General features: G+C 38.4%; 1 protein-coding gene across 1 annotated transcript; it reads left to right on the top strand.

Moving 5' to 3' along the window:
* Positions 1-24,673: 24,673 nt before the first annotated feature.
* On the top strand, positions 24,674-64,263 carry LOC140232557 (uncharacterized). Its single transcript, XM_072312653.1, has 8 exons — positions 24,674-24,797; positions 25,626-25,664; positions 27,232-27,356; positions 57,879-57,957; positions 60,766-60,899; positions 61,433-61,531; positions 62,531-63,078; positions 63,480-64,263. The coding sequence occupies exons 1-8, from the start codon at positions 24,767-24,769 to the stop codon at positions 64,261-64,263; spliced, it is 1,839 nt and encodes a 612-aa protein (XP_072168754.1). The 5' UTR covers positions 24,674-24,766.
* Positions 64,264-72,089: the final 7,826 nt, after the last annotated feature.

The raw sequence follows: 72,089 nt of genomic DNA, 5'->3' as shown, positions 1-72,089 counted from the left end.
CCGCGACGAAAAATATTGATAGTCTAGCCTGACTAGACGCCGTGTGAACAGGGTCTGATACGTTCAACGGGGGCGAGGACTGGACCAAACAAGACTAGAATACGAACTACGTTTCGGACAAACGTGACTGCCGTGGTTGCCTGGAATATGGTGTAAACGCAGCATACAGGAGGGAAAGGAACCATAAGTGGCATATATCCACATCTATCACTACCGCAACAGGCTGTGTGAGGGATTACAGGGATCTTAGTGTGTCATTTTCTTTATTTAATAGAAAGAGCCTTTTCATAGTTTTCTTCCCTTCATTTAATTGTGATATATACGTATATGTATGTGTATGTATATATACATAATTATATATATATATATATATATATATATATATATATATATATATATATATATATGTATGTATATATATATCAAGTGCAAACTTTGAGCAAAGAAAAATAATGGGTTTCTGTCGGGATTCGAACCCGAGACCTCCGGATTACTAGACCGGTGCTCTACCGACTGAGTTAAAGCTTATATATATATATATATATAGTGTATATAGTGTACATTTCAACTCTTGCACTTTTCCGAAACAATGCTACACACCGTTTTCTCCTTCCCTTCTCATATCTCATGTATGTAGGCCTATATATGATTATATATATATATATATATATATATATATATATATATATATATATATATGTCTTTCTATTGTCACTCATATTGTATGAAATTATTCTAACATAAACCGTTCCTATAGCTGCAGATAACTAAAAGAGCTTTCTGGAAAAGGATTAATGTATTGTTCGTCCTGTCTTCAATTATTCATGATGAAGTTGCATAAATGTCTTGCTGCAAACGTTACAATTCAATATTGAGTGTGCAATGACGTGTGAATGAACAAGAAGCATCCCCTCTCCCATCATTCCACCCCCATTGTCCATCCCCAATCAGCAAGTGCCCATTTGCAGCCTTCCAAGAGCCTAGGCACACTTCTTTTAATATCATTGCCCTTCGCCAGCTCCGGCCAGCGAGATGAAAGCAAGCCGCTGCGATCTGGAACACGGTTTGCACGAAATCTAAACAATTACTCCGATTAGTTCCGTGGCGGCTGCAGCGAGTAAAGCGAGTGGCCAAACCCTATTAACAATTTAACTCGCTCTAGATTTGCTGCGCTATACGTGACTGGCATCTGTATTCTAAGAGGTGCCAGTATAGGTCCTTTGATTTCTTTGAAATCTCCTCTTGACGATACACTCTTTCAAACTGCTTTTTTTTTTTCTCTCTCTCTCTCACGCGGCAGGGTAATATACTTTCCAAAGGATTTACTGGCTTACACTGAGACAGAAATTAATGAATAAAGGATAAAAGATATATAACAACTTCGGAAAAAAACCCCCGAAAACTAAGGGGCAGTCTCTACAGTGGCTTCATAATCGGCGCAGACATTACAAGAACACCTTTTCTAATCGAGTCGCTCCAATACAGCGCAGTGCTTAAAATGATGAGTTGGTGTAAATTCAGAGGAGATAGGAGGAAAGTGCTGGTTGTAATCAGAGTGGGACATATTGGTTATAGGGTTGTAAGAGCGGCTGAGTGTCAATGACAAAGAAGGAAGCGACTGCCAACAATTGCCCGCATAGTTGCCACATCCCTACTCAGCTATCTATACGACTCAAACCAAACGCGTTTGATCTTCGTCAATAATACATCTGAGCGTGGTCATTTTGCGAGAACCTAGCGCTCATTGGATATAATGCTTTTTTTTTCTACCGAAGCTTGTGAGAGTTTTTTTGTTTTTTTTTTTTGTGCAGGCGGCAACATCAAAGCTACCGACCACGCTCTATGATATCATAGGCTGGAGCTGGAGATGATGCAAATTAGCATAGATGGTGAACGATGGACAGAAACGGACTGGCAGGAAAACTAGAATTCAGCAAGGACAGTCACAGAAAAATCGACAAACCGACAGGAACGAGGGGGAAAAGAGTTCACACATACATACATACATACATAGACGCAAACTCTGCTCAGAAATACAAGACAGGCATCTGTAACTTAAAGAGCCGTAGAGTAACTTTAATACACTATATATATATATATATATATATATATATATATATATATATATATATATATATGATGTATACCTCTCAAAATAAGTTCTGCAATTAAAGGGACTGTGCAGTACTGGTTGAGGTGAGGATTCAGCTTGTAACGTTTAGCGAGATATTCAGAAACCACTCTATGAAATATTAAAGAGCATACAATTCTAAGGGGAATCAAAAGTTTAAAAGGTAAAACAAAGAGATCCTGATAAAAGTCGTGGCCTGTCAATTTTATTAGGATCGCTTTTTTGGATATCTCAGCCATTTCAAGGCCGTTTTCATCAAATAATGTTGAATCCTTCTTGAAATTATATGCTCTTTCATATTTCATAAGAGGTTTCTCATTATCTCACCAAAAAAAGTTACAAACCTGAATCCTCACCTCAACCAGTAGTGTGCAGTCCCTTTATAGTTTTATATATCACTTCTCTTTTATAACGACATTTTCTTCATTAGATATGACATCATAAGAAAGCTTGATTACTTATCTTTAAAATGACACCTCACTTGCTTTATGATTTTATGTTCTTGGAATGTGTAAAACAGCCGAGTGTGGAGACAGATCAAAAGTGAAATGTTGGAATAATTCTGCTATTGCTAATGTATTGCTTCGAAGAAAAAAAAAAAAGGCCACTGCGATAAGCAATGATGAAAATCATTGTGAGCACTTTCAAAAACTCTCATTTTCCTAAACATTGGATGATTGTTTGGTCAACCGTTGTTTAATTTAATCTGCAGGAACTACTGCCGTTTTATATTAATGTATGAAGCCTGGAATTTAATAATCTCACAATGCATTTTGTTTTCAAGCACATGACTTCTATGAAAGAAAACAAATGACAGACAATGCAAATGGGGATTATACTGTTTGATATAGCACACTTACTTCTTCTTTTTTTTTAAAAAAAACATTTCACATATTTTTTAATTCTCCTGTACATATATATATATATATATATATATATATATATATATAAAGTCATAAATATACAAATATGTAATATAATGTAGAGAGAGAGGGGGAGGGAGATAAACGTATGTGCGTGTTAATTATGATGATTATGTAGCCCTCGTTCATATTTTCATTAAATTCCGAGAAATCCTGAGAAATGCTGTATCGTCAAACCGATGACGATATTACACTTTGAATTTGATAATTTGATCAGTAAACAGTGGTTGATGAGAAAATCACGCAAAAAGTGAAGAATATCGATTTTTTTTTCTTCTTGTGTTTGCTGATTACATTTCTAATTAGCCTAGTGCAAGAATGCACATGACATAGATACACTACAAAAGGTCTTGACGGATACCGCAATTTGGCCATTCACATTTTCCTAATATTTATTTCTCTCACTTTTTGAATTGAAAAGCTTCCAAATATTCAACCCAAAGTATGTACAAGATCGACGTATTTAAGTTCTTAGATTGCAAGAGCTCCCCCGTGTGGGAGGGGAGATAAGACTGGCGTCTCACTGTCTCGAAATTGACCCAGGATGGCCATACGAGTAGGGAATTTCAATTTTCCGCGAAGTTAGTCCCGAACTTGGTTCAAAGCCGATCAATAGCCAAAGCAAGTACGATCTTTTCTAAGCAGCCTGATAAACTCCGCCTGCAGCAGTCATACGACGGCTTTTAGATGCCCTCGGAAATAACCAGATGTTGGTATGATCAGAGCCGAATCTGCATATTTCCTTTATCGTGTGTCATTCTTTGCTCAACTTCGGGACAATGTGACGCCCGCATTAAAAAAAAGAAAAAAAAAACAGGAAAAAAAAAAAGCTTCTCATACTTCAAAAGCCTAAGAGGGATTTCATGTGAATTGTTTTGTACATGTTTTTCGTAATATCAATGCATGTACAAATATTGCGAGACAAGAACATGATACTGTATACGAAATCATGGCCGCGCGCAGGATTCTTTCCCCCTCTTAGATAGGCTTTTGAAGTATGAGAAGCTGGAATAGGAGAGTGGTTGTAGTCATGGAAACGGGTGCACGTCACGAGACCGACACCCACGAGTCATACAGCCCACAAGTCATACAGCCCATGAGTCATACAGCTCACGAGTCCTACAGCCCATGAGTTCGACACTAAGCTAACAAGGCCCACGAGATCGACACATTAAGCCCCGTGTTGTATCTGTCGAACTCGTGGCCTGTCGGTCTCTTCTTCTTCTTCCTATACCGTGCAGAACCTCCTAAGAGTATACTGTACGTGGGCTGTAGGACTCGTGAGCTGTATGACTCATTTACCTGTTTTCAATGTCGAACTCATGGGCTGTATGACTCGTAGGTGTCGGTCTAGTGGGATGACCCCATGGAAACTAGTTACATGCCCGTTTCATTTGGTTCACCATGTCCATCCTACTAGTGCCTAAACTACATTGTGCTTGGCTTTAGGTCTTAGAAATGTATATAACACCTTCATCTGCTTTGCTTCCGGAAAGAGAGATGCAAACAAGCTATTTACTCATGAACGTTACCAAGCTGAAGCTATCATACCTCCACGTATCATTTTATAAATCGGCTGGCGTCAGACATGTCAAACATGTTGCCATGCCGGTATATACTTTATTGTTATTTGTGTCTCATTATGATGTGATTTGATTATTTTTCTTCTTCTTCTTCTTCGGGGCCTAAGTAGTACGAGCTATGCTTTTGATTAAGGCTCGTGCACTCACTTTGGTTGCTATATACGACTATATACTGTCCATTTGGGGCAAGTGATGTTATTATAGTATTACTATTTCGATATAGTAATATATGTATAGTAATAATTGTAATAATCATTGTAACTCATTTATGTTTGTTTCATACTTTTGTGAACACAAAGTGGAAATAAATTTAAACCAAATAAAATAAAATCTTTCCACACGGATTGATCCGTTTAGGACAATGCACATAAGGGTGCGTGTCGTATGTTGAGGAAGGGATCGTCATTAGACATGTTAGAGGGTCCTTTGAAGTCCATGTTCCGAGCCCTGTCTCTATACAGACAGCGGTACACCTGTGACAATGTGAGGATTTTGGAACATTATCTTGGGCAAGGCGACAGTACTGAGTAACTCGAAGTATCAGAACAGTTGTGCTTGGTTACATGACGAGTGTTCATGTTCTAAAGCGTGCATGCGTCACACTGTCCTGAAGTTGAGCAAAGATGGACACACGATAAAGGGAATTTCCACTTTCGGCTCTGATCATATTAACATATTATAGGTAACAATCAAATCAAATCGGGTGAAAATCAAATGAATCTGAAGTATAAATTGATAATGAAAAGTTTAGTGAAGCATTTTCATACGAGGAATCTTAACGAAAGCTTATAGGATTGATCAGAGAGAATCATTGTGGGGGGGGGGGGTTTCGGGAGGGATACTCTTAGTGATTATTTTTAATTTTAAAAAGCTCAGAAGAAAAAAAAGAGCTGCAATCATAAGTAGGTTAAATTATTGATACTACTGCAAGACCGTGAAACACCTCCAGTCGGTCATTATTTCAGCGACCCGTCTTTGCCTCAAAATATGCTCGAGTAAAATACACAATTTTTTACTCGGTTTTCCCGCTCTAAATTAACATTATCATCGAATCCCTTTCATCCGTTCTTCAGGGTGTAATATTTCACCGGCTTCTCCGCCACGTCACAGCCATATCGGGTTGCGGTGCCCATCAGAAAAGGCGCGATCATTTCCCGCGGTTTCCTTTTACCATATCGCACTCTTGGGGAGGGTTGCGATCAAAATTTCAACGCCAGAAAAAATAATATTTGGCAAATCTGGAGCGCTTCAAGCCCTCATGCAACACCTCGGCATGCTCGCCAATAACGGTGTGCTATCACATTCCAGCCCGTATACGCGTAGAATTGACCGGGCGAGATTGAAATTAAGGTTTATTACAGCGTCATAAACCGGACGATCGTTTTTTAGACTTGCCGCACACGAGGACTACAGCGTGCCCAAGATAACACAGGCGGGGAATTATGGAGTTATTGTGCGTCACAACAATAAAATATGCAGAGATGCCAAAGAGAGATTTGTATTATTTATAATACCATTCGGCTCTATGACCTGAAGAAATAGAACTGCCCTAAGTGATTTTCTTCCTTTTCTTTTTTGTTTTTGTTTTGCCATTATGAGATACATCTTTGCGGCGTTGCGCCGCCGCGTGGTATTTCTTTAATGTTTTTAGTTACAAAAATAAAGTGTTTACCAGGTAATGCAAGATCGAGTGTACTCAACTTGTTAGGTCGTAGTGCTTATGCCAGTATGTTTAAGTTAAGCTGTAGAGCTGGTTTAAATACATATCGAAAATCTGCCGCACGCGGTATTATTCCAAAAAAACTCTGTAGTTTGTTTTATGCGGCTGGTGTTGAGTTGCAAAAGGGTAGCCGACAGTCTCCTTCAACCAACGACCCTCGAATTTACTTTCAGGAACTTTATATTTCTGACGCGTCGTCTTATATACTCGATGGGGCTATAGATTACATTCCAATCTAACAGTTTATCCTGTTCTTTCCAGTTAAATTGTAGGCACGCCATTCTTCAAGCAATGTGACGGCACTATCCCGAGAATATTCTGTTCATCCGATAAGAAAGTCTAGAATCTAGACTATAAGCTCTCGAAGCAGCCCAACCGTGTTTGTTTTTGCATGTTTGTTTGTTTGTTCGTTTGTTCGTTTGTTTGTTTGTCTGTTTAATTCATAATTATATTTATGTAAGTTTACTTTTACTTTACTTTTTCTTTTAAAGGAGACCTGCAGTTGGTTCTGAGTGCTCGATGGTGCTAGATCTTCTGGTCTCACGTCACTGCTTCGTTAATATTGGTATTGTGTTAATTTTTTAGATGACATAACTTTTTCACTGTACTATTAAATTTGTTTTTTTTTTCTCCTTGATCGGTTCTTCTTATTTTGCTCTCTGTCAAAGTCACCTTGAACATGGTGTGAAATTAGCACTGTAACATATTTAAATGGTTTGATTTGTCTCTGACGCCACATTAGCGAAGTTTGTACTTGTATTTACAAATGCTCGTCAGAGATATAGAATTTGGTTTAGAATTTGGAAAATGTAGAGAATGGATTGAGAATTTATTTCGGTTAGCACTCGTTCTGGATCGAATGCTTACGATGATTCATTCCATAGCCTGTATGTGATAGGTCATGAAAAAGAATGAGATAATGTCTCAGAATCCGATCGAGGGTGTGGCATGCAAAATAGGAAACATTATTCTGTACTAGTGGGAGTGCACAAGCCCTACCCTATTTAGACACACTCATAACTCAGATATTATATGATTTCAGCAGTGCGCATTATTAATGGGTTATTTTTTGCCGGATCTCTCTTTATCTTTTATGAGGTTATTCTGCCATCATAATCTCTTTCCTTAACCCCACCCTCCCTCTCTATCTCTTATTTCTTTTCCTTCACACCCTTCGTATAAAATATACGAATTACAGGTGCAAGAGTAATTTGAATCTCAAAGACACGTGCCGCCAAGGCGAAACACCACTTTACTGGGCATCCCCCGCCAGCATGACAAACTAGCTTGAGGGCTAAATACGACCCGCCGCCGGAACTGCCGGGGATCGAGAGCTACGGTTACGCCGTCCCTGAGCATCATCAGTGGATGGAGAAATGTGGTCACGTGCATACATTTATTGGCGACAATATTGAGGGCGGTCTTGCTTCAGGATTAATGGTTGAGACTATGTAACGAGAGCATTCTTATGTCTACCCCCCCCCCCCAAAAAAAAAAAAATATGTATCTTGCACAAAGTGAGATGCGTCATACATGTACTTCGCTTGATTTTAAAGAAAACTGCATTGGTACTTTATTTTTGAATAGATTGTTATTGTAATCCTAATGGACCGAGCTGCGCAAATAAAAACAGAGGTTCACTACAATGTATTCCGTAATTCCATGTTAAAAATTGTTAAAAGATTCATGAAACATCATAATAACGAACTGTAACCGAAATAGGGAAAGGGGAAGGGATGTAACCCCGAGTCTAATGTAGTTGAATCAGTATGCTTAGAGGTCAGAGGACCTACGCTATGTACATTACATTTGCTTTTTGTTTTTTGTTTTTTGTTTTGTTTTGTTTTTTGTTTTGTTTTTTTACTTTACATCACTTCTCGGCCAAGTGAATATCTTAATGCGCACCATATCATTTCATAAAATGTTACCAGTATGTTACTAGAACTATAATCGACAAATGAAACATGCAAATTATGTTCAGAGTATAAAGGGACGTGCATTCCAATGTCTTTTGTTAATCATTATTAGTACTTTACCTGATGTGATTGACAGATGAAATCATCGACAGCATCTTGGTTTAGAAGGTTCTTTAGGGGTATATCCATGCAATCTTAACAAAAATAATAGAAAAATTACTGTAACATATATGGCACATATTCATATATTCATTTGGCCAAACATTGATGTTTACAATATTTGAAATAAAAACTAACCATCATGCATTCAGGTTGTAGGGGTCCTTTGAATCACAAAACACGTGGACCGGATGATACCAGCGTAAGTTTGCTCCACTCAGCTAAAATCTGCAAATTATGACCCCCTCGCACCATATAAATTCACGACCATTCCATGAAGGTATGCGGTCATGAAGCTTTGAAACACAATATGATTTATTTGGTAAAAGTAATTGGAGAAGCAGGGAGGAAGAGAACATAAGAAGGAAAAGTGCCTTGAAGGAATATTCTGATAAATCTTATGAGATATATTGTACGTATACCAGTATATATTAATGTTCATCTTGGAATTTTCCACGTGCTGGACTTCGAATGTTATAATTATAAGAAGAATGAGGCTCAAATACGCCATCTGTAGATTCAACATGAAGGTTTTTATTCATAAAATTTTCAAACCGCCTCGGGCCTTCGTCAGTGTAGTGTATACTAGTACAAGTATACACTATACTGACGAAGGCCCGAGGCGGTTTGAAAATATAGAATTATGAAGTTTTATCACGAGTTCGCTCCGTTCTAACTTGTCATAATATCATTATGTACTACAGCCATAATTCTTTTCTTGCGACAATGTTTTTTTTTTTCTCGGTCAGCTTTACGGTTTTGTGTGTGTGTGTGTGTGTGTGTGTACTTGAGGTACCATTTGCATATGTGTGAATATGTGTATGTTTTTGTTTTAGTATTTTGATAGACTATTATTGATACAAGTCGACTGTTAATGGAGGGGGGAGGAAAGAAAATAAATGACAAATGATCAATGGAAATTACTGCATTATTTTTTGTTCAGTTCGTTTGTGCTTTTCTTGTAGTAGTTGTATGTGCGTGTGGCCATTTTTCTCCTGTTAGTAAGATAAATTGATAAAATAATTGAATGAGATTAAATTTGTCTCAATACACATGCATATGTGATATATTGCATAAATAAATAAATAATCATAACATATATATATACATCTGCGTGATGTGTGTGTGTGTGTGCTAGTGTATGCATTCAAAATAATTTATTTTATTCAAAATAATTTATTTTATTCACATGCCTAATAACATTATTATTGATGGTATGCCCATTATTGGAAAAAAATCAACCAAGTTCTTAGGGGTAACCCTTGACTCCAACTTAAATTGGAATAACCACATTGACAATATAACCACATTAATATCCAAAGCCATTGGAATACTTCGGAGATTAAGATATTTTGTAACGGAAAAAGTACTCATTATGTTATACAATGCATTAATCTTACCGTACATTAATTATTGTAATGTTGTCTGGGGAAACTGTAATAAAACCAAAGTAAATGTTATTTTTCTTTTACAGAAAAAGGCAATAAGAATATGTACCAACTCACATTATCTAGAACATACTAATCCATTATTCCTTAGACTAAAAGTTCTTAAAGTTGACGATATACACAAATTTCAAACAGCAATATTTATGTTCAAATACACGCAAAATCTACTCCCACTCTTCCACAACGCATTTTCCCTTAACAGGGATGTCCATGCTTACCCCACGCGCCATCGTAATGATTTCCATTTGAATAACCCTAAACTCCTATTAGCTCAAAAATCAATTCGGCATAACGGGCCTGATATTTGGAATTCACTCCCTCTCCACATAAAACAGTGCACATCTCTCTATGCCTGTAAGGCAAATACAAAGAAATATTTCTTGGCACAATATCATACGGTACAGTAATCATTAAACATGTACCTCTTATACTCAACAACAAGGCAATATTTGGTCCACCCCCTTTTTCCTTTTCTTTTACTTTGCTGCTTGACCCTTCGCCCATATTATAACATATCCAATCATTTTCTTAGAAGTGCTGACCATCAACACTTTCGCGCTTCATCACCTGCACACGCACTCACAGGCACCACTCCTGTTTACCAAGTAATTGTATAAAACTGGATTTACACGCACTTTAACATGGCCCATCTGTATTAGTGTTCAAGTACTACAATAAAAAATGGTAATTTAACTCTGGCTGTCCGTCTGTTCAAGCACGGCTTATAACGGCGGCCCTCTGCATCATATGTATATATTATATATTGTACTGCATTAAGTCATTATTGGCCATATAAACATTTTGTATGTTATTTAACGTTTCATTTGTCTTTACATACAAAATATGACTTACTATGTAATATGTCAATAATTTTCAGAATTGTATTTGTGTAATTGAACCTGCCTTTGTTATTTTTGTTATTCTGAAAGAAAATATGAAATGCAGAAAATAAAATCTTTTCAAACAAAAAAAAAAAACCAAAAACATTCATCATTCATAAAGATCCACGCATATAAATACTGACTCTAATATGGCACTGCACAGCATTTTACTAAGAATATCCTCTTAAATTTTGCAGGACTGAAACGTTGTAAATCTTTCAGTAACTCCATGGCTTCATGCATTTTCCTGGGCCTTTTTTGATTTTTTTCTCTTCTCTCTTTCCAGAGCAAACTGATGTGCATCAAACATTCAAGAGAAAGTCTTTTCGCTTCGCACAGCTACAAATAAGGAGCTGGCAGACTGAGATGGCAAGTACACTGGACATGGTCTTCTCCTGGCAGGTTGAAAGGGATTTAGGCAGGTGCTCCTAGATTTGCTGGACCAGACTGATGCCACAGCAAAAAGTCGTTGCAGGCCAACCAGATCAACCAAATATGTTGCGTATGCTTTATGTTAATCGAAAACACGTTATAGGCATACTGCCATGAAATCAAATCATTTGAAATCTGATCGCATTACAGCATTGTATATATAGGCCCTTTTTATGTATATGTATATGGGATTATATATAATTGTGATAATGACTAGGATGTCGCATGAGGTTAATAGGCCTATATGTAAAAATACACTCATATATTATTACATAAAATTATTTGACTATAATAGGCCTATTATATATATATATATATATATATATATATATGATGTATAAGGAGCCTATGTGCAAATAAAGATGTTTTATGTGTTTAATAGTTATCAGCATAATTATCACAATCATCATGCACTCGGTTTTGTATTAAAAATTCAATTTTCAATGCAAACGTTCTGTTAAGTTCGATATCTATTCAGATCTATACGATGGCACACATGGAGGTTGTCAATGACAGAAATAATGCAGACATTTATATGCAAGGCTACTACTAGTATTACTTAATGAATGGCGACGCATTTTTTATTTTTATTTTTTTCTATTTTATTTATTTATTTATTTATTTTTGTGAGAGGAGCTGTTCTGCACCCACGGGCCATTGCCTCTTGGTGATTAAACTTTCAGCCTCCCCAACGGGCACACGCCTGGTCCCTCGCCGTCGATCATACAGCGCGGTTCAAGCATCAATCACTGATGCCTTCCGCCCCTTTCCCGGAGGCCAATGACCTGCCTGCTCTTCTAAGAGCACCCATCACACCCAACGTTGTGATATAAATGTAATTTGCTATACCAACTAGGGATCCTTAGGCTAATTGGCCATCAGCTTCCTGGTGATAGCGACTTACTGTTACAGGCCCCTATAATCGTAACGAAATATAGGCTGATAATGTCCTGAAACGGAAACTGAATGTTCACGATTCGTAAAGTGAACACACGATACCAAAACGGTGGGGTAGGGATAAGAGGTTGCCATGTTCATAAGTGAAGCGTTTCATGGTGTTGTATGTGAAGAAAATTGAATCTATTAAAGATAATCATGTTACAATAATGTCGATTCCATGAAGACGCTTGATGAACATCATGAACCTTTTCCTTATTTTTTTTTTTTGGGGGGGGGGAGGGGAAGGGATGACGTACTGTATTTCTTAATCAAGATATAGATTGTTTTTGCTTGTTCTTGGAAAATCAATTACTTTAGCTTATTTTGTTTGTTTCACTTTATATCAATTACTTAAATGAAGTATTCTGATAAAAAAATTTGTGCTATGGACCATTTAGCCCGTTTAAGTTCATTCATTTCCGACTGATGATTTCAGCTGTAGTCCTTATCTGTAATCTATAACATGACCCACATCTACCCAAGATTTCCCTGTGTTTATAATATTTCCCACTCTGCATGAATATTATTCTCACTGTTATAATATGTATCTGGGATCAATTAGTAAACTACCCTCCTAACACATCTTTCGAGTATGCCAATTTAATTTCTAGGAAAATGTTTGGAACCACATCAGGTTCAGTCAAATTATTAGCAAGTTCTGTTTTGTTATTCTCGGCTGAATGATACTGAAAATAAGAGGAATTTCAAGTTGTTTATATTTGTGTGTATATGTTTGTTCCTTCAGTTAGAAATAAGCAATAAGGGAGAAATCAGAGGACATTACATCGCAAAGGTGCCGTTATCCAAGTCAAGAAAATTGCTTATCGATAATGGTATCCTCCACATATATACTTTAAGATACAATGAAATCTATGAAGGCCTATATACGCATATTACTACTTTTTTATTCTATCATGATAAAATAATTTCGATTGTACAAGTGAAGAAATAAAACAAACAAACAAGGCTACTAGAGTTCTAAACTTGTTGAAAGCCCCGCAGTCTGGTATCAGCCAAGATAGGGTTTATTTGCATGGAAAACAAAAGTCTGTCTAACTTATGAACAGCTGTAGCTTCAGAGCCTATAAACATTAGCTTAGAAATTGTCGCACCCGTAATCATCATCCTCATCTAGGCCTACATCATCATAAACAACGTCATCGTCCCATCGTTACCGTCACTGTTATCAGTCTCACGTCATCATCACAGCAACATCAGTAACGCACTGCCATCATTATTCTCATCATCATCATCATCATCATCATCATCATCATCATCACAATGTAAACGTCCTCTTAACATCATTATCACAATATCTTCGTCATTGTTATCATCATCAGTGTCTCCATTGCAATCATGACAGATGAGCACGTCATCAGCATGATCAGAATCATCAGTACGATTAATGTCATAATTATTATCAACATCACTGTCACGTCATCATTACCACTTCAATGAGTGTCATCGTAATTTTTTCATTATAATGGACGATGAAATCGCCTATGCCAGCCAAAATGGTTTGCTGCTTGCAGTCGCAGCTGTGAAACATGTTTTGTGTGTCATTATTTTCTAACTGTATAGAGACATCCTGGTTTAACCGGTTGGCCCCCGTGTCTCCCTACTTCAGGCTCAGTAGGACCACGTGTGTCAATCGCTCATCGCCAGGGAAAGTTGGTTCGAGGGTTGTCCGCCACAATCAAAAGACACGGCCCAAAATGAAGTCAGAGAGAGAAAGAGGAAGAAAGGGAGAGAGAGAGAGAGGGGGGGGGAGCTGAAAGAGAAGTACAGTGCATTTATTACTGTTGTTTCTTTTCAATTCTAAGTCAGAGACAGATTTGTAACTAATTGCACGCATAGCATGCTTAGCGGTATTCAATATTCACTGCGTGGCGGTGCAAATCCATCAACCCAATTAATTCTGGATACAGCTTATAGAATGACCTATATTTCAATCTCAAGAGTGAATACTACTGAGATTGGAAATTGCGTGATGTGTACACTTAATAGGATTTCTCTCATCCTGTGTATCATTATTTGTCGTCAAGTCAAAGCAAACATGCAATGATTATGCAGAGGTGACTCCACATGACTGCACTGTACACGGACGCATACACTCGCATTATTTATCATGTTGTTATACGTGAGTATGCAAAGTAAATGCGGTCAATACATTTACAATCTATAATTCATTTTCAAAAGTGTATGAACATATTGAAACCACCTTCATATCAAGCATAACATCATATTTTATTTGATACGTTGAGTTATGTGCAAGATCTACATTTTAGACACATTTAATGTAATACACATCTAGCCCCATTCACTCAAACTGAATTTCTGTACAGAAACTAAACTGAAGGCTCGTTACAATCTTCACATTACAACACTAAAAAAAAAAAAAGAAGTAAACTCTATCAAATTTCCCGACCCATCCACTGTCTCCGATTGTAGATTATTATTATTGTTGCTGGACTAAATTTTTAGCGGTAGTTAATGGAAGGTGTTAAACATAATAAAAACAAACAAAGGCGCGCAAAGGTACTTTACCTTTATTGTATAAATTGCTGGATTTTAAACATTTCGTTGTTGTTGTTTTTTTCAAATCGCCACTAGCCTGAAGGGATTTGTATATGAAATTAAATATTCATAATATCGTTTGTATACAATATTATCCATTCATACTATAGCTGTTCACATGCGTTCTTATCACAAGTGATAAGCTTTTCTCATTGAATTGCATTCCGTCAAACATACACTGGCACACACAAACACGCACACCCACACCGCACACACACGCGTACACACGCGCGCAGTATATAAAAATGTATCATAACCACTCCCGCTGGCAATCTCTATTATATTTCCTCTCTTCTCTTTGTACTTGCTTTCATCATAATTTTGGGTATATTTTCCCTAATCTGCTTAAGGCCCATAAATTTTGGTTTCCCGAGGCCGCCCGAGCAGCTGCTTGTGATGGCGGTCTTTTGTGTATTTGAAATGTCATTTCCAATAGATGAATGACATGATTACATGAATATGGTATTCATTTTATTATTTATCGTGTATAACGATTACATTGCTATATACTTTCTTCAGATAATATTGCATGCCTTGTATCATTTGGCATCCAAATCATGTCATATTATTTAAGTAACGAACCTTATGCTTAACTTTGATTTGCAGGGTGCAGAAATAAATAATAAACTACATCATATCAAATTACATTCACCGAAGAGAGATTTTATTTATCTATTAATCGTAAAGTGCTGGCGGATATGCTACCTTTATCAGAGCTTACACTAAACTTGTGTGTCTGTTGACGGTATGAGAAAAAAAAAAAAGAAGAACGAAAACGTAAACGCGCCAGCTTGCCCGTGCGGGGCAATTATCGAGCCCTAAAGCGCGTCGTCACAATATTGTCAGTACCAGCATGTTTCACTGTACGTGCCAGCTCCCTCTGCCTTTATGTCGGCTAAGTATGTCGGTCAATGGAGTCTCCTTCTGGCGGCGGTCTCTCCTCAGATCTTCCCCTAGCCGACGGCGGAGACCAAAATGATCCCTTGAAGCACCCGAGAGAAGGGAGAAAACTCGTTGTTCATAACCTCTTTCCTCTTATCGCCACCATTCTGTTTGTTTTGTGTGTATTTTTTCCCCGCATGCACGTATCTCTTCCTCATCGTCCGCCACCGAGTGTCAGTCTATTCATGGACGAATCCTTGGTTGTATCGGAAGCGAAGTGCATGGCGCGAGGAGTGTTATCAGATGGTGATCTCAGTAACCGAGACGATGGTGTCGAAATCGGGTAATTTCCTGAAAGCCGTTTTAGCAAAGTCCGGTCCTGTCGCCTAGCAACTGTTTATTAACAACAACAACAATCTCGCCGCTTGTGTGTATAACCATGTATTTGTGTGAGATTCGGTATTTAAAAAAAAAAATAGGTGTCATGTATAATCTTTCCTACTGCATCGTCCGAGCTACCGAGGACTTCTTCTTAATCAGCAGATTCCCTGTGCAAAAGAGAATGTTTTAGATACATTTGAAGATGACTCGAGAGCAATTTTATTTAGCAGAGAACAGCAATGAATAAAAGAAAGAACAACAAAAGCAAACAAAAATGTTCAAAAGCAAAAAGGAGATTATAATGACGACATCACGACATAATACCAGCTGTACGAAACGATCTCCTAAAGCTGTATAGAGGGCACACAAAATATGATATGCTCCTGACATTACTATACGGCCATACGAATTATGTGCCGTAACTGAGAGACCCCGATGTCTTGGGACACAGTAATCGGCGGACGTCCACGTTTTCATGGGACACCAATCCCCTACTGCCCTTTTATATGAAGAACATTCTCCGCCCCGTTCATCAACGGCCGTGATATACCGTCCCTTCAGATTCCGGGCGAAATGTCGGCCAGATTGCCTCGCGTAGCTTGATAATCTCTTGTCCAAGTGTCATGGGCTGTATTAGCGCTTTATCAAGCAATCTAAAGGGCGGAATCACCAGATAATTGCCGCCAAAGGCCTTTTTGGCGCTTTCTCGACTCTGACACTTCCCGACCTATTTAGAATGGGGGAAATCAAGACAAAGTCAGGCATTGTGGAACTGAAGAAAAAAGGGTATTGCAATACTTACACTCAGCCTTAAAACTTTGTCTGGACACTAATTATTGTAGACATTATCAATCTAGACAGATAATGTAATACGTTCGGTTTGAAACTATGCATATATCATGCTCTGATTTAATAATAAGTGTCACTGATTTTAATATCTTAACCAATATATACCCATATACTATAAAGAGGTGTTCTTAGTACATCTATCTACGGTATAAGCAGAGGTGGAGATGGCGGGGGGGGGGGGCTTCCATCTTCTCCCATGTATTTTAAGGCCTTGTGAGGCGACCTCAGCTGCACCATTGATAGAAATATTGCCACCCCAGATAAAGTTTTCCTTGGAACGTAAAAATCAAACAGACACCATGCATAAAAAGTTACATCGACTTTTCTGACTCAAAGACCGTCGTATCTACAGAAGATGTGAAATCACCAAGACTATAGCTTTAGTTGAAACTTATTATCTCAGCGTGGGCGGTGCCATAACTGATATAAATGTCCTGGATTTCAGTAACTCTTAAAGACTTTGGCTCATTACTGATGTTCAATGCCAGCACAGACTGCTCTAGAATAAGTGTACATTGAGGTAATGTGGTATAGGGTGTCTATGAGTCTCTTAACACTAAACAAGGGATCTATAGGGCTCTAATCTTGCCAAGAACTGACATGCGTATAGCTTCAATCTGTAATATCCAACCACCCATGTCATGGCTATTGCCTTCACCCAGTGACCCCTCACTGCAACAATGTTTTGATCTCCATATCCGGTCAGCCCCATACTCTAATTGCCCACACTCACCATATTATTAATTTTGTAACGTGCCACCGAATGTAAACGCATCCTTGAATACAGATTCCAGACATAAACTCACTTATCCTCCTATAACCACCATGAAGCAGGGACCTCATTTTGTACTGTTGGTGTACTGATGATGTATTTGGTGTAACACATTCACAGTAGATGACGAAACATACACAACCCACTATGTCCCGTATAAACTCACGTGTATGAAACTTAATGGTGGGGTAATGCTGGTCAAAGCAGTGTCTATACTGACGAGGCTAACTTTGGTAAGATCAGATTTGTACTATAATGTGCAATAGTAGTAGTAGAAGTAGTAGTAGTAGTAGTAGTAGTAGTAGTAGTAGTATAGTAGTAGTAGTAGTAGTAGTAGTAGTAGTAGTAGCAGTAGCAGTAATAGTAGTAGTTGTAGTAGAAGTAGTAGTAAGCAGTAGTAGCAGCAGCAACAGCAGTGTATAGTAGTAGTAGTAGTAGTAGTAGTAGTAGTAGTATAGTAGTAGTAGTAGCAGTAGCAGTAATAGTAGTAGTAGTAGTAGTAGTAGTAGTAGTAGTAGTAGTAGTAGTAGTAGTAGCAGTGGCGTACCGTGGGTCAAGACATTGGGGGGGGGGGGCACCTCATGGCAGCAACATCAGAATTGCATAACGTAACAATTAAATGCGAGCGAGCGGAGCGAGCGAGCTTGAAAATTTTGACATTTTACAGTCCCCAAACTGCCGTTTGTAGCTATTTATAATAATATATGTATGTATATATATTAATATATATATTTGCTTTGGAAATTAAGGGGGTTGCACCGGGCGCAACTGCTGGCAGTTGCTGGCAGTAACATCACGAGAATGGCGTAACGATTAAATGCGAGCGAGCGAAGCGAGCGAGCTTGAAAATTTTGACATTTTACAGTCCCCAAACTGCCGTTTGTATAGATATATTTTTTTCGCTTCGGAAATTCAGGGGGGGGGGCGCACCGGGTGCAACTGCTGGCAATTACTGGCAGTAATATCAGGAGAATGGCATATAACGGTTAAATGCGAGCGAGCGAAGCGAGCGAGCTTGAAAATTTTGACATTTTATGTTCCCAAAACTGCCGTTTTTGGGAATATTTTTTCGCTTTGGAAATTAAGGGGATGGGGCGCATCGGGCGCAACTGCTGGCAATTACTGACAGCAACATCAGGTGAACTGCATAGCGATAATGCGAGCGAGCGGAGCGAGCGAGCTTGAAAATTTTGACATTTTACAGTCCCAAAACTGCCGTTTGTAGATATATTTTTTCGCTTTGGAAATTAAGGAGAGGGAGCGCACCGAGCGCAACAGCTGGCAATTACTGACAGCAACATCAGGAGAACTGCATAGCGATTAAATGCGAGCGAGCGAAGCGAGCGAGCTTGAAAATGTTGACATTTTACATTCCCCAAACTGCCGTTTGTAGCTATATTTTTTCGCTTTGGAAATTAAGGAGAGGGGGCGCACCGGGCGCAACTGCTGGCAATTACTGACAGCAACATCAGGAGAATTGCATAACGATTAAATGCGAGCGAGCGAAGCGAGCGAGCTTGAAAATTTTGACATTTTATAGTCCCAAAACTGCCGTTTTTAGCTATATTTTTTCGCTTTGGAAATTAAGGGGAGGGGGCGCACCGGGCGCAACAGCTGGCAATTACTGACAGCAACATCAGGGGCCCGTTGCATAAAACTCCAACCGGATTTTTTTCCGGTTGAAATCACAAAATTCCGGTTGGAAGCTCCCAACCAGAGTTTTTATGCAACGGATTTTACATTCTTAAATTAGCAACCTTAAAAAATTCAGGTTGGGCAAATCCCAACCAGAATTTTCTAAGGTTGCAAAAAAAGTTTTATGCAACGGGACCCTGGAGAATTGCATAGCGATTAAATGCGAGCGAGCGAAGCGAGCGAGCTTGAAAATTTTGACATTTTACAGTCCCAAAACTTCCGTTTTTAGCTATATTTTTTCGCTTTGGAAATTAAGGAGAGGGCCTGGGCGCACCGGGCACAACTGCTGGCAATTACTGACAGCAACATCAGGAGAATTGCATAACGATTAAATACGAGCGAGCGAAGCGAGCGAGCTTGAAAATTTTGACATTTTACAGTCCAAAAACTGTCGTTTGTAGCTACATATATATTTTTCGCTTTGGAGGGAGGGGGCGCCCGGTGCTTTTGCGCCCCCTGGATCCGCCACTGGTAGTCAAGGGTGTCGGTTTATGTTCATGATTGGGGGAGGTATGACCAGCGAGGGGGCGTCGAAGTGACCAAGCGGGAGAAGGATGTCCAAAATCTGCACTTTATATAGAGCATCCCCTAATTTGTTTGTGTTTGTGAGTGTGTGTGTTTCATATAGATGGAAAAGTTAGGAAATAGCCAAGGTCAAGTCTTATTATTGGCAATGCAAGGCATTTTAATATAGACTAGTATGTAAAGCAACACTGCAAAATCAATGATCAAGCTTTGATAGCAAATGTGTACAACCTATCAAACATCACATTGCGCAACATTGCAGCGACTCTTTTTGCCATTCCGATGTTCTGAGCACACTGCGCACATCCTGCTTGTATTCAAAATGCCAACCAGGAATCACACTGAATCACAATCTTTTGTCGTCTCCGGGCTTTTTGAACAATGTTTCACTATAATACCTCTTTAATTATATGGTTAAAAGAAATCTTAGAAAAATATCTTTTTTCTTGATCATCCTTTCATATCGATTTCAAAAGCAGTTTACTAACCCTTGAATTACCATTTTGGTAGGGTTTTTTTTTTCTCTTCTTTTTTTTTTCTTTTTTTTTTTACCAGCGGATTAGGGGGGGGGGGCACGTGCCCCCCCCCCATGCCCCCCCCCCCGTAGTTACGCCACTGAGCAGTAGTAGTATAGTAGTAGTGTATAGTAGTAGTAGTAGTAGTAGTAGTAGTAGTAGTAGTAGTAGTAGTAGTAACCTGTTGAGTAGTAGCAGTAGCAGTAATAGTAGTAGTAGTAGTAGTAGTAGTAGTAGTAGTAGTAGTAGTAGTAGTAGTAGTAGTAGTATAGTAGTAGTGTACGAGTTTTAATTTTGATCGTCATCATAATCATTGTTTTTGGTTTTATTATTGTCATCATTACAACATCGTTCTTGCTGTGTGTTTTATGTCTTTAATATAACAACTATACAGTTCATTTTAACTGCTGCAATTAATGTAATGACACTTAGGCCTATGGGTATACCAGTTATAGATTTTTACTTAGTTTTAAAGACTGAAATACATTTATTTGACGCAATAAACATTTTAATGTGCATTGATGATTGATGTAAAGCTTTTCAAAAAGATGTTGATATTTCAATAGAGCTGACATTCCTCTTTACGTGCATGTTTTAAGTGCAATTCAACCGTGTGCGAGTTGATTGATAAATAGATCATGTTAAATAGTATGTAATGTCATAAATCATATTCTTTCTGTCTTTCTCCACGAATAAACGAATTCTGAATACAGATACCAACAACATGCCAAGTCAGGACAGAATATATGGATCATATACTTAGACGACAATGATTGTCGTTATTGATTTAGATGTTATTAATCAATCAAAATATAAATGAGCTTTTTCGACGATTTTCAAATACTGCATTTTTGTTCTTCTGAGATACGATAAAATCAATATCATCAGTACAGCTGTTTTTAATAGAGTTTGAGTTTTGAATTGAAGTCATGATGTCACTGACACTGACTGATGAAGAAATAAAATACGTATGATTAAAAAGGTAATAGAACGCCTGTAGAGTTTTAAGTCCCCTCGTATACAAGGTAAAAGACTACTGTAAAAACCAGAAATTTTCGCGTGCATGAAACTTTCGCAAATTTCACGTGGAGCTGCGATTCGCGACAGTAAAATGCACGCGAAACATTTTGTCTGCACAATCTGATACATGTATTATATAGTATAAAGTTTCATGTCGAAAATGTTTGTAGTTTGATATTAGGCACTGAGGATTCGCCTTTGATAGGTCCTGTCGCTGCTGCCAACGGACTGGAACCGGGAACCTGAATAATGAGACTCCGAGGACGTACCCACTGAGCCATATAGTACAATGTAGCTTTAATTAGGCCATTGTAAAGTGGGCCACTATCATGTACCTCCACGTAAACTCATGAAACATAATCATAATTATCTAAATTGAACATGAGGAGAAGGAACACTTTCAAACATCGTGTCTGTTGTCAACGTTATCTGTAAACTATTTTCAAAGCCCCTTTGCGTTACCCTGAGTTTTCAGAAATTCTTTCCTGTCACGTAGGTATGAAATATTTTATGATTATTTTCCGTCCATGAAATTGATATTATGGCGAAAGCGAGCTCTTAAAAATGTATAATAAATATTAAGAGCTAAGTGATCTATACATTTGTTTTCTCCGACCTCGAATACCATATGACAGTGTTCTTTTCTGTGTTCAAAACAAAGTGAGAGAGGGGGTTGGTGACCGCAAGACGAGACATCAGGCCACCCCAAGTTATGCCAAACAGAGTAGTCTTTCGCTGTTGGACTCGATGTCTTTGACATCTGCATGTGTGTCGCGTCTGTATACTGCAAAAGACCCTAATTTTGCGATAGAATAATTTGTTGCACCTTACATAAGCTTTATACATTTACATAATACACCTACAGTTTTCATGTTTCCATTTCATTTATTTCTCATGTCGAAATGTTTAAATAAATACAAAGTAAGAAAAAACATTTGCACAAGTAGATTTAAAGGCATATCAAGTTAAGACAATGAAGTATTCAAGAAAAATAATGTACACCAAATAAACGTCAATAAATAACCAGAATAACATTAACCACATTCATATACATAATACACATCCTTCATACCTACATTCAATGTTTATATTCGTGGAATCGAGACGAATAAGTAGCACTGAATCATATTGAATAATGTATGGAAGGAGTAATCCATATCACGTCCTCTCAATAAAATAAGGGGAAATTCTTACTTCTCTTCAGTGATTTGTAGAGCACACACAAACATTATTAAGACACATCCATCACAAACCCTGTTATAGCAAATAAAGCCAACAACGCAGCATGAACAAAAAAGGGTGGCAAAAAAAAATCAATTTAAGACGTCATTCACATTGTTACAGAATTATCTATTAAAATCAAAACTACAAGATAGGAAAGCAGTTGATAAATGAACTTGAAAGAAGGTGATCGGTTGTGTTCGGTGTTTCAACAATTACCGAATAGGAATTTTCTTTTAATTTATGTGTGCCAGGGCTTAGAATATACAAGCGTGTGCGTGTGTGTGTTTGTGTGCACGTGTATGTAATGTACAATTTTTGTACATAAAACGAATTGCATGCAGTTACCACAAAGACAAATGAAAAGCGTTTAATTGATTGGTTAAAGCCTGTTAATGGAAATTACAAAGGATCTCTCGCTAACATTGATTACTAAAAAGAAACGACAAAACATGACAAGCATTTTTCGTGAAGGTAGAAAATGTTCTTTTTATATAATTTCATTGCTAGTTTACAACCCACTCGTTTGCAAGTCAATCCCTCCCCGTTCCTGATGGAATATTACTTTCTTTACCCTCTCTGTCTAGGCAGAAACATACAAACATAATTATCATTTTAATGACTACATAATAAAAAAAGCGATTAAAAGCATTGAAGAAAACGTTACCTTCCAACCACCACAATGACTAAGCCTTGTCGAGAAGTGTAGATCACATTTCTCTCAAAAAGTAAGCGGACAACAACAAACATACTTCCTGTCGTCGTCACGTTTGACATCATTATGCATTTATATACACTTTTAATTCGTTTACTAAATGTTGTCTGCCCACCTATAGTCATTCAGCCGACACTCGATATCAGTACCTGCATAATACGTACATTATAGCACGTTTTGAATCTTCCCATATAGAGCGGGGAAAGGATGCCAAAGCATGCACACGTTAAAGATGGCACACTGCTTCCCAACGCACCATACTCCAGTATTGCAAACAAAATCCAGATACACAAGCAAAGAAAGTGGAGGAAAATAAGACGATTTATAGAAAGAAAGGGAAGAGGAAATGATGGAAGCACCGAACAGGCGGTCAAATACGGTTTGCAGGATGAGCATAACGAATATAGAGGACTAACCCAAATCCCTTACCAAAGAAATTGAACTATAAAATACATGACCAATAGAAGAGTAAGGCCTATTAGTGTGTAGCTCGCTATGTGAGTACATGCGGGTTTTGTTTTTTGTTTTTTGTTTTTTGTTTTTTGTTTTTTTTTTGGGGGGGGGAAGAGGGGGCATGATAAACAGGTGAACATGTAATGGATGAAATGATTTTGAGTGTCTTTTTTTTTTTTATTGGTTAACAAAATAAAGGCAACTTCAAATTGATGAGGTATAGGAGCAGTAGTGGAACCGCAGTAGAATATTATTATACTTTATTCACTCATTCAATCTGAAGTGATAAAAAATGTATCATAATCATTAGACACTAATTAATGGACCGCATCCTCCGCGATAGATATAATAATGGTAAAAGACTGATATCCCATAGTAAACAGACTTACTTTAGATTTTTTTTCTGTGATATGCCCGATCTTAGGGCAATACATTATTTTGCTCATGTAATCTTACCATTTTTATCATTTATTTTTCTTTTTGGAATACTTATGTCATCTTGATGCATCAAGATACAACGATAATACTTAGCGATAACGAAATTACTACTTTTCCATCAAAATGTGTTCCCCCCCCCCCCCCGAAAAAAAAAAAAGAAAAAAAGTTCCACAACATTGCTCATCTCAGATAATAGTAGGGCGCCCGCTTATTACTAACTGGGGTGTGTAAGAACACCTCCCTGGTAAGAATAAGAGCGCACCGCAACCGGAGCAGAGTAACACAAAGTTGATCAGCGCCAACAATCGGCGTGAGCAGCGGCTGCGTTTGCACCACATCCCTTGCCGCACCATCAAATCACGATCGAGAACTACACATCTAGCACAGGTGCCTCTCAGCGGCAGAGTTTGCTCGCATGTACAGCTGGAGGAAACCGTAGAACTTGTGGCGTCGTTTTCCTACAACAGAAACACACAGTTGTGTGAGGCACTGGTCGCAAAGCATCGTTGCTGGGAGCCGAGGAGTTTCCGAGGAGAGACGTTTGGAATGATTTGTATGGACTAACACAAACCCTAGCCTATGTATTAAAGGATGGGCAAATCGCAAAGTAAACCAGGATCAAGTAAGTAAACTTTTCATGTTATAATGTTGACGAGGCGAGAGGTAGTATCTTCGGAAGTATATTTTGCTGTGAGATATACTAGTAAACGGTCACTGGTAGTCACTGGTAGTGGTAGTTTCTCGACTCGCGTGCGAGTAGGTGGACCTACCACTACCAGCTCGGCCTGTGTCCAGTCGCCAGAGCTCCAGCGTGTAATCTTTATCGTTGGCCCGCCCGCAAGTCGCCACTAGTGAGGCGAAAATAACGTAATGGGAAGCAATGTCGTTTCACAAGAATCGAGGGATATATGGTTAAATCCGTGTTCAACAAAGTCACCCTTTTATTTCCCTTTTTCGTTATTTATGTATCGCCCAAAATATGCCTCGCCCAGGATTGCCCTGCCAACAATTGTGTATCATTTGGTTCTTGATCGGCCGATGCACTCGTACTGTAGCACTGTATTAAAAAAAGTAAAGTAAATAAAGACTTAGCAGTTACATTATACCGTGGGGCAATACCTACTGTAATACATAATATACATTATAGAGTATATGAGAGGTTGCCTTGTATACTTTTTGGCAAACAGCAAGTTATAAAAGACAGGTTAAATGGATGCTGTGCTGTTGGTATTGCACAAATTGCCATTGTTTTATGCAGAGTAAAGCTTGCAGATCTGACCATAGAGTTTTGATGTGAGTGACAACATGTCATTGTGTAATTGACAGTACTATGTACAGCATGTGCTGCATTTTGTGGTATATGAAGAATATGAATATGTGATGAATATATGAGTGTTCATATTTAAGAGACTTTATATTTTCATTTGCATTCTTCCCCACATGCAAATAGGTTGGTCTTGGAGTTACAAACGCAGAGAAAATCCAGAAGGTAGGAAGGCATTTTATTTTACACTGTATCTTGGTTAAAAGTTTATTTTGTCACAATCAATTGCAAATTAATTACCTTTTTGATGAGACATTTGCCTTCTGGATCTGTAGGCTTTTCAGCAATTTACACTGTATTTTGTGGCAAACATTCCATTGCACCATCACTCAAAATTATAAGCCCCCTCCCCCTTCAAGTAAGATTTCATTCTAACCCCCATCACAAGACAGTCACCCATACACTAAAATCCATACACTATGATCCATACACCATGGCTCGACACTAACTTTTTTGTTTGGTGGCCCGATGGGGCCACCAAAATCCTAAATTTCAAATTTTTGGTGGCCCGAGAGAAAAATTTCGTGGCCCGAAAAAAACAATGAAAAACATTAAAAGTCCTTTTTTTAAATGAGTCAAATATTTAAGTTTTATGATAGTAAGAATTAGAAGCTTGACAGATCTACTCATGAATAAACTTCAACAAACTTGCAACACTCACTCTCAGGCACTCATTAAGTCCTTTTTAGCCATCCTTTAAACAAATTTAACTGCTAATTTCTGGCGCAAAAAGTTACAAATTTATTGACATACTTTTCAAAAAATTTTGGTGGCCCGATGCGGGCCACCAAATTTGCCCTTTTTAAAAATTTGGTGGCCCGACTTTCATTTTTGGTGGCCCCGGGCCACCGGGCCACCGTTAGTGTCGAGCCCTGCATACACTATAAACCACAAGGTCAGATTGGAAACTTTTTTCTTGCAATGTCCTCTGCCCTATATTATTTGCTGTACATTGTACAATGTAGGCTACATTAAATACTGTAATATCTGTATACATGCAAGGACATGCAAATTTTATGGAACCATGACAGAATGCCCCACCATGTCATATCATTCACACTCACAGATATCACACCGAATTGTAATGTGTAGAGTATGTAATATCCAATAGTGTAAGTGCTGTTTTCTTTATCTGATAATCATATAAGTGCAGAGACTCCAACCCAAAGCACCTTCTGATCTGGAGATTCTCCTGCCTGAAACCCCTAGCAAACGGGAGACTCTAAGTTGATGTGTGCGAAGCGCGAAATTCCCAGGGTTCTAGATGCTCTCTGGTGCTATCTAAGGCTTATTTTTTCAACATACGATAGAAATAAATGAGAAATCATTTCCAATGGGAGACAAAGAGCCAGGGCGGGAGAAATTAAATCTCAAGCGGGAGAACGGGAGATTTTACAAAAATGGTTTTTCGGCAGGAGATCTCCCGTCGAAAACAGGAGAGTTGGAGTCTCTGTAAGTGTGGATTTTGTTTTAAATATTTCATTATTTCATACTTTGTAAGGTGTGTATGACTGAAATTCAGCGCAAAAGCAGATGGAAGTTTCCTTTTGAAGCACAGTAGAGTGTATACAAGTGTATACCAGCTGTGCTGTAGAAATGCACTTCATTATTAATTATCATCATTATTGTGCCTATCCAGTATATTAATCCTCATCGCAGTGTATTCTTCAGAATTTGTTTCAGTCAATCTTATTGCTTGCTCCAACTCCATTTTCTCCATACCATACTGCAGGTGACTCCTACATCTTGCGTGGCTGCATCAACACGAGGTTCCGTGACTCGGAGGAGAATCTATGGATGGCAGAGGGATCAAGTGATCCAGCCCCCGCCTCCTGCAAAAATGGCCATGGCCCACAGGTGAGTTGCTGTGATGCTGACAGTCATAGTACTATACTTCATACTGTATGTTTCTAGAATTTTGGTCAGCCATCCACTGACTAACTCTATCACTTTCCCTTGTTGTACCATCCTTTCAACTTTTGTGGTTCCTCACAATGGGATTTTTGTTTGAATTTTAAGCTCTATTTGCGTTTTGCTATTGCTTGTGCAAAGTAATGTTGCAAAGTAATACATGTTGCAAAGTAATGCTGCATGTTTAATACTGTAAACCAATGCAGAGTTCTCTCTCTCCATGCAGCAGATTTCAAAGGGTGATCAGTCCAAAGTTTGAAGCCATTGTCATAGGTGTGAAGAGGATAATCAGCACTCGTGTTGCTGAAATTATCAAATCATCTCATGTTCATAGGTCTGTTGTCTTTGCTGGCTGGATTTGTTGTGCCCTGTGTGTAAATCTTTATCAAAGTATTTGTTGCAGGAAATTTAATGGATTACTATTTAACTACCTGTATGCAGCAGAAAGGGTAACAAGTCAGTTATCATTAATGATGTGAAGGAGACTGAACCTTGTCATTCCAAAGTGGTGTTCAACTGAATTATGAATGTAGCTGGAAAGCTCAGTATTCAAGAGAATAGACAAAGCTGTTACACTGTACTAGTCTTTGAAATATCTCCCTGAAAGAGATGTTAACTGACATGTAGCAGAAGTGTAGGTGACTAAGTGTTGAATCTAAGTGCTTGTGCTGTTCTGTATCAGCATTATTTGTTATTCAAATAAGGCTTACAGGACTAAACTTGAAGTCTTTACTCTTTATAGCTGAACCAATATACAAATCAGAATCACTAGAGAAGGAAGATTCTGTAGTGTCTAAAAAGTGTATGTAAAGAGATAATAAAAAGTAGCCTGCTGTAATTGGTGGCATATTTTCAAATAATCCAAGGTGTCTTTCCATGAAACTACAACTTAAAGAAGATGTGTTGCAATTGTGGGGTTACAGGAAAATGAGATTATTTGGCAGTGATACCCATTGTACATGGTGCATTTACACCTGATTTGTGTTGAAAGTAATAAGAAAAAAAATCACACAATACATGTACCGTTTTTTCAGTTTTTATGTAAAAGGGTGAAGATGGAGGAGTGATGGATAAAAAGTATTGTATAAACAGAGCAAATCAATAGACTTCAATTTCTTCATCATATTATACATGTAATGTGCAGTGGAAAGGAGTAAGTATTTTCTCAATTTTAAGTACTGTACCCCTAAGGAAATTAAAAGTCAAAGGGCATTTTTAGGAAGTGTGATATTACTGGCTGGGTTGCCATAAAAGAGGAATGTATTCTATTTTCGTTACCTGCCGACTATTAGCAAATGTCCAGATGGGATACATTTTTTGTACTAATAGAGGTTATTTTAATTCATTTGATGTGAAAATGAATAAGAGAGACAAATACTGTGGTGTGTTCATTTTTAATGTCTTCATTTTGATGGAAAAGGTGATTATAAAGTTGAAAGTTCAATTGATTTAATAGGATTATGAAGTTGAAAGTTTAATTGATTTACATGTAATAGTAAGGGTCTATCAGTTTATTATCATTTGTATTTTGTTAAATGATTCAGCATGTTAAATGAACATATTTTTTGATAGGCCTACCCACGAAATGTGTTATGATGGTCACCCATATCATCTTTATCTGATATGCAGTGACAGTTTCTCTATCTCTTTTATAGTCATTATCTCTCCATGTCATCGCTCCAGACATTTTAGGCAGAAATAATGAAAACAACACTGTAGTGTACAGTACATGCATGCGTGGTGACAGAAGCAGTGATCTGCAGGTCTGCCCAATGCAGAAAGCTACCACAAACAGTATGTGCTGAATCATACTTTCATGTGTGGTGTTGGTTTCTCTTGTGGAGTTAGAAGGGAGGAGGAATTCCTGGCTGAAAAAAAAAAAGGAAAGGAAAAGGGGAAAAAAGAATGAAGGTGTCACCTCTGCTCTTGTGCCAGCCCCCATACTGTGACACCTGATCTTGGATCAGCCATTGTTGGGGCAAGGTTTCCCCCCAGCTCTCCGGGGCGCCATGCTTCTGGTCATGATCTTGCTCCAAAGAGGGCGGCTGAGGAAAGCTGCATCTTGCTCTTGAGTCTTGCATCGACTTGGGCGGTGCATGAAGGCATTAGCACCGCTGTGGAGGGGAGAAAACACTTACAGGGGGAGCTCTATGCGGTAGGTCACAGATTGGTGGGATAGAGACATCATGGCAAGTACCCTGATTCAGGGATTAGAAGAACCAAGGCTCTACCGAGAGAAAAATTGGGAGCTTTGATTGAAACTTCTCTGTCTCTTCCCTACCCAAAATACACACACCAACAACAAATGAAATTTATTGGTGAAAGGATTCCTAATTTTGAGAAACCTGTGGGTATCTGCCCTTTTCTCTGCAGAAAGTTACATTTACCATTTTATTGATGTTTTGCTCAGGGTAAAGTGCATGCTGAAGGTTAAAGTTCTTTGAGATAAAATGTTGCATGGTAACCATTGGTAACAGACAATAGTCTTTAAGCAGACAATTCTGTTTTCATCTGTGGACATTTCTACCAAACAATATTTTCCTCAGGCTTTATAATCGTGTCTATTCAGAAGATTAAAGTTCAGCAGTAATAAATGCATTCACTCAAGCTTGCATAATTTCTTCCACGAGCTCACTTCAATTCTATTTCAATGCAGAGAAAACGAGAGCCTGCACTCTTTATACAGTTAAACAGAGAGACGGAGATCAAAAGGAAGGGAAAAGAGGATGAAAAGGGAGTGGTGTGATAGATCCTCTACATTCTCATCTTACTCCACCTCGCACGTTCCTCAATTGTTAATTCTGGATGGGTCAGGTACAATGCATCATGAAGTCTATTCAGTCCATTTGACTGTGAGTAGAAACTTAAAGGGGAAATGCAGCTTTCTAGGATGTAAGAGGACCCAACATCCACTAATTGGTTTAAAGATTCATAGGATAAGTATTGCTGCAGTTGTGAGTGTGCTGGTTGTGATTTTGATACTTAGATGGCAATGGCAAAAACATGTAATTTGAGAACATTTTTTGTGAGTGTAATTTAAGTTTACTACTAGGAACTTGACACACTATTGGAAAATGCCATATAAAAACTGTTTCTGTGTTATGTTTTATTCGTGTAAGTACATAGTTACAATTTTTGTATGTCTGCTGAAGATAAGTTATTGTTTTTCTTTGTGCAACACTGCGTGCCTGTTGTTATGAACCCCACAAGAAATTCATCTGATAATTTCATAGTATTTTTTCCCTTTTTCTTTCCAGTTGAATATCCATCTCTGGATGAAAATAAAATTACAAGTCTCAGGGCATTGAATGAGGAATGTTTTCTGTTTGTGCACCACAGCAGAAAATTTGTTCCTCCTGTGTGCCTTCAAATGCACAGTGTACCTTTAATTTCTGCTTGTAAAACGTGGCACACCTCTGAGATCACTCCATGCACTTAAAGGATGTGAGTAAGAGAAGAATTTGAATGGTCTTAAAGTCCTCTAGTGATGCCAGCAATGATGTGTGAAGTGAAGTAGAAGTTATCATTTGATGCCAGTGCTCACTTTTGCCATCTCAAGTACATGTAAAAACAGATTTTATAAAGATACTAAAAGCCTCACACTTATTCGGGGAAAGGGGAGTGTACTTCTGCTGTGTGTTTGGTCAAAATAGGAAAAGGAGGAATTGATGTTATTGCAATTATAGACACCTTCTGTGTATGTGTGTTTGTTTGTTTTTTTAAATCTGTAAGGAAAAATTGTCCACAATTTATATTAGTATTTCAATATTTCAGTGATGCTTTTCATTTTATCATTTAAGCAGCACTTTGCTGGGAGCAACCAAAACACAAAGAAAAAATCATTTGAACACTTTCTGTTAAATGCAGTGGAAACTTGCTGTAATATTCAGTCAGTCAAGTAACCAAAAAAAAAAAAAAAAAAAAAAAAAAAAAAACTGGTTGTGATTCATGTGTGGAAAAGACTTTCTGACAACCAATATTTTTTTATTCAAATTAGTGAAATTCTTCTATCGAGATGTTTTCCTTGCAACTGATTGACAAATTGCCCTACTATACATCAACGTAAATAAACACTGAATTGATCAGTGTTTTAGTGGTAGCCATGATAAAAAAATTATTTGCAAGGAAAACATCTCGACGGAAGAATTTCACTAATTTGAATAACATAAGCAGTACCCACTGCATGCTGTAAGGATTAGAACCAACACTTGTTGGGCGAAAGCTTGGTGGTCTAGTGGAGATGACGCCTGTCCGGTGATCAGGAGGTCGTAGGTTCGAATCCTGCTGGATTATGTACGCCCATGATTTTTTATCATGGCTACTACTAAAACACTGATCAATTCAGTGTTTATTTATGTTGATGTAGGGCAATTTGTCAATCAGTTGCAACAATTTTTTTTTCTAGTTGCTTGACTGAATATATGATGTACAATTGTATGATGTAAAGAACAAGTCCCCTGTGCTTGTAAATTAAATAAGTAGCAACTCGAAGATCGGAGTCAGAGAGGGAATCTATAGACCTATACGTTTGCAGGTGCTTGTTGAAGCAGAGTACATACTGTCCAGTGTACTGAAATGTAGAGTCAAATGGCGAATTGGTCCTATTCCCAGTTCACAAGTATGAGATCAGCTAAATTGACAGTCAACCAGACCCTCTTGTTCTCAATTTCAAGTCATCTCAATCCACTTTTGAAGGGGTGCTTGAAGAGGGGGAGAAAGTTTGGGAAGAGAATAATGGATCGGTCTCTGCCCTGTGTACTCTAGAGCACTCGCTCCATTTTCCGCACTGTGTGTGTCAACACTCTTCATGTGCAGGAATGCATTACGATGCATACTCTGTGTTAAAGCCCTTGGTGGACTGGGACCCAAGGCTGGTACTTTCTTCCTCCCTGTTGTCTTTCTCTCCCCCTCCCCCCTTCTTTCTCTTTCACTCTCTCCCCCTCTCTCCCCCTTGCCTTTTAGGAAGTCTTTTGTGAAGAGTCTCTCAACAATGACTTTGGGTTTGTGGTCTTACAGCTGAATGACAGGGAGAACAATGCAGTGGTCCGTGGATTGTATTGTGAGGGGAAACCAGACTTACCCTGTCCTACTCAGCCCCATCCATGATTTTTGCTGTAGGCCCTTTACTGTATGTACACCAACAGAACACATTCCCTGTACTTACAATAACTGTACCATCATACTTCTCTTGGCATAATCTACTTTTGCTAGCCCTGATCTGTTATGCCTTGATTGTCGGTTACGTATACATTCATTTCTTCATTCTGCAGTTTTGTACACACACGATGTATTTTTTAAGATGTGATGAAGATACAACACTCTATGTTTAAAACTTTTAAACTGAACTTAGGGTAACAATAAGACTACAAAGTGTATTGTTAATTTACTAAGATACAACCTCCCATTGGTCCACCTGGTTCCTTGTTTTTGAAAGCCAGAAATTATTTCAAGTGGTTGTATAATAATTCAAGTTATGTATACACTGTATACTGCTTCATGTTTTCAAGGATATCAGCCACTGGATAAAACATTATTTTTTAAATTGCAACTACATGTACTACCCTCATATTTCTGATGAGATGATATTTGTGGACTCATCCATACACGTACATGTTCATGTACATGTACATTTAATATTTCATGGCGATGAGTGTGCTTTGTTTCATTATTAAACTAACACCATTTGATGCTACAACATGTAGGTGAACATTTAGTCCCAGCTACAAACTACATGTACATGTATGAGTGTCTTAACTTGTTTGAGATGGCGCAGGAGCCCGGAGCCCAGTCCAGCCAGCATGAATAAGTAATGCTCTTGACATCTCATGCCAGCTGGCACCGAGATAGAATCGTCCAAATCATTGATGACACCTCCCAAGAATGCTTGGGGGTGTCTCTGTTGTCCAGGAAGCCTGTTTGGAATAGAGCACACTGGGAGTGATGTGAAAATGCCGGGCAGGTTAAGTTTTAATTCCACATCATGTTTGTGTTGGCTCTATGAAACAGAGCAAAATGAGACGAATGAGATGGTGCAGGTTTCATCAAATTTAGACATTTCAAACAATAGAAAGTAAATAAACATTTGAATTGAATTGAATCGAATTGAATTGAATTGAATTGAATTGAATTGAATTGAATTGAATTCTATTCAATTCAATTCATTTCAATTCAATTCTATTCAATTCAATTGAATATTTTAATGTCCACAGTATGCGAATGTGGAAATGTGCCTTCCACCAGCATTACTTGCAAGAGATACTATCCATTGTACACAAATACACTGTAGCAATTGCTCAAAAACAGCATTATGCATTAGCACACAACAGAGAACAGCTGACAAGCAAAAACCTTTCACTATGGTTGATGCAAAATATTCCACATGTTTTTACAGTATGAATATGCAGATTAGCAGAGGTGACAAAGTCCTCATCTCATGACTCTCCCACTACCTGTTTGTTCACTAAAATGATAAAGCCTTGCATGATTTTGCTTACTGATTCAGTAATTGCAACCTCACTCACCTTCTAGTGGCATTATTGGTACATGTAGACTATTAGTAGACTACTATGTATACAGATATATTCTTATTGACTGATACTAAAAAATATAGTTCTAGAGATATCTGTACAGTTAAGTGAGGAACTTGTGAGGTGGTGATGTCATAATTCTTGCCATATTATTTGAGGATGTATTGCGTGCACTTAATATCAATGATTTCTGAAAATATGGACAACTTTAAAATTCTGTGACGTTCTTCTTGGTCTGATTTTTATGAAACCTTTGCCACTCTCCTTGTGTGATTTCAAGCTTTTCACTAAAACCATCATGGGCATTGTGTAAACCAGGATGAACGGAAGTTTTAATGATTAATTATTTCTATTATTTTTAGGGGTTTTTTGTGACATCTTATAACAACATCATTTGTCCCCCTATCAGGCAACCAGTAACTGAGTATCTAATGAAAAAAAAATTCCACTAGTTTCACATTTCATTGGAAAATATAGTTTCCTCACACAGTTTCTTCATCATCATCAAGACACATAGCTTTGACACAGTACACATGAATCATATCTCCCCAATACCCTCCGAATGTATGGGCAAGACCTGCCGATTGCGGGGGAACTAAATATAGTTTACGAGGCTCTGCCACAGCTTCTTTCCTCTGCACGGCATTAGCGTCACTGCGAAGTAATCTATCAAAAAATTACAGTGAGACATTGGATGGGCGGGAGGCGCAATCAAGCGCAATGCTTTGTCGGCGACATGAAAAGCGGCGCGACGAGCAAAAATGTATCTGAAGCAGACAACAGATGTTCTCCATTAGCGGCCATTACGTTTCGTCTCACTGATATACCTATTATGAAATGCCACTCACCCCCAATCTTCTTAATGCCCGCCTCTTCTCGTTCGAAGAGGAAAGTGAAGCCACTGTCTCCAGAAAGCCCTTCAGCCGTGATCAGCAATGAAGAAGGACGTACTAGAGGAATGCACAGAATTTTTCACTATTTTCTCTTCAAGTGTCTTAGTGGGATAATTTCACTTGTACCAGTATACATTTTACTCACAGAAACATAATTTTGGCATAGCAGAGAAGTTTTAGCTGAAAAGAGGAAAATGATCTTGCCCACACAATTCAATTTGTCATCGATGCATGTGCTGTATTACACTGTACATTGTAATGACACAGTCAGAAGAATAACAAATCCTTCAAAAGCAGATGAGGTATTAAATATAAAATCTGTATTTTGCCTTCTCAAATAGCACCAAGTTTTATGTGAGGCTTGTACTGTAAATGGTAACAGAACAGCATGAGTCAAATTTGAACAGCATTTTGTCCTGAAAGGTAGAACTACATTGTACTTCTTGATTTTGATTTTGATTTTTGTCACCCACTTATGACCCTTGTAAATAATGCATCTTGACACAATGTGAGTTACCAATGTAAGCAGCAATTACATTTCTGTGTCTAAATTAGGGATATACCATTTAGGCAACAAGTAAAATTTAAAATTCCATTATTAGAATAGTTTTGTCAATTAGGAGATTCCTTTGATTAATGGACAAGTTTTCACAAATTAATGCACTTGCTAATTATTTTATCACAAATGTTACATATATATGAAAAACTTGATATGTCAAAGCGTACAGTTGTAGGAAAACTCTCTGTAACTTGTAAGAAGGAAATGATTTAGGTGGGTGTGTGTGTGTGTGTGTGTGTGTGTGTGTGTGTTTTGTCATAAAAAAAGGATTTCTGATTTGGCAGGCCACAAGCTCCGTAGATAATGGCAGCTTGGATTTTATTGCACCAGTGATGGTCTTCATTTGCACATGGCTGTGTTTGACAGCTCCTTTCACTAAGAATACTTAGCAGATGCCAGACTTGAAGTTCGGGCTGATGGGAGGTAAAGAGCGAGGGGATAATAATTTGCCTATTACTGGCCGTTGCCTGCATACAAATGGCTTTTTACAAATGGATTTCTTCCTGATGGATTGAAGAGTGAAATTGCCAGTGGAGATGTGGCAAATGCCGAAAATGAAAGAGTGATAATGCTTACACGTTTTTCAAAATATTTTTTTTTCTTTTTTGTTTGTTTGGGAGTTGGGGGTATCAGTGGTTGTGGTTGTTTAGTATGAGCTTGAGGTTGCCACATCTGTAGATGCCTGAAAGTAATCCAAAATGTGTTTTATTCATGAAGAGAAGGAAATTGTGGTTGTCTTGAAAGAGATGCCTACTAATAATTGTGTGTGTGTGTGTGTGTGTGTGTGTACATTGTACATGTGTATCCCCCATACAAATCCCAGTTTTTATTAATTTCTCATGAAAAATTATGTATGTCTACATTACAAATAGGTTTCGATCACAAAAGTTACAAATGCTTGAACAAATCTATGTCATAAAGAGGGAGGAGAGGGAATTTATCCCTTTTCAGTAATAAAAAAAAAAGGTGGGATTTAGGTTAATTCATTGGAAACTCACTTATCCGTTGTGTTTACACACTTTCAGCCAAGACAAGCAGCTGTGCCTACATGTACAGTACATGTACATATATACATAGAACTGGCAAGTCAAATTTGTTTCATATTTTTGTATTGATGTCATTTTATTTCATCTTTTTTGTTTTTCATTGTTTAAGTGAAAAAGTGGCACTGCATAATAGGATTGACCACAAACAAGAGAAACAAAAATATGGTCACTTCTATGATAGATAGTTTAGGTTAAACAAGAGATGTGTTCCATAGTTTAGGTTAAACAAGAGATGTGTTCCATATGGCTCGTGCGAAGAAACTAGCCTGGACAAATTGACAATAATTTGCTGCCAAAACAATACGCCGCCCTCATTTGTGTGGTGGCTTCAAAGGCATCATTGTCTTGTCGGCCGATGGGCTTTCACAGGGCTATCTGATACCAGGGCGGACACTTTTGATGCCCGACTCGGCCCCTCTGGAGACTCTCCGTAGTGGTCTCCATCCTTGGAAGTGGACATGAATCACTTTCTTCTCATGATTTATCCTCTCCTCGTGAGTGGTTGCCAGAGAAATATTCAAAATTGGCCCAGTATTTCCTCTCCTTCTTCTGTTCCGCCTCTTTGCACACCTAGATAGTCTTACGCAGGCAGACTTTGACCGGTTGATAGTGCCGAATAGTTTTGAGTGAAAATTGGGAGATCAGTAATGGTACAGGCCTTGATCATCCTAACTGTATAGTTTTCTTTGTTTTGAATTCATCTCAAACTAGAATAGGGTAATATTTTTCTGTAGAGACGAGCGAACTTTTTTGATTGTGATTGTGATTCACCATTCATTATGTTGCAACAAAGCAGTTGGTAGGACCTGTAGAATACAAATGTAGTTTCCTTCAATTTTGAGTTTTGAATGCTGTGCTTTGACGAGTGATTAGCATTCCATTAGTCATTTGTAGAGGCCAAAAGTTTAGTAACCTGGGCCCTGTTGCATGAAAAGATGAAATCAGACATAAGTCATGTATCAGCCAATTAGAATTGAGACTTCAGAGACTTGTGTGAGATTTCCTGACTTATGTTTGATCTCAACTTTTACGCAACAGGACCCTGATGAAATGTAGCATGGAGCACTGCCCATTGCCACCACAAGTGAGGCTTTAGTATCATACTTTATCATGCTATATGTTCTGATCTATCTGCTGGTCATGCACAAATTCCTACTCTGTGCCTATATTCACACTAGAATGTTCTTGAATCATCCCCATGTCTTCAGTGTGATCCCAGCAATTTGCAATTGCATGATCTCTAAAATCCTTCAAGTTGGAATATCTAGTCACTGGTTATGCATTGTATGCCCTGACTTCACTCAAAGCATTTTGTCAAAACATGTCAAATTTTTAAGATCAAATGCCCATTTTTGCCACAGATGAGGAAATGCTCGTTAAAAATATGTTTGCTACAGATGAAACATCACACAAAAACCCTCTTCATTGGACATTTGTCACTGCATTTGAAAAGCAGCAAGCCCATATGGTTAATAGGGCCTAAAGCTGCAGTGCCATTAAAGTGTGATAGCAAAGACCTTTCAAAGGTTGTGGTAGTGTGGCACCAAAGTGTCTTCATTGAGACTATCATGAGGTATGGCAACCTTGCCCTGTGATCAATTTCAGGGTTGCGGAGGTCAGCTGAGGTCACCTTTCATCTCAGGGAACCCCAAGAGTCCAGCGGGAGGATGACTTTAGACTGGGCTGGGGAAGAGAGGAATATCACTAAGGGATGACGGCTTCTGGCCCTAGGCAGTGGTCTAGAGTGGCACCCAAGCATTTTTAAAGGGGGAGAAAACCTGCCCAAATCATGATCCTGGCACAGTTTGCACTAGCTGCAACCAAACTGGAAATAAACTGGGTTTGTAGATCTACAGTTGTACCAGGTACACTAACAAGAGGCCTGCCCCCCTCCCCCCCCCCCCCAAAAAAAAGGGAAAAAAATGTGTGTGTAGGCTTATAGATATATGCATTTGTATAATGCAAATTAAAAACAACAGATACAATGTTGTACAACAGCCTTTAAGAAAATCCTGTGAGATTACTAGATTTTTTTTTTTTTTTTTTTTTTTTTTTTTTAGGGGGAAGGGGTATTTGTTATGTTGTTGTTGTGTTGTTTGTTTGTTTTTTGTGTATGTATGTGTTTTGTTTTTGTTTTTTGCTATAGTGCCCACGTGAGACATGTGGCTTCTCCATGTTGTCAGAATCCCCAAACATGTGGAGGATATGAATGAAAGTTACTATTGCCTCACGCCTGCATCCACATGACTAGAAAGCAATGTACATTTTTCTAGCAAGTGGTTGCATTGGCCTTACAAAAAGGGGCAATAAATCGACAGAGTTTCAAGAAAATTCAACCTCTGGGAAAGTTTTTTTTCATTTGCATTTTTTTTTTAATAAAATGTACAGGTAGGCCTACAATGTACAGTATGTGATGAATACTTTAGCACTGTATATATTTGTAATATTATGATATAATATTGAGGTGTTCATTCACAAAGGATTGTGGTATTTCTGTGGCAAGGAACAGCTGTGTGTATGTTTTCCTCAAATCAATTCCAACTTTTGCGTGATATTTACAGGCTATCCCTGCCCCATGGAGTTGTATCTATCATTTTGTGATACAAATCATACACAGAAACACATGTTGTTTGTGACCTACATATGATATGTATGTCGGGTAATGTACACCGTCCACATTTTGTAGATCTGGCACGCCGTCCTACATATCGAGTTTCCCAAAGCCATTCCGTTTTATCTGTTTTGAGTCATGGTAACAACTGGCCATACTAGAATTGAGTGCAGCCCTGCTAGTGTGGTTACCCCCTATAACCCCTATAACCTGATTTAAAAAGAGTCAGTTTATTGTCATTTACCTAATTTAAGGAACAACCATGGTACGTTTCTTACATCATTCCTGAAACAGAAAAGCTGACTTTTTTGCCCTTTGCTTTGATTCTAATCCTAAGTCTAGCCCTAATCTTAAACCCTAATCCTTAATCATAGTGCAGTGCTCTTTTCATGATTTTAAACTGTATCTACCTTGTCTATGAGACTTGGAAACAAGAGATAGAATTGATGCCACAAAACCTGTTGGCAGTTTACCAATATTAAGCGATTGCTGCGATTCCTCCTCTTTTGCCCCCTTTTGGTAACTCAGATCCTCAAAGTGCATCAAAAGCTTGAAATGTAAAAGTTTTTGGTGAGGCTGCAAAATGGAAGAATTCATACTTCATCTCCCACTATTAAACTTTAACAGTGGTGTAGGTTGTTATTCATCTTTTACTCATTGTTGTTACCGAGTGTCCAATCTTGGCTCAAGATGGTAGACTGTTTGACATTTTCAGCCATGAGATGGGTAACAATACAGCCTTTAAAAAAAGGGGAAAAATGCACACAGCATTCTAAGCATACACTGCACTACAGAGTGCATGTTATTGATTCAATACATTCAACTTACAGTAAATTCCATGCAGTTTAATGCTAGAAGTAAAGGACATCATACAAACAAGTGTACACATGTATACATGTACTGTAGCTACACGATGTGTGTACACACTCATACACACACACATGCACACTCACACATTATTAATATTTAATAGCATTCAGTAGAATGTACTAGTATTAGACCGAGTCTGCAGAGTGATGAAGCCCTTCTGCCTCCCAACTCAATGTACATCATGAAGTTAATATATGACATGGGAAAATTAGAACAGATGCCTGCAAAGAATATAATCGTCGTCTATCTGTAGCCTCAGGGGCTCCTTTGAAAATTCTAGAATGATGTTTAAATGGGCCTTTTTCTTCTCTTTTCTGTAACCTAGATTGGCTGATGTGATGGAGACCCCCCCCCCCCCCATACTTACATATTGTAGGTGATGGGAACATCACAGAATATCAAATGGGTTAGTCAAATACCAGTTAGTGATTTGCTAAACACAGTCACGTGATAGAGGCACATTGGTTATGTTTGCCCATGGGCAGAACATTTTTGTAATGTTCTCCCATGGAAAAACATTTTCACGTAACAAATCACAAAAGATTGAATGATCATATTTTTCATGCAATCAATAGGATATGCCTATTCCATACAACATGAAACACTGGTGATTTGACTAACCCATATAATATAACAGATGATGACTTTTGTTGTTGGGAACATGTACCAAACGTTCCACCCTCAGGGTTTGAAATGCTATTTCAGGAGGATATAAGTCCCTCGACTTCGTCTCAGGACTTATAACCTCCCTCAACAGCATTTCGAACCCTTCGGGTGGAACATTCAGTATGTTCCCTCCCCCACCAGTCATCATCTACATAATATCTTTACCCCATTGCTTTCAAAACTACCCCTGAAAGAGGATTCACAGGCAGCCTCTCACTGTTAGCTCCTTGCTGTTACACATGGCCAGCCCTTCACAGTTTTAAAGGGTGTGTACAGTTCTGATCGAGGTGAGGATTTACAATGTAGCATTTAACGTTATGAGAGATATTCAGAAATCACTCTGTGAGATGTCAAAGAGCATGCAATTCTAAGTGGTATCAAAAGTTTATTTGATGAAAATCGGTTTTGGAATGGTTGAGATATCCAAAAACAAGGTGAAACAAAGAGATCCGAATAAAGGCGTGGCCTGTCGCCTTTTATTATTACCACTTTTTTGGATACCTCAGCCATTTCAAAACAAATTTTCATCAAATAAACGTTGAATCCTTCTTAAAATTACATGCTCTTTCATATTTCACAAGAGGTTTCTCATTATCTCACTTAGGAATGTTCAAAACATGAATCCCCACCTCAACCAGTACTGTACAGTCCTTTTAAGCCTCAACCTTCCACAATTAGGCCTTATGTGTATGATTTTATGCCATCAGGGAACAACTGTATCTGTTGTGAGATAGAAAGACCTTAAGGCCTATACATTTGTCTTACCTTTCCATATTTGTGACAGATACTGTACTGTACACATCACCTACAGATGTAAATAATGCATTTATCTGGTGATTAAATGCAGGTGACTATTTTTTTTCCCCACCACATTATTTCTTCAGTCCACTTCCATTTCATTTGTGAATGTACCTTTACTATCTTTTGTCTGCAGATTACTTTTTTTTTTAAAGTGTGTGTATTGTGACTTTGTACAAGATGCCCATCTCAACAAGGTTGTGTGCTTGTAGTGTCTCCTCATTCTACAGTTGTACCTTTCTTTGTTGCTGACATATTAAATGCAATTAAAATTAAGATTCCCAAGATAAAAGAGGAGAATTTAATTGCCCATGTACAAAAGCAAATTATGGATATTACATGTATATAAAAAATATATATATATTTGTACTCTTGGAGGTCTACCATAGTGCCAAGACTAAAAAAAAATGCATGTGGGGGGAACTCTAATTAGTAGGCAAATTTTGTGCTTATTGAGGGAAAAGAATGGTATTGATTATGATCCATTGTTCATTCATGTAGAAATTAACACATACTATACAGTAGAAGAGTTGTGTGACAAACAGCTATCCCTTCTCCCAGTCTATTCTCTCACATCGATTCAATTTAATTGACCCAGTAAACTGTGACAGGCGGCTCCTTTTTTGCCTGAATTTGGCCTCCAAATGTCTGGTTGTTCTTGTAGAGAGGCTGTTTTTCTACAAATAGAATGCCAGTGCAGTCCAAGGGCTGTATTAATTAGTGAAAATGTATTTCAGGATACTCTACCTATGTTGGTGAGTGAGTGATCATAGAATGACTGTTGTATATCATGTCTAATTAGCAATTATCAGCTTATTTGCCACAAGAAAACAGAACAGTAAACACTCGTACATGTACATGCCAAACACCCAGCATTCCTGAGAAATATATTTAAGTGTATGTGGGAGACTGTGTCGTGATTAGAAATATTTCCATGAGGCTCAATAGTTTGGGTGTGAAAATATGACAACTGTCATGTTTGTGGCATTCCTGTGTACTGCAACTGAAAAATTACAGAAAAACGCTGGCAAAATATGCGATGCAAAGTTAGGAAAACTGAAATTCCAATGTGTGATTTTTCGGTAATGGTTTAGGCAACATTGACAAATTGTAGTACTGTTACCTAGCAACTCAATATGATGTAATTTTCTAATAAGGCAATATGTTCTTATTGGTGTGACTGTCTCCACGTCTATAGAGCTAGGAAACAGCTGAATGCTGACTACATGTATAAGTATATGATGTGATATCTAAGCAATGTAAATGGGAGTTACTTATAGTTGCTGAATCCTTGACAAAAGAATACATTATGATCATATTTTGATGTATCATCCAAATGGATGATCACTGATTAAGTGTGGTTATGACATCACATATCAAACATCTTCAAACTTCAAATTCGGTATTAATATAATGATCATAATATGGAACTTATATGTATTGCACTAAATCTACTCTGTAGAGTGTTCAAGGCATAATATTTATGGCTTCAAGTAAGAGCATGGAGGTGCATGAAGGTGCATTTGCTTTGGTCCAAGGAAATCAAAACACTCTTTGAGTTATTGTTGGTCCAAATTTCATGATATAGGCCTATTGTTCACTGTATTCTCCAGAACCAACATAAGGGCACATAAATGTACCTCTACATGTATGTTACAGGCTATATGTATTGCAGTGCAATGTACATTGTAGTACACTTCTGACAACATGGTTTTGATTGTTTATGATTTTTTGTTTATAATGTCAGGATGAGAAGTATATGATTTCAAACTTGTACTGTAGTCCAAAGCCTTGTGCTCAAACCTTTGTTACGGGCAGTCCCCTGCACTTTCTGTGCCAGGGACTTAGGACAAACGCTTTGGGGTTAAATCTGTCTCATTTAGCACTCCAAGCACACAAAGGGTTAATGAAGAATAACCTTTGCTTGAAGATCTTCATGGCAGGGACTGTGTGCACATAGCACGTATACTACATCACATGCACATGTACAGTTGTATAATGTGCCATAACAGCAAGAAGAAGGAAAAGTAGAAGGAGGAGGGGGAGGAGGAGGGGGAGGAAATATAGGGAGAAGTAGTTACATGTATACACAGTACTACACATACTCTAAGAAGAAAAAGAATGTAGGCTTACAACCAGAACTGAAGCAAGCTGGAGTGAATTAAAGGTCTCCACTTGTGTATCACTGACGTCATGCGGAAATTGTGGGGACATTATCGGGCCAGAACATGTGCTTGCGTGACCCCCTTGATCCATCCCCCTTCAGCTGAGGACAAATTCCAAAGTCATGGGCCCTTCAGGCATTTATGCACTAATCTTCAGCAGCCTGAAGGGGCTCAGAATAGGAAGAAAGTAGAAAACCAGTCTGAAGAGGTAGAGATGTCTTTTCTTTGCTTGCACCAACTGTGTAAAGACTGAGGTCGAGGTTCAAGTGGACAAGGAACTTAAGTGTCATTTTCTCTGCATTAAGGTGCAGCTTCTGCCTCCTTTTCGATAGCAATTTGTCAACATCTGAAAAGCTCTGTACAAGGGGTTGACACTGCTCTGCTCTAGAGATTGCTGCTAATGACGTTTTCATGCCGTCTGTTTTAGTTGCGAGTGTACCTTGTACTGTGCGCGTCAGTTTGGGCTTGTTGACTTTATGACCTGCATGAGAGATGTTTCTCTAAAACGTATCCACAATGTACAAACTATGTGGAATATGTGAACATTTTGACTGCAAGGCAGAACTTGCAGTTTCGGTGATAGCAAATGACAGTTTGTATATTTTGTATGCCTGGAAAAAGTATTAAAGCATTCCACATTTTCCGAGTGTAAGTGTCAGAAACAGGAGACATATTTCTATTTATATTCAAGTGTATTGCTTGAAAAATAGTCCGGAAGAATTCACACTCAGTTCTGGCAAATTGAGAGGAATTTACATATTATATCAAAAATTACTTTAAGATTGCTGAGAATTAAGTCTATAGGTGCATTTTGTCCTTGATTGTCAGTTTTTGTGTATGCTGAAATTTTCTTTGGTGATGAGTGGATTCACTTGATGAATTTCTTTCATGTCTGATCTTTTTGATAATCTCATGCTAAACGAAAGTTGCCATATAGGCTATTGCTGATTGGGCATTCTGCATAAAAAAGAATTAAGCCAAACAGCCAATTAGTGGTGGTTTTCCATACATGCAGGCCAGTTTAGGGATAGGAAAGGGGGGGGGGGGGTAGCTTTTTGTTTGCATTCTCTGTCAGGGGCTGGGAAGGCAAAAAATATTCATGCAGGGATTAAGTGGGATGTGTTAAGGACAGAAGCGTGTGCCACTCGATAGCCACTTGTTCCGACCTGATGAGAGACTGATCAGTGACATCCCAAATCCCATAATCGCACTAGATGGATGCCTGTGGATAGACTGGGGAGGGGAGAGAAGGGGAGGAAAGAGGCGGTGAATGGTGGAGGAGGAGGGTTCTGGGTTGGGTTGGTAAGACTACTACCAGCCATTGGCATGCCAGGGAACCTGTATGTACCTCCATGGTCTCTCAATGATATCATGTCTTTGTGTGTGTGTGTGTGTGTGTGTGTGTGTGTGTGCGTGCAATGTGTGTTTAGCATAATGTTTCACTTCCCACAATGGTGATGCATCTGTACCTCAATATTGCCACACAGTAACTTAAAAATGAGGATGCTTTTTGTTTTGAAATAGTAATGATTGTTTAAACGATACATGTGAAAATCTGCGCTTCAGTGTATCATTGCTCAAAGGTGCCGTCACATACCCGCAATATGATGTGATTCTTTGCAAGAAAAAACAAACAAACAAAGGTACTGTATTCATCTCAGTTTGGCAATGTCACGTCTTGTTGTCATTCACAGATAGTCATAGCTATTTATTAGTAAGAAGACAAATCAAGTTATGAACCCAACAGTTTTTGAAAAAATGTTTGGTTATGAAAATGATAAATTTGTCACATTTCTGTTTCTTTTACTTAAATATTATATCTATGTTTGTAAATTTCAAAGTAAAAATCCATCTTTTGAAGGATACAAAACATATGTCGTTAGTATTAAAAATGTAGAATATGCTATTGCAAAAAAGAATAACAAATTACCTTTTCATTTTAAGAAATGGAGGTTTAAATTATAAATATTTCATTATGTAATATACATGTAGTTATTGTTTAATTTATGACTGAATTCAAAATGACTGCCAACAAGTAGCTGAAGTGGATATATTTTGTATTGCTGCTTAAAAATGTTAAAACAGTGTTTTTCTGGGGTGGGGGTGGGGGCTATGTTTTTTTTGTTGTTGTTGTTTTTTCTTGTTTGTTGTTATGTTTTGTTTGTTCAATCATTCCGAATTGTTTGTGAATGCTGTAATTCACTTAATTCAATAAAACACATAAATAAAAAAAAAATATAAATGTGAACACGCCGTCAAAGCAGCGAAACAAAAAAAAAAAATAGTCATAGCTATAATGTATAAGGAGGAGAGAGGGAGAGAACAAAATTGTCATAAAGAAAAGGAAACCACATAGTGCACTGTGTTGCGTCACAGTGAATAGCATTCTATGGGTATTATAATTGGTTAACCTTCTTTGTTTCTCCAGTATTACTGGAATACAAACTTGACCTCCATTGCTTCCTTTTCCACTGAATATGAATCTATGGGTGTGACCGCAAGCATCTCTGGCTGTTTCCAGTGGCCAAGTGTGGTTTTTGTGAGATGCCTGTTCTCCTCTACAGCTGTCTCTGGATTTCACTGTGAACCTCTCATTAGTCTCAGTTTCAGAACCTGTTGGTATTTTTTTTTTTTTGTGTGTGTGTGTGTGTCTAAATTTGATTTGCAACCTGCTCACAAATATGATTATTTTTGCATTTTTAGTTATCTTTGTTTATGTTATCAGTAATTCAGACATTTACCCATTTTTGTCACATGAAAGTGCACGGAGAAACAATTCATGAGATTATTTCCAAATCACACATTATTTCTCTTGCTGTATGTGATTCACAATTCCTTGGCCCGAATTCACAAAGGTGGTACAAATGAAATCGTGGTTTTAAACCATGGACAAAAACCATGGAGCACCAAGTGTCGCGCAGAATATTTTGTTCGAAATTGGTCATTTCGTCGACAAAATGACCGTTTCGTGAACAAAATTATCATTACGTGGACGAAATGTTCATTTAGTTACAAAATGTTGTCATTTCGTTACAAAATATTCATTTCATCGTCGAAATGACTGACTTCGTAACGAAATATTCCGTGTGACACTTGGTGCTCCATGGTTTTTGTCCATGGTTTAAACCATATGGTTTCATTTGTACCACCTTCGTGAATTCGGGCCTTTGTGTTTATCACAGCATGAATATTAACATTACCTTGATTCAAATGTGACTTTGGTAGTCTGGCAATTCAGTGTAAAGAACTCGAATTCTGCAGATTGATGTACATATTTTATGTATGAAGTAAATGAGGAGTAAGTATAATTCACAAATAATTCCTCAGTTAGGCAGGAAGATGGTTTGAAATTATCCTTTTCTGTCATTATCATCAGGATCACATTAATATTGTGTCTTTTGTTGAAGTTGATACACCATGCAAAGTGTAGCACAAGTGTATTTGTACACTTTTGATAAACTGCATTGTCTCAGTGAGTACATCATTAACATCTTTCTGCATACATTCATGCATTTATTCAGTTCTTTTTTTTTTCATTCACTCGCTCACTTGTTCTACAAGTCGTTCATGCATTCCTGACGTATCTAGGAAAAGTACATTCAAGTCCAAAGGGGACACACACGTTGACACATAATGCAGGAGATTGAATTTCACACAAAGATTGTGTATGTTGGCTCTTTCTATTTGAACAGGGAGGTGGCCACCTCCCTGGTTTGAACATACCTCTGTGGAATATACTGCAGTAGTGTGAGTCAAAGCCTGTGTGTGTGTGTTGTATCAGTCGCATGTAGAAAGAAAACCAGCTCAATGGCACCACAGAGTTTCCCTGTGCCCCCTCCTGGTATTGTGGAGGAAAAACTTGGAGCCATGCGTGGCAGGTCATTAGCCCGGCTATTCATCAAGGCTTGCTGTACAATATGTGACCCCACAGCCTCTGACAATACGCAGGCTTGATTTTATCCCCTTTCTTCTTCATCTTTTTTTTCCCCCCTCTGTCTCGCCCTCCCCTTCCCCTTTCTTTCTCTCTCCCTTTTCCCTCTCCATCATTTTGATCTGCTGTATCTCTCTACCTACAAATGTATCTATCCGTTGAGGTCTGTCTATCTATCTATCTATCTATCTATCTATCTCTCTATCTATAATCTATCTATCTATCTATCTATCTATCTATCTATCTATCTATCTATCTATCTATCTATCTATCTATCTATAATCTATCTATCTATCTATCTATCTATAATCTATCTATCTATCTATCTATCTATCTATCTATCTATCTATCTATAATCTATCTATCTATCTATCTATCTATAATTTATCTATCTATATATCTATCTATCTATCTATCTATCTATCTGTAATCTATCTATCTCTCTATCTATCTATAATCTATCTATCTATCTATCTATCTATCTATCTATCTATCTATCTATCTATAATCTATCTATCAATCTAGCATTGTCTCACTGTCTCTCTCATTTGATATATAGACTGTTTCTGTCTGTCCATCTATATTGTATATCTATGTATCAACAATGTACTATATCTCCATCTAGATATATCTCGGGTAAAAACATGCATGGATGCGTTTATCAACTTTCCCATACGTTCCCAACGCATTTCAGTACCCGTTATCAAAATGCGTTTGCGAGTGCCCTTTGGATCGCGTGTTCCTCGCGGTGTTGCATTTGACAACTCTGTCGTGAGTTGATTGGGAGGCCTTGTCACTGCGCAGCTCTGTTGCGCAGTTTGAACCGAGGAGTGATGTGTAGTTGGCAGTGGTTGACTTTGGCTACTCCTGGCGATGAACGTGATCTAAAATGACTTTGCATTTATCAACTCTACAGACACACGTTTCTGGCTCAAAAACTAAAATTAAACCCTCACAAAAATAACTACTTATATACAATGTATGTGAAACCAACTCCAGGTGTGCATTTGAGTCACTCTCCTAAAGCAAACTGAACTGTACCATACCCGCACCAGAGGAGTACTCAAATGCTCCTAAAGTGTACCATACTGTACCAAACCGAGCTAAAAGTGGACCATCGGACTTCCCCATGTGCTCCAAAAGGGTACCAAAAGCATACCAAAAGTTTGCATGTGAAAAATGCACATAACATGCGCATTCGTCATAATGCAAATAGTTCATTCCCTTTGTTCGGGACAGCTGTAAGCATGCCAGGTGAATGACCCCCTTGCTACAAAATACGTAACCCCCTCCCAAAATAGCTAATGAGGTATGCTTTCTCAACAGAGCGCTCGAACACTCCAAATCTGGCGCAGTACGGTACACTTTGGTTCAGTTCGCTTTGGTTCACTTTAGAGCACTTGAACACACCCCAGGACTGCAGTGCTATGTGAATGATGGCACAACATTTGCTCCTGCAGCAATTGCTCAGGTTTTCTTTTCTCCAAGGACGTAGGATTAGGGTTAGGGTGGTGATAGGGTTTGGAGTTTAGTTTGATGTGAGGATTCGCATTTGAGTTGGGGTTATGTTTGTGTGCAGATATTTTATGGGAGCAATTGTTGCAGGAGCAAATGTCATGGAACCATGTGAACAATAGTATGATTCTATTAGTCTTAGCATTCTGTAGCCTGAATTGGTTAATGCTGTCATCTATTACTGTCATAAACGCAATCATAAAATTATGATTGATACACTGAAAGTACCATCACGATGCACACATTCCTGTTTGCCTTACATGTACACTGGTGCAAAAGTGGGAGGCCGAAAATAATATTAGGCTCATTTTAGCCTTTTGAATGGTGTAGCAGATGTATTGATAATACAGCTGTATTACAGATAAAAAGGATTCATGACTTTGAAATTCAAAACCGGTATGCATTGAAACGGTCCTCTGAATTATTATGAAAAATTGAGTTGAATATTGTGACTGTGCAGATATACTAAACTATAGGCCTATCTGTTAGATACAAAATGGTAAAAACTGGCATTCTATTGCAGCTATACAGGAGTGTGCTCTTGCCATTTAGGAGTCTAATAATGGAGAATCAGAGAAAGATTTGTTTTATTATTTTTTCTTTTTAATTCTCCATGACATTTGCACCTGTAGTTAGGTGGATCATAAAACACTGTCACACAAAATGACTTCTCTTTTGTTCTTATTGTTGCATTTTGACAGTTGACTCACATTGTACTTTGTTTAGGTGGGGATTGTCATGCAGGGTACATTTGAGCTTTTGTTGTGTGTCTTTCAGCACACACAATGGCACCTTTCTGGAGGTGTGAATTTTCTCACCCTGCTCACTACTTTATTCTGCATTCCACAGTACAGTACAGTGGCCCCACCTCACTGAGAAGTGAACAGTGTAGCCTTTTTAAAGGTTCTCTTGCTGTTATGAGCACCACCATTCTTGAATGGAACAAGCTGCAGCTAAGCATGTCAGTGTGCAGCCATTTTGAGATCTACTGTAATTATTGTATATGAGCAGAAAACAGGCTTAACAAGCGCACCTCTTGTAATTGAGTATGTCACTCTGGCCAATGGAATTGCTAGAATAATCCACTGTGGTCAATGCATATCATGCATTTAAGCTTTTCAAATTTAGCTCTGCTGTTTTGTTGTGACATTACTTCCAGCATAGTTTGGTATTTCAAATTCAGCACCCCGGAAGTAATCTCATATTGGAATTTAATTGTGTTCACAAGAGTCTGGTAGCGATGCAGATATGATACATTTTTCAAATAATGGCAGTGTCAAAAAGTGTCGGTTACTCAGGTCCCCTTCGATTTTACCACCAATGACAAAGGCAGATGTTGAGCATCTTGAGTTTATGAAAGGGATATCACAGGATGCTTTAGCCAAGTGTATACATGTAGATTGGTGAACTGTTCATGTCAGCAAATTCCCCAAACAAACAGCATAGTGCTTAATTCAAAATTTTTGATAATCCTTGGTATAAGTGCTATGCGCCACTTTGTCAATGTTGTCATACATTGTGCACCAAATTGATGAAGCAGATGAGATGGATCAGTGAAATGATTGAAAAAAAAAAAGCATCCTCTTTGGACAATAATCAGAGCTAGTTTTTTTATTAGGTCATCGATGTTATTTGCATGGATTCTTCATGTTGTTTGCTTCATGGTAGAAATGTTTTGATATATATTTTCGAATGAAATTTGTATTTTTGACATCATTCTGGTACCCATAACAGTAATGCATACTGTGTTGGGTATCATTTTCTTCCAATATACATCTATAGATTAAAGAAGTAGATTCTAGCATTAACAGTACTCATGAAAATTTAACAAGGAATGAAATGAAAAAATATATGTGTGAAATGAGTGAACAAGAAAATATTATTAGAACACATCAATTACATATGAGGAAAATTAATAGACCATTTGTTCAAAAGTTATGATCGTATAGCAAGTTAAGATACTGCCATCGCTGGATAAGAAGACAACAATTTATGATGTCACAGTAAGATATATAAAGCAGTTTTTTCTTTAATTGCACATTCCTTCCACTTGTTACTGATATACGTTTCAAGTAATATTACACCTCTGCCTTTTGAAAGAGGTAAGCCAAGTGCTCTTAGACATTCATCTAGAAAAACAAAAATATGAACTTGTAGATAATAGTAATACATGTACATGTAATATTAATGCAGTCAGTCATTGTCCCTTGTTTCTTCCACATTTGCTCAGATGTTTATTATCAGCCTTCCTTTATCCTTATACCCTTTAAAGAATTTATTATTTAGCTTTACTATAATGGAAAGGGGGCACCTCTTTATTGGAGGTAACTTTCTCTGCAAATGTGCAGGGTGTTAATTCATGATGGGATCTCATGCCAAGCTGCCCTACAGTATAAAGAACAAAGACTGTACCAGTGGCATACAGTGTGCAAAGCTCACCGCTGTACTATACACACAATGCTATCACTGGTGTCTATTTGTATTCCGTTGCTTGTTGTATCTTCCCCCTCTGTTGGCCATTCTGGGAAATTCAAGTCAACAAACACGTCTTCCTGGTAAGATGGCTCTACCGAGATGTGCGAAGGGGGGGGGGGGGGGGGGGAAGTGTAGTTAGCTGTGTAGAAGGGTCTGATAGATTCTGAGTTTAATAGCATTCTTGGCAGGCCTTCACGTTTCCAGAAATGCACTCTCTATATGATGTACACAGAGTCCCACAACAGGGGAGATGTGCTCTGTCTACAAAGTTATGGAGTGGTATTATGGAATGGTATTCTAAGTATGTTATGCTGACATTCTTGTGTGATGCGATCATTATGTGACATTGGTGTTATGTAACAGCATTGGAAATTGAGATTGTGTGAACAATTTATTATCACTTTATCACATCGTGCATCTACATTTACACAACACTGCATGTTCAGAAATATTGGTAACTGCTTTAACTGAATTGCTGAATATGATGATAGTGATCAAAGGTGATGATACAAAATAATGATAACAGTCATAATGATGATAATAATGATGATAATAATAATAATAATAGTAATAATAGTAATAATGATAATGATAGTGATGGAAACCTGCCCATGTTTTCATTTTCGTGATGATAATAATCACCATCGTTGTCATCATCATTACACTTATGCCTCATCATCATCATCGTCACACTGTTATTGTGTTCAAGCCCCCATTCCTATACCCTTCCTTCTCCATTCATGCCCTATCACACTGTACTCACCCAAATGTGCATTCCCATGGTGTTGACTGAAGGAAACAGAATAATCTGCTACAATGCAATGTTTGGTTGTTGTTTTTTCACTGACAAAATATTCACAGAATATTATGTAATATTTTTAGAATTTGCTATAGATGGCCATAGAATGATTACGACTGTTATTTGCTGCCTTATTCACCAAACAATTTGGGGCCAGTCCAAAGAGAAATGCATGAATGAATGATAAATAAAGAGGAATCATAGTGTAATGCTTACAATAAGTAGAGACATGGATGAGTGAATGAATTAGTAGATAAACAAATATAATTACAGGTGGCACGTGAAGCGAAGTAGTTGTCGGGCAGTAAAATATCTTCATACTTCACTCATGGTGGAATGAAGCAAGAGTGTATGATAATGATGGGGCCTCAAGCATTCAAGTAAACTGTCTTTTAAAGGTAGTTGTAAAAGTAATAACAAATATCTGGGATTTTGTACTGTCTATCATGATCATGCAACCAAAATCTGATTTCAACCTCAGGGATTATTATCACAGCACTACAAAAAAAAAAAAAAATCTACACATCAAAAGAAACAAAAAACATTTAAAAAAATACTACAAATAATCAACTAGGACTTCAAAGAATACAGGGTACATATACTCATTAACTTGATAAAAAGTAACAAAGGAAATGTAGAAAAGATTTATGTGCAGGACAATGGGAGACTGGTAAGGTGACAACATTATCATCTTCAATTATCTGATTTGCCTGATATACAACATTTCTACTAGTCTCTTTAGTTTGATTTTACTCTTGTCACCTTCCACATGCAGTGTCTTTTCTCTGTAGAAGTTGGAACATTGGCATAAGATGAGCATTTCTGGGAAAATGAAAATCATACTTAATGAATATAAATGAGGCAGTGTTGTGGTGCATTGAATAATGTTACATATCTAAGAGATAAATTGATATTTTTCTCATCTTCTTTCTTTTCTTTTCTATTCTTTTTTCTTTCATTTTACTTTTCAACTACTAAAAGCTGGGTCATCACCCTCTTAGATTCTCTGCACATTAGGGCCAATGAGCACGTCAGTGGAAGGCATTCCCACGTGTAGGAACAATGTGTCAGTGCACTGTGCTGTATGTGGCCATGACTTGGGACTGTTTGTTTTCTTGTAAGGCAGGGGAAATAAAGATGTTTGCCTCGAGATAAAGGCAACACTGAGGACTCAGCATTTCCTGGGCTTTCAGACTGCACAAAGGAGTTTTATGGCCAAGAGCAGGCTTAAACCTCCAAATACTATACCAATACCCTTTACCCACATACAGCACTTCCTTAACTTCCTTTTCTTAAGTGGTGCATGTATGTGTTCTGGGCCCTAATGCATGAATAGATTCAATCAAACATAAGGCAGAAAATCAAACATAAATTAGGTGTCAACCATTCAGAATTGAGTATTCAGAGACTTTAGTTTGATTTTCTGACAATATGTTTGATCTCAACTTTTATGCAACAGGGCCATTACGGCAGTAGTAAAATTCTGCTTGGAGCTGCAGGATTCAAATACATGTATGTACTTCCATGTATCAAAAAAGCCTAGATAAACATTTTATAGGAGCCTTGTAAGCAATACCAGGGCAGGCCTATCTTCTTCACAAGTATTCACAAATACATTATCAACTTCAATTTGCCATCATCACAAAATATGAAAGTTTCAACAATTTGTGTTGTCACAGTAGTGATACAATAGATATAAAAATGCATTATGAAGAGAATTCCTTATATTTTCAATATTCAGGCACAATGAAAGAAAATTTGATCAAACTCCTTCCAAAGATAGGGAGATGATAATAAGTTGAGGGCATGTGTACCTCTCAAAAAAAAAATGATGACATTTTGTGGAATATTTTTTTTTTTTTCTGAGACATCTCTTTAAACAAGGGAGCAATAGATATTCTCTCTAGCAGGATATTAACTGGAACCATCTTCCTCATCTGCTCTATCATCAACTGCTCCTCATCATCCAAAAACTGCTTCAACCTTGATTTGCAGAGAAAGATCAGAGGGCTTCATGGCCATATTGTTTGTCACAATGGTTGGTGATAAATTTGCAACTGCTATAGCATGCAGCGTTTTGTTCATGTTATTGAAAGTGGAATCTGATCCAGTGTGAAATATTTTTAAATGTCAGAATATTGTCTAGTATAACAAAGTCATCCAGCATGTATTTGTATGATATTGTTGGAGAAAGAACAGAGTGGTATTGATGCCAAAGATGAAGTGTCTTGCCACATCCTTCCGCTTTTAGGCTGTTGCTATTCTAAAACTTCTTTGTACCCGGTAGTCATTCTTGTTAAATCTGAATACCCCATAGACACAGTGTCATCAACAGATCCAATCGAAAGAGCAGCTTTTTAGGGTGTGCTCAACAGCTACGGTATTTATCTCCACTGAACTTCTTTCATTTGTAAGTAAAATGTTAAAGGAAACCAAAAAAAAAAAATGTTTTGCAGAGCACAGGAAATATTTGTACTAGTCACGTACAGGTACATTGTATCTGTAAACAATTAAAGGTGCATTCACATCATGTCATGGACCTCCACTAAGCAGCTTTCCTGGGATTGTCATACATGAATTGAAAAGAGAGGCCCTTTCCTACCAGCCAGCAGTTCCGAGGCAAGCTAAGGGAGGGAACCACAGGAAATGGTCTTGCTCTCGGCTAAGTGTCAGCACCAGCATCCCAGCCGAGACTGACAGCGCCGCCGATGTATGCCATCATTTTAATTTGTGTTTTCCCACAGACAGAAAGAAAACTTGTCCGAGGGCCCTGCCAGCGGAAGCGGAGGGGGAGGTCCTTTTAGTTTGTCTCTCTCTCTTTGCGGCTGCCATGCTGCGGCAGTGCTGTGTAAATAGGCATGATTTCTAATTGTGTATCTAAATGCAAGCCCTCGAGCCTACAAATATGAACCCATTGAACGAGGCTCATTTTACAACTATTTTAGGGATGTGTATCTTCTCCTGTGTTAGATATTTATCAAAATGCGCTGTGTGAACAAAATTCTTGTTGAGAGCAAAATTCTTACAGAAAAGTGTCAGGTTGAAGGCATGAGGTCCATAAAAGCATTGAGAAAATACAAGACAAATACAGTAGAGAAAAACATCCCCACATGACTTGCCTGATTTAGCATTCATGCAAGGCCCCATACTGTTAGCAGACGAATACCCTTTCATTTTTAAAAACTTGTCTGACATTGAGCTTTGCATGTCCCAGGCAAGTAGCAGTATGGTAGGTATGTGGGTATTGCAAAGTATCCAGGGTAGGATTGAATAATAGTTGGTTGTCTGATGAAGTTTCACATTGTAGTTTGGTTTTCTGTCTTCGGTTCCTGGGACAAACAGTACACACTGTATAGGGCTTTCTATAGCTCAGTAGAGCACCGGTCTAGCAATCTGGAGGTCTTGGATTCGAATCCGGATGGAATCCCATTTTCTTCAATGCTCAATTTTTTCAGTCACAAATTTATTTTAATTCATTTTAAATCTGGACCATATACTATTCTTGTGTGGTCTACAAATTTAGAAAGGACAGGGACTGAAGGATTCCATATTTTTTTTTTTTTTTTTGGGGGGGGGGGAGTTTTACAGTCCTCATCTTCTGAAATGTAATGTCTGGATGATGGAGAGGCCTAGATCAGGGTTCTTTCTCCCTCTCTCTTGTGATATATTTTTTATTCCTTTATCATACAGGCAAACTTATTTTTGTGTGTATTGTGTGTTTTTTTTTTCTTTTATGGGGGGAGGGTGTAGATGGGAACAAAGCTCCCATGAATGGGATTGGGTGGGAGCTGATAGGATCTCACATCATCTCCCCACTGAGGCCCATTCAATCATGACCCGCCTCAACCCAGCTTGTAGCGCTCATTTGGAATAATTGCATGTTCACAATTCTCTTTCTCTCCAACCTCCTACCCCCCAACCCTCAGCCCCTGTATTGTATTTTGTAAAGCACCCTCCATGCATTTCCATTCACTTCTGTGCATGTACATGGATTAGTTGTGCCTGTATAGTCCTATTTTCCCCCTTGTCGTTTTCTAACAAAGCCTTTTGACTAGTGACACTTCTTGTTTCTTTGGTTTGGTCGTCATTTTACGACTGTCACGATGATTCATTGACATTTTTCCAGTCAGACTGGCGATGAGCGAACACGGCCCATGTCTCTTCGTCTCCTCTCCGGCAGCCCTGCCATAATTCTCTCCTCTGTTGCATGGTTCCGCTCAGCCCTCAGCAAATATCAACAATGAGCACAGAAATTATGGACATTGACCCTAATTTGGCAGAGCGGCGTTCAGATCGTCAATCATGCCGAATTTGTTTCTCATTGCATTGGAACACTGTAATGAGACATGCTCTGGTTACGCCAGCCTGTGAGGGATTCATTTTCTTTCATCATCATTTTTTCCCCTCTTCCTTTCTGTGTTTGTCTGTTGTTTTGTTTGTTGTCCGGGCTTGCTGTTTTTTTCCATTTCCCATTATGCTGAAGAAGATTAATGCCATATGAGATTCGTGAGATTTAATTATTCATTGAATTAAGCCTCCATCTGTATTGGAGTAATTGCAAAGTGATACCTTTGCTTTGATGAGGGTAGGCCCAGAATGTTTGTGCCATTTATGAGTTTGTTCCCCTCGCATAATTGTCTCAAAGAAACGACACGCTAACAAAAGAATACCATGTCAAATATCCCATGGTGTATTCTGCCAATTAGTGAGTCAGTTTTCAGTATTGGGTCAGTTGGTTGCTTGCATCAGTGTTGTGTGTACAGTAGTATCTTTCATCTTGACTTGGCTTGTGCATTTCATTTTAAAGTTATTCAAGTTAAAGTTTTTTTTAAGTAAAAGGAAAAATTCATCATTGTCTTGGAACATATGTCATGTCATAAAAGTAACTTATATTCTGTATGTCATGGATAAGAAAATGAAGGTATCTGTTCTAAAGGGATGATGTGGTTTTGGAAGAGATGGGGCTTCAGGTTTCCAACTTTTTGGGAGATAAGAATCCTCTTGTGAAATTTCAACAGTGGTTTCTAATTATCACGCAAAAAGTTAAAAGCTGAATCCCCCATCTCAACCAATGCTCAAGGCTGCACACTGGCACTCGTCCGACAGTCCAGGACCAGTAAAAATCACTGTCGGACCAGTAACTTTTTCAGGAATGAACCAGTAAAAAAAAACTGAAAAACTGGGTACCTACTGGTCTGACAGACAGGTCGAATCAGTAGAAAAAAAAAATGGGTTAGTGTGCAGCCCTGCAATACTATGCCATTCCTTTGAGAAGATACATTGTAGATAGATATATTTGTTTTACAGTTAGTAGTGTCAAATAATTTTAATTACCACTTTTGTTTGTTCTCTTTTTCCACTGTCCATCTCTCTTCCGCTTCTCTCTGTCCTCCTAAACTATTTTGTTTTCTTGGCTCTCGCCCTCTCTCTCCCCTTTGTCTCTCGTTCCTCTCTCTCTCTCTCTTCTCTTTTCTGTCTCTGTCATTGTTTCCCCTGCTTTGTCTCTCCATATTTCTATCTCTCCATATTTGTATATACATTTGTATCTCTCTCTCTCTGTCCTTGTTTCTCCTCCTATCTCTTTCCCCTTTGTCGTGCCCCTCCGTGTCCCAGCAGTGTGGCTCTCATGAATTTGATGGAAGGCAAGCTGAGAGGCCTGTCGGACTTAGGGGGGATCTCTGCTCTCTCAAAGGTAAAGATCACACCAGATATGTGTCCCAATATACTGGTTACTGTATATGCCATATATTTGTATTTAGCAAGTTTAATTTTTTGCGAATCTGGACATACCAATAATTTCTCGAGTGGTCAAATTCGCAATAGTGTTGTACAGGAATCAGTGAATCCATGTACATGTACGCATGCACCGTATAGCATTCATGTCGGGATCAGAATTCATATGTTTGTGTGTTTTTAAATTCACAAATACATTCTGTAGCACCTGACCTGCAAAATATGCAAAAATAAAACCCACCACAAAATATGTGGCGTAAATACAGTTTAATACTGAGTATTAGGATGACTTGTCTGTGTCACAATACAACATGCTTGTGCCGTGTTGAGTGTTCTAAAGATTGAAGAGATAAATATTGTTTCAAGTTACAGTCAGAGACATAACACTTTATCAAACTGAGAAAAAAATATGAAGTTATGAAATCAATGTGAAGTTGGTTATCATTTTGTCTTCCTGAATTCATTTCTAAAAAGAAGATTTAGTAAAGATAATTATCCATCAGAATGAAAGTCTTTAGAGATCAAGACAACAAAGCTTTTTGGCATTATACTATGTCTATGACTGAAATAACTATTTTATGAAAACATGTAAAGCTGAAATTTGCATTATATGTCTTATCTTTAAAGTAATGTTTCAGAACTGCTTTGTTTTGTTTTATTGGTTTGATTCTGTCGATCTAAGACTACACAACTGTGGAGTGCATTTTCATATTAAGGGAGTTACTTCTAATGTACAGCATGTATGATTTCTAGTTTTTGTTTCATGTATCATTACTTTCTACAGGGACTTCCAATTGCTCTCTTGGTCACCTGACCAAGGTTCAACTTGCATTACAATCCTTATACTCCCAACAAAAATGAAGAACTTGTGTGCTTGTGTTTTAATCTATGTAGAAAAGACATTTAACTCATATTTTCTCCTTCTCAATATATCATTAAGGTTGCAAACTGACAAAATATCAAGTAACCATGAAAAACTTGAAGATTGCAACAGGAATAGCTTCAAATATTATATGACCTATATAGATACCAATGTGTGATTGGTCAAAATGCTGTCACGTGACCATGTTCACAAGGATGAGAAGCGTTATATTTCACAACATGACGTAAATTACGTACAATCATGGAATATAACAGCGACTACGTTAAACAAATGGCGTTATATCTGGAGGGGTGACGTAATCAAAAATCAATTGTTATGATGCGCGCAACATACACAGAGACGCTTTGCACACACACACACATACTTACGAATGTAATCGTGACCGGTCGACCGACCACACGCACGGTACCACTTACATTGTACGTTTACAGAATGCGCTAGCGGTATTAAATGAGCATCACACTGACACACGCTAGAACACTGCAAGCACGAATTACGAAATTGCAACTGATTTGTTTTCGTCAAACTGGCATGGCAGCTTTGATGAGCAGCTGCCCTTCGCTTGTGAGAGAGAAAGAATTGTTATCCTGATAGCTCCTACTCCAATCAATGTTAGACAGTCGTGACAGGAAAGCCAAAGGATTTCCCATTACATTACCAGAGCCTGAACTGAGTAAGTTTTTATGCTACTTGTACTAGCGCAGGACATGGACCAGGGCCAGGTCCGTAGTCTAAACAGCTCTTGTATCAGTGACCGCAGGCAGAAGAGATTATGCCCTACATTATCAGAAAGTTCACATTCTCATACAGTACATCACCACAAACAAATGTTATGTCAACAAGCTTGCTTTACCCAGACCCAAAGCGGCATTTGGTCTAACAGTTAGTCTTCTACAATTTTTACATCTCTCATTACAAAATCTGGCTCTACCGCTACGAAACTAGGCCCTACGTACTATGTACGATTGATTAACGACTGTTCTAACGTTAGAAATTACCGGTACTTTGTGATAAACAGGCAACGGTCGTACTCCACGGAAGAACGAATTCCCGGTAGGCCTACGTGAAGCCATCGGAGTTAGATCTACGTATCAAAAGGTTACTTGTGGCTCGATTGAATACCACTGGCACTATATAGCGCACTGTTGTCATGCGGTACGCGCCCATACGCGCGTTCATGCAAAGGAGTACTAGTAGTGTTTCTAGACCTAGTCGTTTTGCTTTAGGGCCTATACAGCAGTTTATTTCTTGTACTGTAGGTCATATAATATAACAGATATTGACTTTTTCCTTCGGTAGGAATATAACATTTAATTTCCCTTGGGAGGTTATATTTTTGTCTCGGAATACTATATTTTTCCTCAGCGCTACGCGCTTCGGAAAAATATAATAATCCTCGACAAAAATATAACTTCCCGCGAGGATCTCAAATGTTATATTCCACCTCTGGTAAGTCAATATCTGTATAATATCACCTCATATACTGTAACACCAGAAATTTTTGTTTGCATGAAACTTTGATGAATTTCATGAGGAGCCAAGATTTGTGAAAGTAAGATGCACACAAAAGATTTTGTGTACACAATGCATTGAATGCCAGTCGCCAATTCACAAATGTTTCATGCCGCAGAAAGGCCATTGGTTCCACTTTGTGAACGTTTCATGCCGCAAATTTTTCTGGTTTTACAGTATCCTGAATGTGCATCGAGTAATCCACAAAGAGAAAAATTGCTAGTGGGAAACATTTCATGTGCATAATAAATGAAAGAGTGCATTACCAGGGGATATCACTGTTTGTGACCAAGGCAACCGTTTTATGGTGTCAACTAATCAAGAGCCACATAATCATGTGACTCTCGCAAATTGTTTGTTTGCTTCTCACAGTTGCGTTGCCCCCAGAAGTGACGGGATCGCGGTGCAGCCTGAAGGTGCAGGCAATGCCGGACCACTCGTCATTACCGGGAAAGAAACCTTGCCCGCCCTCGCCCAACGACATTGGCCACGGAGGAACCATTGGGGTAGGAAAGTGGGGATCTTTGATGCCCACTGAGAACTCTTTGATGAGATCAAATAGTATTTCTTGCATTTCATTTCCTTTTTCATGCAGTTATCCAAGTCAAGTCCTGTTACTTTGAATGATAGAGATCATGGTTTATCAGATAGCAAATTGTACACCATTTGTTGTGCAGAAAAAAATTATGATTTCTGTTTTCTGAAGTAGTGAAATCTAATCTTTGACACCCTGAGTGTAAGGAAGCTTACTGATAATGATACATAAATGTTTGCCATGTGCCTTGAGAAAGGCCATAAGAAAGCTTACCTTCAACCAGCAGCCAAGAACTTTATGGAAAGTCTTACAAAATGTACATTCTTTATGTGTATGAGTATGTGTGTTGTGAGTAAAATAAAATCTACACTAATGTACTTTCAGATTAAGTCGTGACACAACACCAATCTGTTTACTAACTGCCGAATTAAAGGCATACTAAATTTTAGATATAGTGGAAATTGATACAGCTGGACTACAACTTGTCTTCTTCATTCTCTCCAGGCCGTGGATTGCGATGTTTCGCTGGATGCAGAGAAAGAGACTCAGGAGTGGGCATTCACCCTTTACGACTTCGATGGTCACAGACGAATCACACGTGAGGTATGGCAGTGTACAGAAGTACTGTAGTCTCTTTCCGGGCAGGCATCCAACCTTATCTCAACAGCTGCAGTCACACACTGGCAAAACTTCTTTAATTTTAATTGAATCTTGAAGTTTTGCCAGTGTGACGGCAAACTTCCCAATACTTGTGAAACTTCTTGCAAACTATCCTACTAAAACTAGAGAATTTCCCAAACCCCTGCAAATCTTCTCAACGTTTGTGCATTTTGAACACACGCAGCTGAAACTTCTTGAAGTTTATCACATGACCAGTCCAATACCTTCGGTGCTTCTGAAGCACATCCTCATTGGAAAATATGTGTGTGCATTTTTTACGTATAAACAATCATTACCTGTCAGATAGCATGCACTTTCTTCTTTGTTACGCATGCGTACCACTGACCCAAACTTCAAGAACTTATTGCAAACTGAAACTTTGAGAAGTTTTGCCACAAGTTTGAATGGACAAACAAGCTTTGTAAAATGTTCTGGAACTTAAACTTTGGAAAGTTTTACCAGTGTGATCCCACAGCGATATGTGCTGCAGCTGAGGTGCAGCATCCCTCAGGTCTTCTGTGATTCATCCAGTCTGGGTGTTAGATTGACTCCATGGTTTGATGATGCTTTTTGAAGAGCATCTTCACTTTCTTTGTTCTTTCTTTCAAAACTACTTTAGTTCTGAGGATACTGTGAGGTTTCTTCCTTTGAAAGCTGGGTTATAAAATGTGTGAATATATCATGATGACCATAAAATGAACATGGAAATCCTTTTTGATATAGACAGATTAGAAAATGTAGGCTGTCATATTTTGGTAGGTGATTTTATGCATACGTACATAGCTTTAATGTGACTGCTGCATTTGTCAGTCAGAGCAACATTGTATTGTTATATTTTTGTTAAATGTGTGACAGTTTGATGAGTATTATTCTGAACTTGTAGAGCATTGCTCAGCTAATTGACACATGAAATTCCCCGTCCCCCCCCCCCCCATTATCCAGGATCTATCCAGCATACTGAAATCCATATCTGAGGCCCTGGCATGCTCCGTCATCCTACCACCCAGTGGCAGTCGGAAGCTGAAGCTGCGTCTCTCCGTGGTCTCCGACCAGGAGTCCGACGTCAATGCCGGAGAAGGAGGCGGGTCAGGTGGTGGGAGGACGACCAACCAGCCGAGCCCTGCCAGCCAGCCCAGCAGCCCGAGCCACGACAACCTCAGCCACTACCGCACCGCCAGCACCCACTCCACATCTCTGCCATCCACGACGTCGCCACTCGCCTACACGACCGCCTCGCCCCTCTTTGTTGGCAAACAGGAGAACAAGGAGAATGCGCTGAATCGTGCACGGGACCGACCCCGGGAGAACCTTGAGGACATTCCGGCATGCCACAGGCACAGCTTCAACGTCAACCACCAGTGCTGGCGGAAGGACGAGAAGAGGTCGCGTAGGGCGAGGAATCGCGGGCGGTCCCAGTCCATGGCTGCTGCGGACATGACAATCCCGTATGGAGAGCAGGTTATCCTGGAACGACAGCATCGTAAAGCAAGGCAAGTGTGTTGTCACTTTTCTTGTGTGAAATCCTCTGAATTTGACTCTATGTAAAGATTTCAGGTTGGGATGCAGAGTTCTTTTATTCCTTCCCTCATGGTAAATGCCTTTTTTTTCCTTTTTTTTTAGGCAAAAAAAAAATTGCTTGTGTTTTGGTTGTTTTTGGGGTACCATCAATAATGAATTGTCATGCACAGTTTGTAACTTGATAGAATACATGTACTGTTTTATTGAGGAACATGTCATATACCATAAATTATTCAATGTCAGTGTCAATGTTTGTATTTTATTGTGACACTTTAACATCTTTCTACTTGGCATTTATAATTTTTATCTGGCCTTTGGACAAATACTGTTTGTCTAAATCTGGGCAATTTTCACTGTTTTGTGGTCATTGCAGAAAATCAAGTGCAACTCAAGAAACCATCAAAGATCCCAGTGGAACAGCCAAACAAACCAACAATGCGGGTACAAGCTGTGGTTCCACAGAGCGTCCTCAGGAGAATGCAGAGAGACGCAGCTATTACCAGGAGCTGGCAGGGATAGATCACCAGTGCACCAGCCCTAGTGCTGAGGAGATTTCAGGGAGGCCAAATGAAGGCCCTGAGGTTGACTTACCGCTCGGTGCATCGGCAGGAAGTAGAACCTCTGGAGGTCACAGACATTCCAAGTCGAGCCCCCACCACCATAGAAGGTCAAAATCGTATGAACCTCAGCTGCATGGGGATGGGGTTAGTGGGAAGAAGCAGCCACCACCAATGAATCAGGAATCATTTGCAAAGTACGAGTACGCTCAGCGAAACCACAAAGACTATCACATGCAGCTCTTGGAGGCGTCCCGAACGCGCCTCGAGGGACTGCAGCCGCACTTTGAGGTGCAGGCGGCGAAACAGAGTCACTGTCGGCACAGCGTGAAGCGGCACAGCTTCCCGGCACCCGTTCAAGTGGTGACCACACAGGTCATTGCACCACAGGTGCAGCCCCAAGTGGCAGCCATCAGGGGGAAGCACCGGCGGAAGTCGCGCCGGCACCACACTCTACAGCCCCTCACTGTCATGAAGCATGAGGTCATGGAGAAAACAGAAGGCGTGGTGTACTCTCCAGTCACCCACAAACATCAGCACCATCACCATCATGAACACCACCATCATCATCACTATCACCACTATCACGACATAGAATGACTCGGACAGACTACTCATCCCAGTCACCTGTATATTAGAGATAGCTATTTAATTTATATCATCCTAATTTGATACCACACTTATGTAAGCAGAGCATTATGGGATAATTTGTTTGTTTGGAGAATAGTACAAATCTTTCAACAGTTTTATGAATTTGTCAATGTGAGGCTTTGGTTTTATTGGATTTATTGCCTTTAATGGAAGGCTCAGGTGAAAGTAAAGCATTTTTTGTTCATAAAATAGTGTTTGGAAATGTGTGTATTTAGATAACTGTGACATCCTTCTCTATGTCCTTTACCACAGTAACAAAGATGACATAAAGAGTATTTTCCTCTCTTTTTTTTTTCCTTTACCACAAGATAGGATTCCCTCCTTCCAAATTATGGTCAAAGTCATAAATGCTGCCAACTATGCCATTGAAACTTTTCCAAGCTGTATCTGATGCCTAATTTAATCATAGAAATGGGCTTGCATAGTGTATGAATTTCTTCAGCACATTTTGTTTGTTTGTTTGGTTTTTCCTTTATTGATTTGTATTTGTGTTATGTCAGATAGATGTCCAATCTTGTGTTGTATTCTGTATGGGAGACCATGACTGAAAGGCTGTGATACAGCAGGTTAGTCTTGATATATAAATTTTTAAGCTTTATGTAGTTTGATAAAAATGCATAGCTTAATGTTGACAAGGCTTGCCACATAAGGGTCATAGCTGCTAGAAAGTCATGCTGCTGGTAACCCATGTGACCAATCACCATGGTAGCAGATTAAGTCGCAGACCTCGAACCCAAGACAACTGCCAAATATGGTGATTTGGCTCAAATCAGAAATGTGACCCATTTCTTCCAAAGCTTGATTTGAATGATGTCTTGAACTACCTCCCGTCAGACTTTCAGACTCCAAGAATATTTTGAAATATGAATCTTTTTAGTTTCCATGAAGCAAGTAACTGATATTTGAAATGATCTCTTATCTCTATTTGATTGTCTGATTTGGTGCATACTTGTGTTGTTGTGAACTACAGCACTCGTTTTCTTAAAGCTGTCTGATTGTTGGCTGTTACGTTGTGTTCTCTGTGCTCTATGTAGCTACCCTGTTTTCAGCACGCAAATATTGGGCATAGAGTGAATCCAAACTAAATGCACTCTCACGTCACTTGTGCTTGTTCAGCTGCGCTGGATATTTGAGTGTCCCAAACAAAACGCATGTGTGAAAGTAGAGGCATTCTTCCAGAGTCGTATGGATAACATTATCAATTCACTGGCCTTCACTAGCTTTTCCTGTCTCAGTAAAATGATGATAACACAATGTCTCAACTGATACATTGCAGAAAATATTTCTATGGAGATCAAGAATGTAATAAAAAAAGCAACATAAACAAAAGAGATAAGGAGTCAGATGCACTAAATATCACAGCTGTGTGATAATAAATACCAACCAATTTGACATCAAATACGTGTGTAGGGTACATTGCACATTGACCCCCCCTCCCTCTTGGGCCCACAGCCCCCACCCTACGAAACGCTGTGCGGCCACTGTACTCCTTGTGCTTATTTTTGCCCACAAAAAGCAAGGGAGGGCTAGCAAAAGTGGGAAACTCAAATTTCATCTGACATTTTTCATGGACAAATATGAATTCTCCCTCTGTTTCCTCCAAGTTTTCATGGGGATTCCAGTTGACTTTAGTGTCACACAAACAGTGTAGATACTGTACTTCGATGCAGACTTTGCCATCATTTATACACATTCACTTGAAGTGTATCCCAATAGTCTATTAGGGACCATAAGGTATAGACTCAGGGAAACTTTAAAAGTGTAGGAGGTCAAAATGTAAGTCTTGAATGGAATTGATTGAATTCATTCTTAGTTCACTTTTCCTCGAAATCTGGCTGGTGTGCACCCTTGGCTTTCATGGATATCGAAAAAAGAGAAAGCTGTAAATCCACTTGACTCTCACTTTCCCTCATTCTATTAAAGGGGTCCTTCCCTCGTGATCTCTCCTTTCTCTGTAAGAGGTTTCTATAGAATTCCCCTTTGTGGCTGGCAGGGATTTGTAATGAGGCTGTATTGTGCCTGCTACCACCCACCTCCATACCCACTGTATACCTCTCCCCTGTAGAGTTCTCTGAAACCTGCTAATTAGCCTGTCTACAAAAGTGAGATGAAAGACTGAAGACCTGAGGTACACAATAGACACAGAAGAAAGGGGAAAGTTGACCATTGTTATGTAATCATGAGCTTTGGCCATCACTGGGCCAGTGAGGGTAAATTGTTACCTCTGTGCTTATTTGTTCCCGCTGCACACTGCCTCATGCTAGCGGTGAAAGTATCCTCTCCTCACGTTTAGGTTTGTTTAAAGTAGCAGACACAAACTCAAGAATTGCACCATGATGTCACAGTGTGTGGAGGACAATATCTCAAAAGGGAATTGAGAGTTGTAACTCCATTGGGGATGATTGTATCTTGTTCAAGTATTTTCTTTTAATCCCACTTAGCAGGTGGACCCTAGAAAAAGAAGTTATTAATGTAAGGTACAAGAACTTGTAGAGAGAGAATCATACCTAAATTACTAGCTGAAGGCTGACTGGAAATGCTCAACCTGGGTTCTGTGACCGCTTTACACAGAGAAATGTCCACTGGAGACATATCACATGACCACTGACCGCCACAATATAACACGGCTGTATGTTAGGTCTTGACCACAGTATTTCACTCCAGGGGAGTTTGTAGTGGCTGCATAATAAAGTAGTTGGTCCCTGTGACATTTTCTATTGTGTTTGCAGTAAGAATTTGATGATCATGGTGAGGTGGAATGAACAATGGTATTGAATCCGTAAATCTTTAATTGAAAATCTCAACATTTGATGAAGATGCACAATATATGTCATTGTTATAGTATTTAGAAATGTTGAAACTCTCAAGTATTCCCCCAAACTACACAGAATGTGTTGTGTATGTCAATAGTATTATGATAGCAGTATTGTTCATAGCATAAGTGATTGGGTCAAAAAAGGAAGTTCTGGTATATTGTAAAGGCCCTGTACTGTTTGCTGCAGTGATACAAAGTATTAAACATGTTCTAGTGTCTATACCTGCTGTGCAGAATTACTCTTGTGGTGCCTCTAATGTTTAGCAGCGACTATTATCTACAGCATGCTACTTTGCCTGTATAAATCAAATTGGTGGTGTAGATCATCATCTGTTAATTTAATGATCATATTCCCATTTTTTCAAAGCTACCTAAACAATATTGAATGGAGTATTTCTATATAAAACTAATCTCCCCAACTGCATGTAGTGGCTGACAAGGGGGCAAAAAAAAAATCAACAACACACAGACAAACAAACAAACCACAACAGACAAAGTAACAATTCTTGTCACTTGTCAGATTTGTGTGCTCATGCAGTTTGAGGACAGAAATGCCAAACTTCCCTTCTTGCTATGACACAGTGGATCCCAAGAGGCACAAGTCAAATTTATGTGCTAGTAACTGAATTCCAGGTATGATGACACAGTGAGTTTTGAAAGACATTTAGCTCTCTGTATTTCTGACATCAAACATGTATTCTGACTTTCCAAGCTTGGCATATACATGTGTGATAACGATTATATTTACTATGCCTTAAGACAAACTCATTTATTGGACAATAGTATATCCTTGTTCTACAATTCTCTTGCTTCTTATTCTATTTTGTGTTATGTGAATTTTTTTTTAAAGCAACTAAAGACTAAGTGAATGAATGTACAGTAAAATTAAATACCTTATAAAAGAGCTGATTGTGATTATATATATAATCATTAAAAGTAAACTGTGCTTTGTTTTGTTTTGTTTTGTTTTGTTTTGTTTTTTTGAGCACATTAATGAGTAGGAGAGAATTGTCACTTATGACACTACCTATAGGAAAGATGGCTGTTATCCTTTCAGACAGCGTATTTTATTTTTTAGTTATTGTTTTTGCCAGGTTATGTTTTCACACCAATATATGTTGAAGTGCCACCTTAAGCACCTTGGGATTCATCATACTCATATTACAGCACTTTGTCATGAGTATACAGGTGATGCGTTTGGCAGGCCACCGTCAGAATATATGAAACTAAGCTTAGTTGACTTCCTGATAACTTCCCGAAGTTTGGGCATGCGATCACACTACAGCCAAAGCTCTGCGTAGTTTGAGTGATAAGAAACAACCCATAGTTTTGATCTCTAATGTGCATGCTCCACATGGGCAAAAGACGTGCACCCTGAAAAATACAACAGCATGCAAAATAATGTGCTATGTGTGTAAGCAACATGAAATGATCTTACTCACACAACAAACTTGTAGAATTTTCAGCTGTGTGTGGCCACTCTACACACAAAACTATGTGAAGTTTTGCGAGAAGTGAGAAGCTTCCCAGGTGCTTGCAGGAAGTTTCGCTGGTAACTTCTCAAGAAGCTTGCGGTCAGGCTACCCAAACTACCTGAAGCAAAGTACCTGGTAATGAAACTATGATTAGTTTCATACAGTGAGACTGCAGCTATAGAGAGCTCAAGGAAACCGTACAGATTGAAGATGATATATACCATACACCTCGTGGCATTCTTGTATGTTTTTCAAGCAAATTTCTGTTTGCTTTATTTATTGTATTTGTAATCACTTGTTCTCCATGTTGTAAGATGAATATTAATGTAAATATGTATGAATGAATTAAGACATAGCTCTCTGCATATTTTATGGCATTTATGTAATTTATAGCCATGGTTATTTCTTTTATTCATTCCTTATACAGGTATAACAATTGTGTGTGTGTAGATTATCTCATTTGTTATTAAAGGGGAGAGGGCCAAAACAAGACAGAGGGCCTTAATTTTTCATGTTCTTCTAAAGTTTCATTGAAACCAAATTGTGCCATTGAGGCAAAAGGTCTATGCAGTAGACCTCTTCGGTAAGAAAAGACAAAAAATAAACCAAACAACAGAGGTGAACTGCTGGGAGTATACATCTCACAAGTCGTAACTAAAACACACCAGGTTATTGTCTCTGTTCTATCAGCACCCACAGCCAGGTCACTTATTGCTTAGAGTAGAATTTCAGAATTTTAAAAAGCTGCAAAAAGAGAGATGAATTCAGCTTCACGTAGCAGGATTATCAAATTGATTTTCCTTCCATCTTTGTCAACCTAGTGACATTTCTTACAGAGTTTTGACTCAGATGTAGTTGATGGTTGTACACAAATGCTCACTATCCTTATTTGTGCAACCAAGCTACACAGATTTAAAAAGAAAGAAAAAAAAAGTGGTGTGTGAAGTTGAAGGTGGATGCAGTTTCCATGGTTACCTCAGGTACCTGTGTCATACACCATTACTTGTTTCAACGTGTTATGTAATCATCAACAGATATAACCGACTGTCAGTTTTAATGTGTGTATACCCGGTAACCAGTTTTGTGTCAGAACATGTAAATTCATGTTTGGTTTACACAGAAGGGGGAAAATTAGCTAATTTGGGGAAAAAATGAATTTTATAAAAATTGCAATGTAAATATGTGTACAATGTTTTTAAAAGACATTTTACAGGCATTTTCTCAGGGAATTATTACTGTTATGAATGTAGCTAAGGGATTATGTTAGGATCACTGTTGTAAGAAGAGTTAAAAAGGAACATTTTGTAATATGTATGATCCTGCTGTCTATGAAAATGTCATGTTGACAATGCAGAACATGAAACTGGGAATCAAATCCAAAATGTTGAGTGACAGCTTTGGAATGAGCACTTTACTTTTCCAGTGAGTTTCCAACTTCTGTTATCACTGCCAGATGATGTTCTTCACAATTTTTGTTTATGTTTTGTTTTTGTTTTTGTTTTTGTTTTTTTAATCCTGCTCAGCAATATACATTTTTGTGGTATTAGAGTCACTTTTTGTTTTAGATTGTGAAGGCCTTGTACTGACAGTTCGTGTGCACAATCCAAATATTGCTCCAAACTGATTGTTATTATGAAAGTATGAATGAAGCATTGGGACTGTTCTTTTAAAAGATGCCATTTTTTTTTTTTTTTTTTTCAATACACATGGGCACACACAAACACACTCAAAGTCTTGGCAAGTATAACAAAGTGTAATAAACTTGCAGCCACTTTACAACCATATTTTCTTCAAACCAAAGTGAAATTTTATAGGTGTTGTGGTCTCCAATCCATGCGAATATGGTTGCTGGAACTTTGTGGCAATCATTATACCTACTGTAAGGTATATAGGATTATCTTCCGGGGCTTGTCAGTAATAAAACACAACTGACAAAGTGAAAAGGAAGGGACATGTTTTAGACTGCTGTACAGTCAGCCCTCTATGTCACTAACTGAAAGAGTGAAAGGTCATTAGCAGAATTGTCATAAGAAAAGACACACTTAGGGAGCTTTAGATTTTAGACGCGCGGACGTTCAGAGGGAAAAAAACATGTTATGAGCGTGCACAGAAGCGCGTGTCAAGTCGATTTATTTTTAGCTTGCGTCGCCTGAGTTTTTCACTAGGCGTACTGGGCTATTTTTACGTCCGCACAGTTTGCAACATAGAGAACTACTTCATGCACTGATCATATTGGGGTGCCATTTTATTTTTTATACGTTGCGTCTCAGCTTAATCTAAAGCTATTTTTCAACACGACGCAGGGGAGAGGAGAACGTCCAGCGCACTCGTCTCGGACGTCCGCGCATCAAAATCTAAAGCTCCCTATTATGTGTGGGTGGGGGTATAATGATATCAGATCAGCAAGGTACATGTAGGTATTGCCTTGTTTTTGCCTTGGGACAAAATGGCATACTGGTCTTAAGTCAGTGATGAGGGCTTCTTTGAGTGGATAGCTCAGCAATTTTTGTTTGTTTGTTTCTTACAGCTTGAAGGCTTGTTCAGTTCCTAAGATGACTTTATAATCAAAGTGGTCTTCATCAAATTGCTCCCTAACAACTCATTCATTGCACATGGACATTTCTTGAATGATGACTGCAGTAGGTCATAACCTATTTTTTTTTCTGCCCGTCATAGCAGTCTCTGGTACCTACGTATTGATGAAACACTATACATGTACCTCCTTGTTCATTGGTCAAATGGGTTATACCACACTATTCATGTTGGCCAGATGAATGAATGTGGCTTATTTGGAGATTACTTTGACCTTTTACAACCTTCTACTTCTGTCAATATTACATGAAAAGATTGCCCATCATGGCTGGCTAGTCAGCATCTGTAAGTTTTCTTTTTTCTAATTTGAACTGAGCTTATTGCACAAGACACATGGCATAGTAATGTGATTGATACAGCCTGCAGTCTTTCTGAGACTGGTGTAAAGTGTATTAGTTGCCTTTTCTTTATTCTGTAGATATTCACATTGAGCAAAACTCAAGGACTTGGGTCACCATAGAGAAAATTCAAGTCACCGAAAGAGACGACTTTTAGCTATTTGCATATGGAATGAAATACAGACTGGAGACTTTGAAACCATACGTTTGGCTGCTCCGAGTGATTTGTTCTCATTAATGGGCAGAGTGGATAGCATGCGAGTACAGGTTTAATGTTGAATGTGATGGAAGAATTCAGTCTCTGATAAGGGAACTATGCAGTGCAAATACATGTTGACTGGATTCATAATACTGTACACTTATCATCACTTATTTAGCCTGAAGAATATCTGAATATGTGCCATGTATTCTGTAACAAACTTTCCTCCATTTTTCGTCAGATTACACATGCCCACAAAAAGAAAAAAACAAATCAATTTTCCAGACCAAGATTCTGCCAAGGACATCATATGCCCATCACTGGTATAGTACTAACATGACTAAGAAAAGACAAAG

The sequence above is a fragment of the Diadema setosum genome, chromosome 9, assembly GCF_964275005.1.
Source record: "Diadema setosum chromosome 9, eeDiaSeto1, whole genome shotgun sequence".
Taxonomy (NCBI): domain Eukaryota; kingdom Metazoa; phylum Echinodermata; class Echinoidea; order Diadematoida; family Diadematidae; genus Diadema; species Diadema setosum.
Note: the sequence above shows the minus strand (reverse complement) of the source record. Positions and strands in the feature narration are given on the sequence as shown.

Excerpts from the sequence above, each read along its gene's own strand:
- LOC140232557 (XM_072312653.1), top strand. The coding sequence starts at position 24,767 with ATGGGCAAATCGCAAAGTAAACCAGGATCAA. Across the intron at positions 57,958-60,765 it reads GGATCTCTGCTCTCTCAAAG|TTGCGTTGCCCCCAGAAGTG; the intron begins GTAAAGATCACA and ends TGCTTCTCACAG. Across the intron at positions 63,079-63,479 it reads CGACAGCATCGTAAAGCAAG|AAAATCAAGTGCAACTCAAG; the intron begins GCAAGTGTGTTG and ends TGGTCATTGCAG.